Source organism: Dasypus novemcinctus, chromosome 9 (genome assembly GCF_030445035.2).
Source record: "Dasypus novemcinctus isolate mDasNov1 chromosome 9, mDasNov1.1.hap2, whole genome shotgun sequence".
NCBI lineage: Eukaryota > Metazoa > Chordata > Mammalia > Cingulata > Dasypodidae > Dasypus > Dasypus novemcinctus.
In genome coordinates, this window is record NC_080681.1 from 28926212 (window position 1) to 28998300 (window position 72089).

General features: G+C 36.9%; 1 long non-coding RNA gene across 1 annotated transcript; it reads left to right on the forward strand.

Moving 5' to 3' along the window:
- Window positions 1-11942: 11942 nt before the first annotated feature.
- Window positions 11943-59964, forward strand: LOC111758687 (uncharacterized). The gene is made up of 3 exons (XR_009187123.2): window positions 11943-12135; window positions 56362-56440; window positions 59620-59964. It is a non-coding gene; the product is annotated as an uncharacterized lncRNA (long non-coding RNA).
- The last annotated feature ends 12125 nt before the right edge of the window (window positions 59965-72089 follow it).

Here is a 72089-nt window from a genome sequence, read left to right on the forward strand (position 1 = left end):
TACCAAAGAAGTTTCTGGTTAGTTATCAGAAGTCTGGTAATGGTGAATGAGGAGAGTAAGGGAGATGCCTGAAGATTTCACTCAAGTACTGCCTCAAGCAGTTTGGCACATCTGTAGATGGCTGAAAAATAAATTGAACAGCCATTCAAGTCTGAAGTTTTACTTCAAGGAAAAGGATTACTCTTCTGGAAAAAAGGGTTTAGATTTACAATGATTAAAAAGTTGGACCTGAAAACAAGCTGTTTTTTAAGATGAAGGTCAATTCATGCATTCAACAAATATTTATTCAACACTTACTTTGTGTCAGACACTATGTTAGATGCTAACAATTGAGTGGAGAATAAGATGGACCTCATGCTTAGATTCCCAGTGTTTACAGACAAGGAAAGAGGCAATCATAATATCAGGCACAGAGCAGGTGCTCAAAAATATATGTTAAATGACTTAATGAATTTAAAATGTGACTACACTCTGATGAAACATTAGATACTATTCATGGGATTTTGCTAAATGTATTAATTATCAAATGTTTGAAAGCATACTCACAATTGTGGAACTATGGTGTATGTTCAAATCTTAAAAGTGGATTTTGATGTGTATTAAACATAAAAATTATTGTGAAAAGACTAAGATACTGGAGACATAGTCTTTAAGTAGAAATAACATATTTTTGTAACTATTTCAAGGTTGCGTAATGCACATTTTGCAAATTGAATCTGCCTTTTTATTTTTTATTTTTTTATTTTTTTTAAAGATTTATTTATTTATTTAATTCCCCCCCCTCCCCTGGTTGTCTGTTCTTGGTGTCTATTTGCTGCGTCTTGTTTCTTTGTCGCTTCTGTTGTCGTCAGCGGCACGGGAAGTGTGGGCGGCGCCATTCCTGGGCAGGCTGCTCTTTCTTTTCACGCTGGGCGACTTTTCCTCACGGGCGCACTCCTTGCGTGTGGGGCTCCCCCACGCGGGGGACACCCTTGCGTGGCAAGGCACTCCTTGCGCGCATCAGCACTGCGCATGGCCAGCTCCACACGGGTCAAGGAGGCCCGGGGTTTGAACCGCAGACCTCCCATATGGTAGACGGACGCCCTAACCACTGGGCCAAAGTCCGTTTCCCGAATCTGCCTTTTTATGTATGAGGTTATAAGCTTGAGCAAAGAAGATGAGACATTGGAGCATGTTATACCATCTTATCTTGTGTCATTTTTAAAAAAAGATAAGTACTAAAGGGAATAATTTAAAAACCTTTGTTCTCTTACCGTAAACTACATACTCTAGTGTCCTAATATCTAAGGTTTATTTACAAATACACCTAACTGCTATCAAAATGTGTTATTATTATATTGGAACATAGAGAAATATACTATTTGAATTGAATTTGGGTGTGTAGGGTGAGTGCAAATGGAAGGGTAAAAAAGAAGAGCTGGAAAGGAAAAAGAAAGAAAATGAACAAATGGTCTTTGACTCACTCTAATTTCCATATGTAATTTTTTTTAGCAAAATTTCTTCTGAGCACATTTTAAAGCCTGTTGATTGTTTTGAATTCCTCAGATTGAAGAAAAATGAAAACATTGCTTCTGTAGCCTGTGGTCTAATATTTTTATCCAGTATAATAAAATCAATACTAATTTTTCTATATTTAAAAGTTATTATTACATATGTGTTTTGTGGAGGCATGGGAACATCTGGCTATTTTCTTTCCCTGCAGCACCCTCATTAACACCCTGGGAAGATGTGATTGAGTGCAACTTAACTCTGATTTTGAGAAGCAAGAACTTAAGATGGTTGTTAATTACTTTTACTATATTTGAGAGCGTTTTCTCTCTACCTTCTATTTCTTAATGTGCTTATTTTTCTACTGTCCCTTCCCATCTTCTTTTCCTACTCATTTCATCTATTTTGACCCTGCAGTAAAATAGTAAGGAATTGATTATTTTGTAAAATGTTTATTGTCTGAAAGTTAGTTATGCCTTAAGAATCCCCATTAAAACAGTAATAAAATGTAACTGACATACATAATGTATCTATACACATGGATATACATTTCATGAATACATTTCCCTAAACTTCAAGAAATATTCTCTAATTTAACCTTCAATAGAGCAGGTAATATGCTTGTGAAGTATGTGTCGTCTTCCAGGAGCTGGAAAGTTAAAATACTCAATTTTCCAGGTTAATTACAGGCTGGCTTAGCCATAAGACACAGTTTTGGCCAATGATAGTGTAAACAGAAGCTTTCTGGGAAGGGAAGCCTGGAGGAGAAACGTTGTGAAGAGACAGCATTTGGTCTTTCTGCTTTCTTTCTGCCTGGAACATGGATGTGCTGTTTGGAGGTATAGAAGCCATTTTGTAAATATGAATACAAAAGCTGTTACATGATAAGTGTGACAAAGATGACCCTGGGTATTTGATGGCATTGTAGAATAACTGCAGCAGACTTGCTGACTCTGAATTTCTAGTTCTATAAGAAAAATAACCCCCTATTTCCTTTAACTGCTATTGGTAATATTTCCTTTTAATTTTAGCGGAATGCATTCTGGGCCAGAATTAAACAGCTAGTAGATGTGTTTTTCACTGCTGCTTTAAAGTGGGGGAAAGTCTTCAAAGGGCATACAGTCTAGGATCCGTGCTCTTCCTGGTGAAGTACGTCACTACGGCGAGCCGTCAAGATGCCAGCAACGCAAAAGAGAAATGCCGCTAACACAGTTATTCTTAGAAAGGAAGTGGGTCTTACCCTATCTCCTTTTCAGAGGCTAAGGATTATGACTGATGGATCTAACAGGAAGTCAGGCAACCAAGCACAGGCCTGAGAATAAAACCATAGGCCAGGGAGGTTGTATAAGGGTTCTGGAAAGATTGGAGGTAGAAGCTCCCAAAGGAGGAACTAAAGAGGGTAGAATTAGGAGCACCGCCACAGAAGGCATGCAGGTGGGGTCAGCAGGAAAACCCAGTTAAGAACTCTTCACCTCTCCAGCCAATCTGAATGAAGCACAGATCATTTCAAAGGTTGGAATCTTGAAACTTTGATATGTCATCTATCATATAATATTTAATTTGTGTTATTTGTCTTTTTTCTTATTAACCTGGTCAAAAGAAAGCTACAAAGAGAGCAGGTCAGACTAGGCCTTCTTCATCTCATTTCTCTCTAGTAGGGAAGAGCAGAGAAAATTGTCAGGAAATGCCATGTGAAATAGACAACCCAGGTAATGTATAGTACAGTTCCCCCATGGAGAGTATTAAGGCAAAATCGAATGAAATGATTAAAGCATGGGAGGGACTGACTAGGCTATAGATGACACCCCTTGGTGATTAACTAGCAGTAATAGTAGGTAATGTACAGTGAGACCAGGATTTTTAAATGTTGAACTGAGACCAGATTGTACAACACTTCAAGTTCAATATTCACTTTACAAGTCAGAATCTGAAAGAATGTAGCCAAGATTATTTTTAGTAAATCTGGACCTATGAATGTTTTAAATTCGGCATATTAGGCCAAGTTCATAACTTGTTTGAATTAATAACAGGATGAGTGAAAATGATTTCGTTGTGTTAATGCTCTAACTTTATATGTATATGTATGGGAAAAACCAAGAGCTTGAACTAGATCAATTAATCAAGCAAAATGATTGTTCCATTAAGGTTGTCTCCAGGAATGGAAGAAGAAAGAAGGTTAGATATGGGCTGCCTAGAACATCTTTGTTTTAGTGAATAAGGCTTTGGGGAAAAACATGAAAGAAGTAGGAAATACTAGGAAAGGACTGGACAAAGTGAAGAATAAAAAGAGAAAAGGGGGAAGTGGACTTGGCCCAATGGATAGGGTGTCCGCCGACGACATGAGAAGTCCCAAGGTTCCAACCCAGGGCCTCCTCGACCCGTGTGGTTCTGGCCCACGCGCAGTGCTGATGCGCGCAAGGAGTGCCGCGCCACGCAGGGGTGTCCCCAGCGTAGGGGAGCCCCACGTGCAAGGAATGTGCCCCGTAAGGAGAGCCACCCAGTGTGAAAGAAAGTGCAGCCTGCCCAAGAATGGCACTGCACACACCGAGAGGTGATGCAACAAGATGACGCAACAAAAAGAAACACCGATTCCCGGTGCCACTGATAAGGATAGAAGCAGTCACAGAAGAATACACAGCAAATGGACACAGAGAGCAGACAACTGGGGCGGGGAAGGGGAGAGAAATAAATAAAAAGATAACTCTTTAAAAAAAAAAAGAGAAATGGAAGTCAGTAGCAAATTATCCCTGCCATAGAGAAGCTGGAAAACTTTTGTTTTATCAGTGTATGTGCTGTGCAGCTGTATGGTATATTAGGTGTTTGAACTCTTTGACCTGGACTGATTTCACAAAGCATGACAAATTGACTCAGTCAGGAAACTGTCTCAAGACGAAAGATTCTCAGATTCTTAAGAAATTATGAGGTATTGTTCATCAGTGCTTTCCTATTTGCTTGTCTTCAGGAACACATGACATGTACTAGGCACTCCAAAGATGGTAGCTTTATTTTTCTTACTTATTAGATAATTCCTACATCCTCAGATGAGAATACTTAAACAGGAATTGAACAATTTTCATCTAGAGTCCAATAACCTGTAAATAGGTTTGTCTCACCAGTATGTGATATTTTAAAAAGGACTAGAAATGTCTTAAAACAGGGCTGCTATGTTTTATAACTCCAGAGAGCACTGCTAGTGTAATACAGAAGCCCACTGAATAGGTATATGTGTTCTCTCATTGCATCAGAACCCACCATCAAGTATTTACTTTCACCTGATTCACACATTTATATTACTTTCTTTGCTTGTAAGTATTTATGTTGGCTGTCTGTTCACCATTTCACTTATTTATTCTTTAATTCTTTTTCCCCAGAAATATTTATTAAGTGCCTTTTTTACTACAGAAGTTGTGAGTTTACAAAACGATCATGCAAAAAATACAGGATTTCAGTATACCACCTTATAACCAATGCCTTACACTGGTGTGGAACATTTGTTATAATTGATGCTAGCACTTAAAAAAATAATTGTACTATTTTAAAAATAATAGATAACTTTGTTACAATTGATGAAAGAATATTAAAATAGTTCTATCATCCATTATTTATATTAGGTGTATTTTTCCCATATACCACCCTGTTATTAACACCTTGAATTACTATCATACATTTGATAAAATTCATAAAGAACTTTCTTATACTTGTACAATTAACTATAATCCATCCTCTACAGTACTGTTCGCTCGGTTGTATAGTCCTATGTTTTATCTTTTAGTTTTTATTCTAGTAATATACACATTCAAGAGTTTCCCCTTTTAACCATATTCACCTGTATAGATCAGTGCCATTGATTATACTCACAATAATGTATTACCATCACCATCATCCATTTCCAAACTTTACCGTCAGCCTAATTAAAAATTCTGCACAAGTTAAGCATCAACTCCTTATTCTCTAACCTCTGTCTATCTCCTGGTAACCTATATTCAAATTCTAACTCTATAAGTTTGCTTCTTATCATTAGTTCATAACTGTGAGATCAACAATCTTTGTCTTATTGTGCCTGGATTATTTCACTCAAAATAATGTCCTCAAGGTTCATCCATGTTGTCACATGTATCAAGACTTCCTACCTTTTTATAGCTGAATAATATTCCATTGCATGTATATACCAAATTTTGTTTATCCATTCATTGTTTGATGGACACTTGGTTGCTTCCATCTTTTGCCAATTGTGAATAATGCTGCTATGAACATCAGTATATAAATATCTGTTTAAATCCTTGCTTTCAGTTCTTCTGGGTATATACCTGATAGTGGAATTGCCAAATCTTATAATAATTCTATACTTAGCTTCTTGAGGAACTGCAGCATTTTATATTCCCACAAGCAATGAATGAGTGTTCTTATTTCTCCATATCCCATCCAACATTTGTAGTTTTCTGCTTTTTAAAATAATATCCATTCTATAAGGTGTGAAATGATATCTCATTGTGATTTTGATTTGCATTTCCCTATTAGCCAGGGATTTGTAACATCTTTTTGTGTGCTTTTTAGCCATTTGAATTTCTTCTTTGGTGAAATGACCATTCAAATCTTTTGTCCATTTTATAAATTGACTTGTTTGCCTTTTTATTATTGAGTTGTAGAAGTTTGTTATATAGTCTGGTTATTAAATCTTTATTGGATATGTGGTTTCCAAATATTTTGCCACATTAAGTAGGCTTTCTTTTCACTTTCTTGACAAAGTCCTTTGATGTATGAAAGTTTTCAATTTTGAGTAGGTCTCATTTATCTATTTTTTTCTTTCCTTGCTTATGCTTTAGTTTTAAAGCCTAAGAAACCATTGCTTACCACAAGATCTTGAAGACACTTCCCTACATTTTCTTCTAGGAGTTTTATGGTCCTGGCTCTTATATTTAGGTCTTTGAACCACCTTGAGTTAATTTTTGTGTATGGTGTGAGATAGGGGTCCTCTTTTCTTCTTGTTTGTATGGATTGCTACTTCTCCCAAACATCATTTGTTAAAGAGACTGTTCTTTCTCTGTTGACTGAACTTGTTAGCCTTGTAAAGAATCAGTTGAACATAGATGTGAGGGTTGAATTCTGTTCCCTTAATTCAATTCCGTTGGTCAAAATATCTATCCTTTTGCCAGTACCATGATGTTTTCACCACTGTGCCTTTTGTAATATGCTTTAAAGCCAGGAAGTAAGAGTCATATAACTTTGCTCTTCTTTTTCAAAATGATTTTGGCTACTTACCCATCCAAATAAATTTAATAATTGGATTTTCCATTTTTGCAAAGAAGGCTGTTGGAATTTTTATTGGGATAGCATTGAATCTGTAAATCAATTTGGGTAGAATTGACATCTTAATGGTATTTAGTTTTCCAATCCATGAACACAGAATGTCCTTCCATTTATTTAGGTCTTCTTTGATTTAACAGTAGTATTTTTCTGTGTACAAGTCTGTTACATCTTTGGTTAAATTTATTCCTGGGAGCAGATGTAGCTCAAGTGGTTGAGTGTCTGCTTTCTATGTACAATGTTCTGGTTTCGATCCTCATTACCTCCTAAAATTTTTTTCCCTAGATATTTGATTCTTATAGCTGTTACTGTAAATGAAATTTTTACTGATTTCCTCCTCAGATTGCTCATTACTGGTGTATAGAAACACTAGTGATTTTTGGGTGCTGAGCTTGTATCCTGCCACTTTGCGAACTCATTTATTATCTCTTGTAGCTTTCTTGTAGATTTTCTGGCACTTTCTATATAGTATCGTGTTAGCTGTATATAGTGAAAATTTTACTTCTTCCTTTCCAATTTGTATGCATTTTTTTTTCTTTTTCTTGCCTTACTGCTATGACTAGAACTTCTAGCACAATGTTGAATAAGAGGGGTGACAGTAGGCGCCCTTGTCTTCCAAATCTTAGACAGAACCTTTTCAGTCCTTCACCACTGAGTACAATGTTAGCTGTGGATTTTTCATTTATGACCTTAATCATATTGAGGAGGTTTCCTTCTATTCTGTTTTGAAGTGTTTTTATCAAGATAAGGTGCTGCCTTTTGTCAAATGCCTTTTATGTGTCAATTGAGATGACTTGTGTCTTTTCTGCTTTGTTTTGTTAATGTGCTTTATTACATTAATTGATTTTCTTGTGTTGAACAAACCTTCCATATCTAGGATAAAACTCATTTGATCATGGTGTATAAATTTTTAAATGTGCTGTTGGATTCAATTTGCTAATATTTTCTTGAGGATTTTTGCATCTATATTCATAACAGAAATTGGTCTGTAATTTCCTTTTCTTGTAGTATCTTTATCTGATTGTTTACATTCAGATCTTACAGATTAGGAGTACATACAAAAGGCTATTTGGGTGATGTTGGCTTCAACGAATGAATTAGGTAGTGTTCCCGTCTCATTAATTTTTTGAAAGAGTTTGAGCAGGATTGGTATTAAATCTTCTTGGAATGATTGGTAGAATTTACCTGTGAAGCCTTCTAGTCTTGGGCTTTTTTGGGGGGGAGAGTTTTGAAGACTGATTCAATCTCTTTAATAGTGATTGGTTTGTTGAAATCTTCTATTTCTTATTGCATCAATGTGTGTAGGTGTGTGTTTCTAAGAATTTGTCCATTTCATCTAGGTTGTCTCATTTGTTGGCATACATTTTTTCACAGTATCCTGTTAATGGTCCTTTTTATTTCTGTGAGGCCAGTAGTAACAAACCTCCTCCCATTTCTGACTTTAATTATTTGCATCTCCTCACTTTTTTTTTCAGTCTAGTTAAGGATTTATCAATTTTATTGATCTCAAAAAATCAACTTTTGATCTGTTAATTCTCTGTATTGTTTTTTATTCTTAATTTCATTTATTTCTGCTACAGTGTTTCTTATTTCTTTCCTTCTGCTTGCCTTGGGATTCATTTGCTGTCTTTTTTTCCTACTTCCTCCAGGTGTGCAGTTACGTCTCTGGTTTGTTTTTTTTCTTCCTGTTTCCCTCCACACCTCCACCCCTCCCCCCTCTTCCCCTGCCATGCTATTTTTGCTGTCTGTGTTCATTCTCTGTATGATCTTCTATATCTATTTCTCTTTTTTCCTTCTCTTCTCATCTGTCGCCTCTAGGATTCACCAGGATTCGATCCCAGGGACCTCTCATGTGGAGAAAGGTTCCCTGTCAATTGCACCACCTCAGTTCCTGGGGTACTTTGCCTTGACTCTCCCCTTCATCTCTCCTTTGTTTTCTTGCCATGTGACTCACTTGCATGGGCACTGGCTCACTGTGTGGGCACTCAGTTCACCATGCGGGCACTCACACAGGCACTTGGCTCACTGCAAGGGCACTCAGTTCACCACGGAGGCACTTGGCTCACCATGTGGGTGTTTGGTTCACCACGTGGGCACTCACACGGGCACTTGGCTCACCACATGGGCACTCAGCTTGCCACACAGGCATTTGGTTCACCATGCAGGCACTTGCACGGACACTTGGCTCACTGCATGGGCACTTGGCTCACCATGTGGGCACTTGGCTCACCATGTGCACACTTGGCTCACCACATGGGCAGTCAGCTTACTGTGCAGGTACTCAGCTCACCATGTGGGCAACCAGCTCACTGAGCAGACAATTGGCTTACCACACAGGCACTAGCTTGCTGCACAGGCACACTTTCTCTTCCTTTTTTTCACCAGGAGTCCCCAGAGATTGAATCCTCGTCCTCCCATATGGTAGGCAGAGGCCCTATCACTTGAGCCATACCTGCTTTTCAGCTGTTTTTTAAATGTAAGTGTTTAATGATATAAATTTCCCTCTCAGCACTGCCTTTGCTGCATCTGATACATTGTGATATGTTAAGTTTTCCTTTTCATTCTTCTTGAAATATTTGTTGATTCCCCTTGCAATTTCTTCTTTGACTCCTGATTGTTAAGAGGGTTGGTAAAGAGTATGTTGTTTAACTTCCATGTATTTGTGAATTTTCCAGTTTCTGCCTGTTACTGATTTCCATTTCCATTTCATTATGGTCAGATAATGTACTTTGTATTTAAATCTTTTTACATTTGTTGAGACTTGTTTTGTGACCCAACATGGGGTCTATTCTGGAGAGTGATACAAGCACACTTGAGAAGACTATATGTCCTGCTGTTTTGGGGTGCAATGTTCTGTATATTTCTGTTAGGTCCAGTTGATTTATCATAATATTCAAGGTCTCCGTTTCCTTATTGATCCACTGTCTAGATGTTCTACCTATTGATGAGAGTGGTGTATTGTAGTCTCTAACTACATTTCTCTTATTGTAGAAATGTCTGTTTCCCCCTTCAATTTTTTCAGTTTTTGCCTCATGCATTTGGGGTACCATGATTGGGTGAATAAATATTTTTGATTGCTATTTCTTCCTGGGGGATTTCCCCTTTTATTAATACATAGTGTCTTTCTTTGTCTTTTATGACAGTTTTGCAGTTAAAGTCTATTTTGTCCGATACTGGTATAGCTACCATGGCTCTATTTTGGTTATTATTTGCATGGAATATCTTTTCCCACATTTTCACATTCAGCTTATTTGTGTCTTTAGGTCTAAGGTGAGTCACTTGTAAACAGCAAACACTTGGATCATGCTTTTTTATCCATTCTGCCAATCTGTATCTTTTGATTGGTGAGTTTAATGCATTAACTTTCAATGTTATTATTGTAAAGGCTGTGATTACTTCAGCCATTTTATCCTTTGGTTTTTATATGTTACATATATTTTTTGTCTCTCTTTTTACTCTTAGTTACCCTTACTGATAATCTTCATTTCTTCACACTACTCAAAGTCACTCTTTCTTGTCTTATCCTTTCATCCTACAGAATTCTCTTTAGTTTTTCTTGTAGGGCAGATCTCCTGTTGATGAATTCTCTCTGTTCCTGTTTTCCTGTGAATATTTAAAATCTAGCTCATATCTGAAGGGCAGTTTTGCCATATAAGGAGTTTTTGGCTAGTAGTTTTTCTCATTCAGTACCTTAAATATGTCGTACCATTGACTTCTTGCTTCAATGGTTTCTGATGAGAGCTCAGTCTTGTTAAGAATCCCTTGTATAAGATGAATCACTTTTCTCTTGCTGCTTTCAGAATTCTCTATCTTTGGCATTTGACATTCTGAATAATATGTGTCTCATAGTAGGTCTGTTAGGGTTTAGTCTTTTTGGAATACATTACACTTCTTGGACATGTATATTTATATTTTTCATAAGAGTTGGGAAATTCTCAGCCATTATGTCCTCAAACATTCTTTTTGCCTCTTTTCCCTTTTCTTCTTCTTCTGGGATACCCATGATACATATGTTTATGCACTTTGTCCTTCAATAAAATTCTTGAGACACTACTCAATTTTTCCATTCTTTTCTCTATCTGTTTTTCTGCCTGTAAAATTTTGAATGTCCTGGCTTCTATTCCACTGATTATTATTATTATTTTGCCTCTTCAAATCTGCTCTTGTGTGCCTGTAGTATATTTTTACTCTCTTCTCTTTTGCCTTTCATCACTGTAATTTCTTTGTTTCTTTTTATATTTTCAATTTCTTCTTTTTACAGTCTTCCTAATAGCCTTTATCTCTTTAGTCATATTTTCCTTCATATCTTTGAATTGATTTAGGAGATTTGTTGGAACATCTTTGATTAGTTGTTCCAAATTCTGTGTCTCCTCTGAAGTTTTAATTTTTTCCCTTGACTAAGCCATACCTTCCTGTTTTATAGTATGGCTTGTAATTTTTTGCTTATATCTTGGCATGTGATTATCTTGATGAGTTAACTTTGAAGGCAACTTTCTCTTTTTTGCTTAAGGTTTTAATGTTGATTGATTTTTATATTAAGGCTCTTCTTTAATGCTTAGTCCACCTTATTCTAGATGCTTTGAACACCTGTGTTTAACTGACCAGATTTTTTCAGCTCTTCTTCATTTGATTCTTCCTCTGGATATGTGGTACATTTTAAGATTGCATTTTTTTGTGTAATTTTTTCACCTCCAGGAAAAGCTTCCTTTCCCCTGTTCCTTTTCCAGGAATCTTGATCTGTTCTGTTTGTTTTTTGTTTTGCCTCTACAGTGTTTTGTATTCCTTTCATAGTCTCTGGCTGTTTTTGTTTAAAAGGAAAATTCTGGGAAGGGAGGTACCCTGTAGAGCACTTTCCCAGTTCTGTACTTCCCAGGCAAAACAGGGCCAGCAACACACAAAGGGGGCAGACACTGGCTCCAAAGTGCCCTGGTGAGGGTATTAGAAAGGGTGCCAAAAGCTTCTTTGATGTCTTCCCAAAGCCCAAAGTTTTTCTGGCCTGCCTAGCTGGTGTAACCCTTCAGCTAACTCTCAGCCCTGAAGAAGTACTGTGTCTTTAAATCACCATCACCACCCCTGTCTAGGGTGGAGTTGAAGTAGTGGTTGCTGCTTTCTTTGTCAAGGGTGGATGGAAACAACAGCTCAAAGCCTGGATCCAGCAATCTGAATTTGTTAATCAAAGGCATGAACAGCGCTTGTTCAATTGTTCTGTTTGTTGGTGCCCACCCTTATTCTTTGTGAAGAGGAATTTTACATCCATTTCTGTCACCAGTGAGCAAAGTAGGATCTGGACCGCAATGCGACCTGCTGCTAGAGTGGAGGATGGACTCTGACAGTTAAGACATGGTGAGAGCAACTCACTGTTTTTTACTGAGTTTATCAGCCTCTTCTTCCTGTTTTTCCTTAGATGCTGTACAGTGTTCTTCTGGCTTTCAGAACCCCAGAAATGTTGTTTCTGACAATTCCTTCCTGCCTAATAGCTGTTTTGACGGAAGGACTGAATCCTGGAGCTCCCAACTCCAGCATTTTTCCTGGAAGTCTCTGTTAAGTGTCTTTTGTGCCATTCATTATGTTAGTCATTAATACATTACCTTATTTAATAATATAACAATATTAAGAATATTTACTATTTTCATTTTATCAAAGAAGAAACTTAAATTTGAGGAAGTCAGATACACTTTACCCAAGAGCTTACAGTTAGAAAGAGGCAGAACTAAGATTTAAATTGGTTGTAACTAAATCCAAAAGTCAGACCATGTTCATTTAAAGTAAACATTGAGCAGGACATATTGTTCCAAATCTGTGTACAAAATGTAAGGAATAAATATTAGAACAAATAATGTGACTCGTTAAGGACACCCATGATCAGAAGAATATATGGAACCTTCTTGGGTTATTCCTTACAAAATTACCAAGGGGTTAATCCTGTTCTAACTGAAGAAACTCTTTACCTATTGGTAGTCAGGATTATCCAACCTTATGTGTGAGCCGATAAGGACTTGGCAGTTAGAAAGTTCCAAATGCCAATTGACACAAGAATGATCATTAAATTGTGGCATATCCACTCAAAGAGATTTTGTGCATCACTGAAAATGAACAAAATGAATGAATCATTGAGACAAAATGTCCAAACCAAGGAAATCATAGAAGACTGTTTACAGTAGGTTATCATTTTTATAAGTCTCCAAACCAAGAAATGAAACAGTGTAGTGTTTAAATACAAATATATTTGTGATAAACTGCAGGGAGAAAACAAGGGAAAGATAAACAGAAGTTCCAGAAGAGTGGTTATCACCTGGGGCAAAGAAATGGTCCTGGGAAGGGCCACAAGGGTAGATGCAAAGTTACTGGTAATGTTGTAAAGTTGGTGGGTAGGTTTGAAATTGTTCCATTTATTGTGGCTCATGGATATTTTGTGTTATATATATTCTCACATACGTATCAAGTATTAGTCAATAAAAAAGGTTGAAACAGAAACCTAATGGACTAACGACCCCTTTATGTTGTCATGGGTATTCCAAATTACTGATAGTAAATACTGCTCTTCCTTCCATCAGGAGATTGCCAATCATGAAGTCTCAAAGGAAGATTTTATTTTAATTCTTATTATTTAATTTGACTGAGGAAGGCCGAAAAAAATTCAGGTATAAATCCTAAGGGAAGAAATATGTATGTGCTTATGTGTGTGTGTGTGTGTGTGTGTGTACACACACCAATTCTTGTCCTGTTTCCTTCCTCTAGAAGCAAAATTATTCAATAACTGTGTCAAACGCTTTGTGATCTCTGATACTGGAAGGAGTCAGAGGAGGGAAAAATAATTATGGGAAAGAGAGTAATATAATAGTCAGAGGAATTTAGTCCTGATCCATTTGACAGGCTTAATAAGAAACAAAAGAGCAGGCAAAATTCCCCATCTTATCAAATTACCACAATTTAACTTGGAGAACAATACCATTTAACAGGTTTGTATTCCTCACATAGTAAACATGTTCTACAATTTGGTATTGCTGTGGTTAAATTTAATTTAAGAATTAACTATGTTTGGTCAGTAGTGCAAATGTTTTCTCAGAAGTCTAGTATTCTGCATAATTAGTATTTTTCTTATAGTTGCAGACTTCTGCCTATAGTGAAATCTGACTCCAGACTTTTATATGAAAAATCCATTTCACAATCAATTTGAATAGCAAAATCATTTTGTTGTTTCATTTCAGGAAAATCGGTTAAAAAGAAGGGACAAATATAGTGATATATGTTCGATCTTGGAATCTCCATTATTCAATCTGCATATATCTTTTGAGATGATTATGTTCCAGGAATGAAGTGGTGCACAGCAAGGTGACAAACGAGCATTTCTTGGTCTAAGACATAGTACTTACTGTCGTTATATGCCTCAAGCAAGACTTTGGGATGCTACACATCAAAACACAGCTTTTCTTCATTCATTTTAATGGGTAGCAAGGAGTTTGGAATTTTTAGGTTCAGAAACTGATATAGTCTTACTTTGACCTTTCTCTGCATGCTAACTGCCTTCTGGTCCTCTGCATTGGAGTGTGACAAGCACAGTTGAATTCTCATCAATCTCATGAAGGAAAGCAATACATCTGATCTACTGGGTAGTTTCAAATCACTGCTTCAGTAATTCAAAATATGTGGTTGAAGTCCATTTGCTGCAATGGTGACTGTACCAGTGTCCATAATCAAACATATTGAATATTCATCCAGGAGCTGATGCTTGTCATTCATTCACAAATACTCAATTTTCTGATGTCGTTGTACTGCAATTTTTGATTTAGGGGATGTAGTATTTTAGCAAATCCTCATCAGAAAAAAGTTATATGGAAAGAGACTACAACCTTCTTTCCTATTGTGACTTTAGAGACATTTGTTCACTTCAGATAGCAGATTCATATAAAATCATGAGCCTCACCAGAAATGCACAGGCAAATTATACTTCAAGATGGTTAGGAATTTTGTAAATAACTTCACATGAATGAATACCTTACAATGATCATAGAGTACTTCCAACTCCAAAATGGCTCCTTTACTTTTGAGAGAAGTTTTCAGAGAAGAATAGTGGCATAATTTACAAACTTCAAGCCACCTTATGAAATAGATAAGAATATCCATGTTTTTTTAAAAGACCAGAATTTTGAATTCCAAAGTAGTTGAGTTATTCACTTTAAAACACAGTAAATAACAGAAACAACAATTTGAAGTAGAAATGGTAATCCTTGGCTTTAGCCTCCCTAGATGAAGCTCAATGCTTAATCAAACTCATCACTAAATCTTTCTTGATAAATCTAATTTTCTTGTGTCTATTTTCTGTGATTTTATCTCAGATTTTTAAAAAACCTTTGGTATAAGGTTCAAATCCCCTCAGTTCCAATTTTTTCACTTCCAAAGTTGTTGCCAGGACATAATTTCCCCAATGAATCATCATTTTTTCCCTGATTTTAAAATATTTCTAGAAGTCTTTCCTTTCCAGAGTAAGACACTAGATAAATCACACAGATATCTAAGTTCTTTACATATCTTTCACTTTATGGATTTGAATATTTAAGAAGCATCTAGGTTTTTTTAATAGTCTAGATAGTCATATAGATTTGATGTTGGAGATGGAGGCAAATTAATACTCCAGTCAGTCATGCATTATTTCTTAGCCTTTTTATTTTGAAATAACTTGAGAGTCACAAGAAGTTGAAAAAATAATACAATAGTTTTTGTGTACCCTTCATGTCACTTTCCCCAATGATAACATCTTACATAACCACACTACGTTATTAAACTAGAAAATTGTCATTCATACAGTTCTATTAACTAAACTACAGCCCTTGTTTGAAATTCATCAGTTTTTATGTGCACTCTTTTTGTGTGTGTGTGTGATGTGTGTTCTATGAAATTTGATCACATCTATAGATTCATGTAGCTATCACCACTATAAGAATACAGAATTGTTCTGTAACCACAGAGAAGCTCCCTCATGTTCCCCATTTGTCGTCACATTCTCCCTGTACCTAACCTCTTACAACTACTGATCTGTTCTCCCTTACTGAACCCAGGACCTCTTATGAGGGAGGTGGGTGCCCAATTGCCTGAACCACACCCATTCTCCTGTAAAATTGTTTTGAGTAGTTGTGTCAATTAATATTTTCCCTGGCAATGTGTGAGAGCTCAAGTGGATCTGTATCCTTGCCAAACACTTGGTATTGTTAGTATTCTTCATTTTACTCATTCTGATAGGAATATAGTGGTAGCTCATCTTGTGTTTCATTTGCATTTCACTAATGGCTAATGATATTTCATGTGTGTATTTTCCATCTGTATGTTCTCTTGGGTGAATTGTCCTTCAAGTCTTTTGCTTATTTCCTAATTTGAATGCTTGTTTTCTTACTGTTGAGTTCAGAGTGTTCTTTACATATTCAGCATATGAAAATAATTAAGTAGTCTATGGCAAAAACTACAGTATAGCTCTGTGTTATAAGTAAATCACAATAAGCAATAACTTTTTTTAATCCATTACTATTAGTAACAAACATTTCTTTGGATACGTGAGAAGAGGGTCATTATTTTCCATGAGAAGTTTACAGTTTCTGAAATAAACTATATCATTGTAACTTGCAAACCTGATATTGTTGCCATTGGTTTAGTTGCCTAGCACATTGTTACAAGCAATCATGCATTTAATAAGTGGTGTTTGAGAAGACTTAGACTTAGAAATATTACTTCTACTTAGGGTATTTTTATGCATTCTCACACACATTGTAAAAAGGTTTACAACTTGAGGAAAAGCTTTATACATGTTATCTCTATTGATTCTCATCAAAACTTTCAGAGATAGATATGTTAGGAATTATTATCCTCTTTTTAATTACACAGACTGATGTGATTGCATTTATATTTATATGGCTGTGGGAAGCTCTTATACCACTCACAACTCTTATACAACTTCTGCTTGTGATGAAGGTAGTAAAGGTTTCATTATATAATACCAGAGAAGAACGGACCTTTTAGGATTATTAAAATTCTAATAAACAGCAGAAAAGTTTAATCAAGGATCTTCTATTTTTCTTGATAAACACACACCCACACTACAAACACACATACACACATAAGTACATAAACCTATTACATGTTTCTCTTAATTTTTATGAATATGAAAGCAAGTTTTTCGGTATATGAATAATTTTACTAACCAAAATGTTGGGAATGCTTATCAGATACATTGAATATTTTCTTATTCTGTCAAAATTTAATTTAATCCAACAATACTCATCTTTTATAGGCATAAGGATTTCAAAAGAAATAGCCTAAGCCCTTTTGGAAATGAAAACAAAAACATTAGAGAATTGATATGAAAATATAATTTTCAATGTTTGTAATTTGCATTCTTTGGTGTCATGACTGGATTTCAGAAGCACTGTCATTTGCATTTTCTGTACTTAAATATGTGATTGTGCCTCTTACTTTAGGTCTAGAGGGAATGTATGCTAGTTAAGAGAAAGTAAAACATTTTACAGTCTAATGTGAATGACCCGTAACTCATAGCTGCCCAAGGCTGATATTTAATATACATAACAGATGCCTTGGCATTTTCTCAATGTTTTCAGGAGAAAACTTCATATAAAATTCTTGAGTTCCATATTCAGAAAAATTGGTATGCTGTATATAGCTGCTATTGTCCAGACTGACTATTAAAAAAAATAAACAGAATAAAACCAATCTTTCTGATTTATACTCTGTTTAAAACATACACACAGGAGATACCATTCTTTAGTGAATGTGCAGTGAATTTTAAGATGACTAAAGCAGAGGGCTCTAATGTATACACAAGGGAACTAAGAAAAGGCCTTTTTTCTAATTTCAGCACTACCTTTTGTAATTATAAAATATAGAACTAGAAATTTTTATTATTATTAATTCTTGCTAAAAAGTAATTGATGGGGAGAAGTTTTTATGTTATGTCTTAAAAGATGATTTGAGATAATTCACAAATTTCAGTCATCCTGTATGATCTTAGTTATAGAAAAATCCTAACTTTAGCCTCAGGTAAATTATATTTGTTTCTTTGACAGCTAATTTAAATAATAGCAAAGGTGTATTTAACATATTATCCCTATTAGAATGAAGGGTTTGGGGAAAGGGGAGAGGAAGGCAGGGGAGGCCAGGGGATGAAAGGCAACCAATAATTACAGAATGCGTACAACAAACTCGGCACTTTTCACCCGGAAGCTCATGGAACTCTCATCAACAGCATTGCAGAGGAACCACTTTTATCCACAGCCTAAGGAGGTAAAGTCCCTTTATCTCCTTTAAACCCAGGTCTGTGTTATTCCAAAGCACAAACCAGAATAAAATAGCAATTCCTTTCCCTCTCTACCACCAAACTGATATTATTTAACTATTTATTCAACATGCACTTAATAGAGAAGCTGAGAAAGGTGTGTGTGTGTTGGGGGGGGGGGGGGGGAGGGATGGGAGGAGGAAGAAAGACCTTTAATAGCAGTGCCTAATTTTTCCTCTTTTAGTTTCAAACCTGCACACTTTTTTTGTGAAAACCAGAGCCCTGCAATTCATAGATCCCATTTTCTAAAAAATCTGGTAATTATGATCAGTTATACTGCTACTCTTCATAACCCACCAACCCACTGAAGAATTCTTTCCAAACTCTTACAGTATTTTTCCGGTGAAGGATTATGAAAAAGTGTTTTCCTCTATCTCTTTACTTTTCCATTGAAGTTCCACTGATATAGTGTCCCTTACATTCTGGGGTCCCAGAGCACCTGAACAGCTAGCTGGCCTAGCCTTTAATCAGCTTCTGTTACAGCACATGCCCTTTCCATTATACAAGGCTGTATGTCCTAATCAAAGGTTATCTGTAACTCTCTGGGTAAAAAGAAGGACTTGTGCTATGACGGAACGTTGCCTCTGGGCTTTGAACCATGCCCTAACCCATTTATGCCACAGGCTACAAACAAATGAAATAAAATCATATAAGTCAAAAGCCTAATCCTAATCTTTTCTATTCAGAGCCTTACATAAGAGTACGGCATTAATAAACAGAGTGCAACATTTACATGCATTCATTTCTTTGTTCCCTTTCGATCCCAAACATTTAAGTCCCTAGTATGTGCCAGGCAGGTGGTAAGGATATAAAATGAATGAGACACGGTTCCTGCTCTTAAGACAGTTAAGCAATGATATGGATACTTCTGACAGCATGGAGGAGAAAACAACCAAATCCGCTTGGAAAAGAATGGAAAGACTGTGCCAAAGATGGAAGATTTGAGCTGTTTGCTAAACCCAGAGGATTCACCAGATTATAATCTTCATGAGGGTAGCATCTGTTTGCCTTATCCATACTTAGCACAACAACTGGCCCACAGAAGTTCCTCAAAATATATTTCTATTGAACTGCATAGAGCAGGACAGTCTAGTGGAAGGAAAAGCATATGAAGAAACTCTTAGTAATTAGAAGTTGGCAATATGTAAAGAACAGTGAAAAGTCGAATGGAGCAAGGGCTAGGGCAGAGAAAGAGGAAGACGAGGCTGGAAAGTTTTAGTCTATGTTAAGAATGGCTCCATTGGCCAAAAAATGAATTTATCCTGAAAGCATCCAAGAGTAGAAAACTATCAAAGCAAGTAAGTATCACAGGCAGTTATCCCTGGGCAAGCACCAGAAAAGGTAAAAATGTCAGGGCTTGGTTTGATTGGTTTGATTATTTTGACCACTTTCAGAGATAACTCTAATTAGGTGTATTGCCTTACCAGGTGCCCTTATTACAAGTTTCCAAATAATTTATCAGCTCTACTCTAGTCTCATTCTATGAATAGATGAAGGCAAATCCTGAGAAAACCAACTTGTCTTTGATTATATAGTGATTGTTTAAACTATGATTTATTAACTTGTCAAGAACCCTACCTGCAAGCCAACATGTTAGCCTATTATAGTTTCGTGGATACTATCAAAAGTCACAAGATTCCTGGGTCAGAGATAAAGACCTTTATTACTCACTAAAATGAACATGAGATTTATGTCCACATTGATTCTCTTGATGATGTGAGAGATCTAGTTTACATGGGTTTGAATCCGGATGAAGAATCCTAAATTTAGCAAACCTAGATCTTCTGTAATATTAATAGAATGGAAACAAACCTGTCCAGATTTTGCCCTGGAAAGGGACATTATCTTTATTATACTGGATAGCAAACAAATCTGCCTTCTGTTCTCTACAAATTATTTCTCCCAATGCTGTTTGCAATACAAGCATCTTTTAAAAAATGTATAACAAAAACATCAGTGTATATACCATTATACTGAATAGCTGCATTGTTTCTAATAGATTGAAAAAAAAATTTTTTTAAAGATCAGGACAAAATTTAATTGACTGCTATTTTTGTCTTAAGTTCAACCTGCTTATTTGAAAATCAGTATATAATATTCAAACTCCTTGTGAAGAAATCTTTAATATTTATTTTCAAATACTAAAATACAAATACTTAATGCTACTATATTCAAATTATTACAAGGGAAAGCTCAGGTAGATGTGACTTTATGGATTTGATCCTCACAGTAAATAACCTTAAACATTGGGAAAAATGAATGAATATACAGAGTGTATTAAAAATATAAATTAAATAGGTATCATATTAGAATGCTATCCATATCCTTAATAGCAAGCTATATTAAGAGTGTACTATCTTATTGTTGCAAATAATATTCCATAAAGGTATTGACTGGTTCATTTTATATGTAACTGAGTTAATAAGACTTTGATGTCAAAAATAGATCTGGGAGAGGGGGCAAGATGGCGGCTGAGTGAACATCCCTGTTAGAGTCTTCTGCAGGGAATCGGCTGGGCGGCGTTGGAGACTCTTTGGGACCGGATTGTTTCGGGATTTTTGCTGGTCTGGAGGTGTCTGGACATCGATTTGGAGGGAAGGTGCTACAGGGAACACCTCACATTTGCTGGGTTTTCCCATCCTCCACTGCCTCATTTCTGTGTGAACTGATTTAGGCTACCTACACTATCCCCCTTCCCCTGCATCTTGATATCCACTATCATCTACTGTCTCTCCTATATTCCACCCCCCACCTCCCGTTCTTTGATCCACAAAGTGTCTAACTCTTAATTTCTAATACCTTTGTTCTGTTTTCTGTCTATTATCCACTCTTGAAACTATTACCTTTCTTTTCTTTTTCCCTCTCTCATGAAAACAATAGCTGTGTAGTTCATACCATATTCCTCCCAAATTCAGTCATCAACTTCATAAAAGGTACTCTACCTACAGCTATAACTCTATACAATCTACATGAATCTAACCTCCATCCTTCCAGATCTCATATTCCTGCTTTATTAACATACATCACCAATACAACTTTACACTTTTCCCTTGCTTACACAATTGCCTTTCCCCAACACTAATACTTTCCTCTAAAGTGAACTTAACCAACAACAAGTAACTAGAATAAGAAGAAAAAAGTGACAAAGAGAAGATATAACACCTGTGCAAAAATAACAACTAATTAACCTCCAAGAGCAGACAAAGAAGCTAAGGAACTGATTAAATTCGTCAAAATAAAGAGATGACCAGAAAGCAACAAAAATCTACGAACCAAACCAATAATCAGGAAAACATGGCTGAATCCAATCAACAAACCAATAATCACGAAGGGGAGCAAAACTTGGCTCAAGCAATGAAAGATCTCAGAACATTTATCACTGACAAATTTGATGCAGTAATGAAAGAGGTTAACAACATGAAGACATCACTTGGAGGGGAAATTGCAGACATACGCAAAAACATAACAGATATGATGGGAATGAACACCACAGTTCAAGAAATCAAAAATACACTTGCAGCAAATATCAGCAGACTAGAAGAGACAGAGCAGAGAATTAGTGATGTGGAAGACAGTACATCAGAAATCAAACAGATAGTAGAAGGGGTCAATAAGAAGATAGAAAAAATCCAATTAGGATTTAGGGACCTGAATGACAATGCAAAACGCTCAAACATACGTATTATAGGCATTCCAGAAGGTGAAGAGAAGGGAAAGGGGTCAGAAAGAGTGTTGCAGGAAATAATGACTGAAAACTTCCCAAATCTACTGAAAGAGACAGATGTACATATCCAAGAAGCACAGCGCACTCCACAAGTCATAAACCCCAACAGGCCCACCCCAAGACATATACTTGTCAAATTATCCAATGCTCAAGACAAAGAGAAGATCCTAAAAGCAGCAAGAGAAAAGAAAACCATCACATACAAGGGAAGCTCAATTAGATTAAGTGCTGATTTCTCTTCTGAAACCATGGAGGCAAGAAGACAGTGGTATGATATAGTCAAGGTACTAAAGGAAAAAAATTTCCAACCAAGAATACTCTACCCAGCTAAACTAGCATTCAAACATGATGGAGAGTTCAAAATATTCGCAGACAAACAGAAACTGAAAGAGTATACCAACAAGAAACCTCCCCTTCAAGAAATTCTAAAGGGAGTTCTGCAGGAAGAAAGGAAAAAACAGGAAAGGCAAAGTTGGAGGAGAGTATAAGACCAACAACAACAACAAAAAAGACAAAAAAAAATATACAAACAAAATATGACAAACACAAATCCAATCAAAATATGGCTAACACAAATAATTCCTTGATAGTAATAACACTGAATGTCAATGGATTAAACTCACCTATCAAAAGATTCAGACTGGGACACTGGATAAGGAAATATGACCCATCCATATGCTGTCTACAAGAGACACATCTTAGACCCAGAGACGCATGGAGATTGAAAGTGAAAGGCTGGAAAACAATCATACAAGCTAACAATAACCAAAAAAAGGCAGGAGTAGCTATATTAATATCAGACAAAATAGACTTTAAATGTGAAACAATTGTGAGAGACAAAGAAGGATACTACATTTTAGTCAAAGGGAAAATCTGTCAAGAAGATCGAACAATCATAAATATCTATGCCCCTAACAAGGGTGCCTCTAAATACGTCAGGCAAACGCTGGAAAAACTAAGTGAAAGAATAGATACATCTACAATTATAGTGGGGGATTTTAATACACCACTATCAATTCTGGACAGAACATCTCAAAAGAGAATCACCAAAGACACAAAACATCTGAATAGTATATTAGAGGAGCTCGATCTAATAGACATATATAGATCGCTACACCCAAACACAGCAGGATATACATTTTTCTCAAGTGCACATGGATCATTCTCCAAGATAGATCATATGCTAGGCCACAAAGAAAGGCTGAACGAATTCAGAAAGATTGAAATCATACAAAACATTATCTCTGACCACAGTGGAGTCAAGCTGGAGATTTGCAAGGGAAAGAAGCCCAGATTTCACACCACGATTTGGAAATTAAACAACACACTCTTAGAAAAACAGTGGGTCAAAGAGGAAATCTCAAAAGAAATCAATGACTACCTTGAAACAAATGATAATGATAACACAACATACCAAAATTTATGGGATGCAGCAAAAGCAGTACTGAGAGGGAAGTTTATAGCCATAAATTCATATATCAAAAAAGAAGAAAGAGCAAAAATTGAAGAACTAACTGCACATTTGAAGGAATTAGAAAAACAACAACAAAGCAACCCAACAGGAAGAAGAAGGAAGGAAATAACAAAGATAAGAGCAGAACTAAATGAAATAGAAAATAAGAAAGCACTTGAACAGATAAACAAGACCAAGAGCTGGTTTTTTGAGAAGATTAACAAAACTGACAAACCTTTAGCAACACTAACAAAGAAAAAAAGAGAGAAGATGCAAATACACAAAATAAGAAATGAGAAAGGCGATATCACCACTGACCCCACAGAAATAAAGACTATCATAAGAGGATATTTTGAAAAACTATATTCCAACAAAAATGACAATCTAGAGGAAATGGACAAATTCCTAGAAACACATAAACAGCCCATATTGACAAAAGAAGAAATTGATGATCTTAACAAACCAATCACAAGCAGAGAGATAGAATCAGTTATTAAAAATCTCCCAACTAAGAAGAGCCCAGGGCCAGATGGCTTCACAGGTGAATTCTATAAAACATTCCGGAAAGAACTGACACCAATCCTGCTGAAACTATTCCAAACCATCGAAACAGAAAGAACATTACCCAACTCCTTCTATGATGCCAACATTACCCTAGTACCAAAGCCAAACAAAGACATCACAAGAAAGGAAAATTACAGACCAATTTCTCTAATGAACCTAGACGCAAAAATACTTAACAAAATACTTGCTAATCGTATTCAACAACACATTAAACGAATTATACACCACGACCAAGTGGGATTCATCCCAGGTATGCAAGGATGGTTCAACATAAGAAAATCAATCAACGTAATACACCATATAAACAGATTGAAGGAAAAAAATCACATGATTATATCTATTGATGCAGAAAAAGCATTTGACAAAATACAGCACCCTTTCTTGATAAAAACACTCCAAATGATTGGAATACAAGGAAATTTTTTGAACATGATAAAGAGTATATATGAAAAACCTAAAGCCAATATTGTTTACAATGGAGAAATCCTAGACTCCTTCCCTCTAAACTCAGGAACAAGACAAGGATGCCCACTGTCGCCGCTCCTATTTAACATTGTCTTAGAAGTACTTGCTCGAGCACTGAGGCAAGAACCAGAAATAAAAGGCATTCAAATTGGAAAGGAAGAAGTCAAAATTTCATTATTTGCAGATGACATGATCCTATACATAGAAAACCCTGAGAGATCTACAACGAAGATTCTAGAACTCATAAATGAGTTTAGTAAAGTCGCAGGTTATAAGATCAATGCGCAAAAATCAGTAGCATTTCTGTACACCAATAATGAGCAAGATCAGGAGGAAATCAAGAAACAAATACCATTCACAATAGTAAATAAAAAAATCAAATACTTAGGAATAAATTTAACTAAAGAGGTAAAGAACTTATACACTGAGAACTATACAAGATTGTTCAAGGAAATCAAAGAAGACCTAAATAAATGGAAGACTATTCCTTGTTCATGGATAGGAAGACTGAACATTATTAAGATGTCTATCCTACCAAAATTGATCTACACATTCAATGCAATCCCAATAAAAATCAATGCAGCCTTCTTTAAGGAATTAGAAAAACTAACTATGAAATTTATTTGGAAAGGAAAGAGACCCCGAATAGCCAAAGACATACTGAAAAAGAAAAACGAAATTGGAGGAATCACACTACCTGACTTCAAAACATACTATAAAGCTACGGTGGTGAAAACAGCATGGTATTGGCATAAGGAGAGACATATAGACCAATGGAATCGAATTGAAAGCTCTGATATAGAACCTCACATATACAACCACATAATATTCGATAAAGCCACCAAACCCTCTCAACTGGGAGAGAGTGGCCTATTCAACAAATGGTGTCTGGAGAACTGGATAGCCATATGTAGAAGAATGAAAGAGGATTACCATCTCACACCTTATACAAAGATCAACTCAAGATGGATCAAAGACCTAAATATAAAAGCCAAGACCATAAAAACCTTAGAAAGCAGTGTAGGGAAACATCTACAGGACCTTGTAATAGGTAATGGATTTATGAATATCTCACCAAAAGCACGAGCAGCAAAATAACTAATAGATAAATGGGACTTCCTCAAAATTAAAGCCTTCTGCACCTCGAAGGAGTTTGTCAAGAAAGTAAAAAGGGAGCCCACACAGTGGGAGAAAATATTTGGCAATCATATATCTGATAAGAAACTTATAACTTGCATATATAAAGAACTCCTACATCTTGAAAATAAAAAGATAAACAATCCATTTAAAAAATGGGAAAAAGACTTAAACAGACACTTCTCTGAAGAAGAAATACAAATGGCAAGAAAGCACATGAAAAAATGTTCCAAATCTCTAGCTATCAGGGAAATGCAAATCAAAACCACAATGAGATACCATCTTACACCCATAAGATTGGCAGCTATGAAAAAAACAGAAGAATACAAGTGCTGGAGAGGATGTGAAGGAAGGGGAACACTCATCCACTGCTGGTGGGAATGCAGAAGGATCCAACCATTCTGGAGAACAGTATGGCGGTTTCTCAAAAAACTAGCCATAGATTTGCCATATGACCCAGCAATACCACTGCTGGGAATATACCCAGCAGAACTGAAAACAAGAACACAAACCAATATATGTACACCAATGTTCATAGCAGCATTGTTCACTATTGCCAAAAGTTGGAATCAACCCAAATGCCCATCAACAGACGAGTGGATCAATAAAATGTGGTATATACACACAATGGAATACTACTCGGCTGTAAGAACAAACACACTACAAACACATGTGATAACATGGATGAATCTTGAGAACCTTATGTTGAGTGAAGCAACCCAGACATTGAAGGACAAATACTACATGACCTCAATGATATGAAATAAACAAGCTGCCCTAGATAGCAAGAGACTGAACGATAGGCTTGCAGGAAATCGGAGGGTGGAGGAAGGATATGAGCCGATGTCTGCAGGGGTGGAATTTAAGACGAGATGGTGGTAAGTATGAACACAAAGAAGAGATAAAAGGGGGGCAAGGGGTTGCCTTTGCTTGGGGCTTTGCGGGTTTGAGGGTGGCTGGGGAGGGACGGGTGGGTAACGTTGCCCAAAAGTGGGGGGAGGGAGGGGTAGCATACGAACCAGGAGAGGGTCAGGTGTTGGTGGAGAGTAAAATGCCGAGAAAATCATATCAAAATATAATAAAGAGGGTTACCTGTTTAGAATGCTCGGAGGGGAGGGTCTGATGCAGGACGGGCTCCTGGGGAATGTCTAAATGCTCATTCTGCCAGAGTGGGTGACACCATGGGGTAGAAACCCAAGTAGTGAGAGTGGGGGTGGACCCACATCCTGGGGAGGACTAATGCCATCCAATAGAGGGAACTGTATCCCTCGAGAGAAAGGTTGGCTCCCAGGGCATTGGGGCAGTTGAGCAAGTTAGGCCCTGAACACTATTCCATCTATCTCTGGAAGTGGCTCCTCAGGAAACGGAGGTTGGCTATCACTGAGGGCACTAAGGTGGAAGGGAAAATGGACGTTAAATGTGTGGAACCAAAGTAAATGGGGGGTAAGAGAGGAGTTTCTTGAGAGTACACAAGGATGGATATAAAACATGTAATATTACACCATAACATATAGGAGATGACAGACTGATAATGTAAACCATAATGTAAAACATAGGATAACTAAAAATGTAAAGAACTGTGTATCCTAAAGTATGCACCATAATGTAAATACAGATGTCACCTTGTTAGAAAGCTAATGTCTCAGACTCTGTACATCACTTTAAGTAAATATGATATGAATAGGGCGTAAGAGTATCACTGTGGAAGGGAAAAGGTTTTCTGGTGGATGTGTGGGAGTGCTGTATATTATATATATACATTGCTGTGGTCTAGGACTCCTGTGAAGAAAAGCTGAATAATTAGGGGGGGGGGGGGGAAAAAATAGGATGTGGAATTTTTTCAAGTCAACATTCTTTATCTAAGTTCTTTATCTAACTTTATCCAAGTTCTTTATCTATCCTTTAAACTCATCGCTATATGCCATTCCCTAGTAAGGGACCATGACATTATATTGGGCTTCAAATTTCGGGGAGTTCTGGATCACAGAGTGTTTCAACAATGGCAATGGAGGGATACTGGTAAGGGATACCAATGACAGATGATATATGACTGACAGGGAGCTGTACAGAACATATGTCCAGGGTGCATGGTAATGTTTGGATATACTCATAGTGGCAACAATTAAAAACCACAGTAGGGGGGGTACTGGGTTCCCGGCCAGTGGTGCTCTGTCGTGGTCCCTAGGGGAGCAGCGACAGTCTCCCAGGTACAGTGGTGGGGACCGGGAGGGAGTGAGGGTTCAACAGTGAGCCCCTGATACTAATGACTATGCTTGTGAGCTGATAAACCCAAAATAATAACAAGGCCTAGAGCAACTTTGTGCCTGGGAATTTCCTTCTGTCAGCCTTCATGTTACTCAAATGTGGCCAGTCTCGAAGCCAAACTCAGCATGTAAATGCAATGCCTTCCCCCCAGCGTGGGACATGACACCCGGGGATGAGCCTCCCTGGCAACGAGGGACCACTATCAACTACCAACTGATGATGCAACTGGAAAATGACCTTATACGGAAGGTTCAATGCGGATCAGCAGAATATCCATGTCTACATAAAATACCATGACTTTAAAATGCTGTTTGACCTAAAGTAAGGGGGAAATGGAAAGGAGAAATGAGTTTATATGGCTACGAGTTTCTAAAAAAGAGTCTGGAGGCTGGCAGAAGGTTTGCCCTCATGCACAACTGAGCAGAGTCAGAGAGACAGATAAAGCAGATACAACCCCCAGATATTGGTTCCTTTGAGGGCTAAAGAGACCCATGGGAGTTATGGTCATGGCCGATGGGGTTAACTACCAGGGCAGATGGCCCCTCTTTGGAAATGGTGTTTATGTGTGATGAATCTGGACTCAGATGGGATCTCCCTTCATAAGACTTTCATGCTAATGTGCTGGAGGTGCAGTTAATGTTGGGGTTTAAGATATATTTAGGGGATTTGAATCTCTGGACTGACAATGTGATAGCCAGATCCTGAGCCTCAACAGACTCCAGCACCTACAATCTGATTTATTGGACTTACCACACTCAGCTAAGATGGAGGTGAAGGACAACCACCACACCATGGAGCCTAGAGTGATTACAACTGAAAATGGGAGGATTGCATCCAGCATCCAGGTGGAATCTGAGCCTCCTCTTGACATAAAGGTGCAATGGACACAACCAATCCAGTGTCCACATAGAAGAGGTGGCATTGGATTGGGAAAAGTGGACATAATGGACAAAGGGTATGGGGAAAGGCAGGAAGAGATGAGAGGTGGAGGCGTCTTCGGGACATGGAGCTGCCCTGGATGGTGCTTCAGAGGTAATCACCGGACATTGTAAATCCTCACAGGGCCTACATGATGGAATAGAGGAGAGTATGGGCCATGATGTGAACCAATGTATATGAGGTGCAGAGGTGCCCAAAGATGTACTTACCAAATCCAATGGATGTGTCATGATGATGGGAACGAGTGTTGTTGGGGGGGGGGAGAGGGGGGGTGGGGGGGTGGGGTTGAATGGGACCTCACATATATATTTTTAATGTAATATTATTACAAAGTCAATAAAAAATAAAAAAATTAAAAAAAAAATAGATCTGAATAAAAATGCTGATAAATGTTTGCTTGTAGAAAACTATAATTTAATACATAAAAATAAAAATTTGGATATTATTTTCTCTAATTATATGCTTTAAGTAGATATACCCTACAATGTATGGAGTTTGCTATGAATTCAGTTTTTCTAAATTTGGCAATTATTGAATAAAAGTTTATCTAATGTATCAAATGCTAGGATAATAGTAAAATACTAAGAAAAATTATAAAATTCTTTCAATATAAAAGAATTTAATAGCAATTGCATAATTATGGATAATTGGAGTACACTGTAACTTTACTTTTTTTAAAATGAGGGAGATAAGATTCTTTTTCCTTGTTAAAATTTCTTCCTTTTATTGTTAAACTCAATCTAAATAAAGTCATCTGAGATGGTTATGTGAAGCCAGCATCTATATTCTCATATGTGACACTATTTTGTAGCAGGTTGACTTCATCTGTCTACACATAATTGTTTCTACTCCTGCTCCTCTTCATTCTTTTTTTGTGTATAACACACAGACAGTAAAGAATTCAAATCTTCCTGACATGGAACATAACTCCAGGGAATGAGCCTCCCTGGCACTGTGGTATTACCACCAAGCAATGACTAGCAATGAATTTGGAAAAAGACCTTGACTGAAGAGGGAAACATTAATTACAAAAGAGTTTTGTGGCTAAAAGATTTCAAAGTGAGTAGGGAGGTCATATCAGAGGTTACACTTATGCATGTCTTAGGCAGATCTCACTAACTGCCACAGTAAACAAATCTTCAAACAGGGGTTCTCCCGAGAGCTCTAGAAACAATGGACATTATAGGCAAGGCAACCACAGCCTTATGAAACCAGCACACCATTAGTGGGCCTTAATCTGGAAAAATGATGATCTGTTTCCCTGGTATAACTGTGTTAGACTCATTTATAATTTCCCTACTCATGATTCTTCTGCCCCTTTTATTTGAACCTGTAATTAGCTCCATACCCTTTAAGTATATGTCCCAGAGTCTTAAATCTTCAGTCTGTTCATATTCTGGTTGACCCCTGAGTTTCAGCAGAATTGTGGGCAATAGCTACTCTTTAGTCCATTGGACTCACCCAGGAAAATGAGCAAAATGATGATGATGGGCAACTTACATACCAAAAAACAAAGAGTATCTACAACTGCAAGCAAAACAATTCCTTTCATCTTCTCCATAAGATCTAACTTCCCTCTTAATCTTAAGCAGAGCAGGCAACATCATCCCAAATGCCTCAAAACTGAGGAATGAACAAACATAAGGGGGGAGCACAACTATGGACCAAAGTAGACTTATTAGTATTGTAGTAACAGAAGAACTTGCAAACATTGATATAATGATAGTGGTTACCAGAAGTTCTGAAAGGAGGGGGAGGGAAGAATAGGTGTAACATAGGACATTTTTAGGGCATTAGAGTTGTTCTGTATGATATTGCAATGACAGATACAGGTCATACATTTTGTCAAAACCTATAAAACTGTACAGCGCAAGGTGTAAACCATAATGTAAACTATAGACCTGGGTTAGTAGTAATGCTTCAATATTGGTTAATCAATGATAATAAATGTAACTCACTACTGTAAGGTGCTATTAATAGGGGAAAATGTGGGAGGGGGAGAGGGTGGTTAATAGGAATCCCCTATACTTTTTTGTTTCCTTCCTTCCTTCCTTCCTTCCTTCCTTCCTTCCTTCCTTCCTTCCTTCCTTCCTTCCTTCCTTCCTTCCTTCCTTCCTTCCTTCCTTCCTTCCTTCCTTCCTTCCTTCCTTCCTTCCCTCCCTCCCTTCCCTCCCTCCCTTCCTTCCTTCCTTTTTTTTTTTTTTTACCAGGGCTGGGGATAGAGACCCAGGGACCTCGTATGCAGGAAACCAATGTTCAACCACTGTATTAGTCAGACGAAGGGGTGCTGATGCAACATACCAAAACTCTGTTGGACTTTATAAAGGAGATTTATTTGTGGTAGAAGCTTACAGTCATAAGGCCCTAAAGAATCCAACTTAAGATATGATAAGAGGTACTTTCTCACCCAAAGTCATTGGCCATGTGTTCAAGCAAGATGGTAGGTGGTGTCTGTGAGGGTTCAGCCTTCCTTCTTCCTCTTAAAGCTCTGTGGTTCCAGCTTCTCAGTTTACAAGCAATTATCTCTTTTTGGAATTCATAAATATTATCAAACTACCACAACCATGTTGGCTCCCCTGAGTTGTTTTTTCATTTATTGCTTGCTATTTGCTTTTTTGTTTTTCATGAGGCACCAGTGGATTGAACTCAGGACCTCCCATGTGGGAAGTGGATGCTCAACAGCTTGAATCACAGCTGCTCCCTCCCTTACACGTTTGATGTAACTTTTCTGTAATCTAAACCTTCTCTAAAAATAAAGTTTATATTTTAAAAAAGAATTCAAATCTTAAGAATATAGATAAGTGAATTTTTAAATTATTTTTTCTTTTTAAAGAAGCTTTAGATTACATAATGTTACATAAAAAATATAGGGGATTCCCATATACACCACTGCTGCCCCCTTCCACACTTTCCTACATTAACATTTCATTAGTGTGGTACATTTGTTAAAATTGATGAACACATATTGAAGCATTGCTGCTGACATGGACTATAGTTTACTTTAGAGTTTATACTTTGCCCCACACAATTTTATAGGTTTTGACAAAATATATAATGGCATGTATCTGTCATTACACTATCATGCAAGACAATTCCAAAGTCTTCAAAATGTCACAGCTGTTCTTCCCTCTCCCTTCCCTCAGAACGACTGATGGCCATTGCCTTTATATCAATGATACAAGTTCCTCCATTGCTAGAATAATAATAAGTCCATAATAGAATAATAATAGAACAATAATGTCTCCTTTAGTCCATTGTTCATTCCCCAATCTTGAGGATTTGGGGGTGGTTATATCTACATTGTTTCTGATTGAGAGGGGACTTAGAGCCCATGGGGCAGATGGATAGAACTGTATTGCTTGCAGTTATTTTTTGGGATGAGCATTGTCCATCATCATCCTTTTGTTAGTAGTCCTTGGTGAGTCCAATGAACTGGAGAGTAGGTACTGCACTCTGCTAAGATTCAAGGCTTAATAAAAAAGATTTAAGTCTCTGGGACGTATATTTAACAAGTGTAATGCTAATTATAGATTCAAATAAAAGGGGCAGAAGAGCCAAGTTTAGGGAAATTAAAAATGAGTCTTACTCTGTTACATTGTGGAACATAAATTCCAAAGTAAAGTTCACTGACAGGGTGACAAATTTCTGAGATTTTCTGCCCTGCTTATAGTGTCTATATGTCTCTAGAGGTCAGTAGTTCTGCTGTTTGAGGCACTGTTTACTGTGGCAGTCAATGAGATCTTGAGATGTACATAAGTGCAACTTCTGAAATGACCTGACTCACTTTGAAATCTCTTAGTAATAAAAATTCATTTGTTTTTACTATTTCCCCTTTTGGTCAAGGTGTTTCTCAGATTCATTGCTAGTTGGCACTTGATAATAATCCCTCATGCCAGGAGGCTCATCCCAGGGAGTTATGTCTCATGCTGGGGTGGGGAAGGGGAGGAAGGCAGGGAATCTACATGCTGAGTTTAGTTTAGAGAGAGACCACATAGTGAATTTTAAAAATATGTGCACACCTAATTAACTGTTACCCATATCAAAACATTGTATATTTCTAGTACTCCCAAAGATTCTTGTGTATCTTCTTCCATTCAACATAGCTATGTAAAAATCTTATTCTTCTGGCTTCGATCTCTGTAGGTAGTTTCTCCAGACTACCTCCAGACTGTCATAGAAAGTCTTTATTATTTGGCTTCTTTGTTCAATGTAAGATCTACAAAATTAATCTATGTTGTTGCATGTGATTATAGTGTGTTCTTTTTGTTGCTGCATAGTATTTTTTATTAATTTTTTGATAGAGAAATTGTAGGTCTACAGAAATATCAAGCATAAAATATATAAAATACAGAATTTCCACATACCACGTTCCTATTAATACCTTGTATTATTGTGGTAAATTTATTATAATTCATGAAAGAACATTTTTATAAATGTACTATTAACTAAAGCCAATTGTTTAAAATGGGGTTCAGTGTGAGATACAGTCCTATGTTTTTTTCTTTTAATTTTCATTCTATGAATGTATATATGACCTAAAATTCCCCTTTTTAACTGAGAATGCAAGTATTGGACCATATAAGCTGAGAATGCAAGTATTGGACCATATAATAGGGGTATGTTTAACTTTAGTAGATACTGCCAAAGAGTTTTATTAAGTAGTTGTACTGACTTACATTCCCATACATAATACATACATTATGAGATTGCTGATTGTTCCAGACTCAACTAGTACTTGGTATTGCCAGTTGTTGTTTTTCTCTTCTTAAGTTTAGCTGTTCTGGTGGGTAGTGGTATCTATTGAAGTTTCATTTTGCTGTCTCCGATAACTAATGATGTTGAGCGCATATTCATATGCTTTTTGGCCATTTGTATATCATATGTTGTAAAGCTTGATCAAGTGTGCTGCCCATGTTCTAAAATTGGGTTTTCTATCTTTGTTGATTTGTAGGAGTTGTTTATATACTCTGGATTAGTTCTTCATCAGATGTATGTATTGCAAGTATCTTCTCTCTGTGTTTTGTCTTTTTATACTCTAAATGGTGTTTCCACAAGCAGATGTTCTTAATGTTAATAAAGTCCTATTGGTCAATCTTTTTTTTATAATTAGTGTTTTTGTGGTTGGCTTAAGAAATCATTGCCTACCCATATACTTTTTTCCATTTCTTTTATAAGCTTTATGGTTTTATCCTTCAGATTTATGTCTGTGTTACAACTGAAATTCATTTTTATCTAGGTATGAGACCAAGGTGAAAGTTCATTTTTACCCATATGAAAATAATCTAACCTAGCACCATTTATTGAAATGATTACCCTTCCTTATTACATTGTAAGGGCACTTTTGTCATAGGTAAACAAAGTGGTTATATAAAGATTTATCTTTTTTGGTTTCTTTATTCATTTCCACCTTGCATCAATTCCACATTATTTTAGTTACTGTAACTTCAAAATAAATCTTGATATGTCATAGTCTAATTCCAATAACTTTTCATAATTGCTATCTTTAGCAAAAACTCCTTTCATGAGTCTAATGAAATTTTAGGATCAGTTTATCAATATTCACATGTACACCACAACATATATATTCACATAGCTACTAGAGTTTTGCTTGACATTGTGCTATAGCTTCTTAATTGTCACAATAAAAAAAAATAAGTCAAAAAGTTTGTTTTTAGCCATTTCCCTAAGCAATTTCTAAAAATTTTATTCTGTTACCATACATAAAACAAAATTTAACAATTCCCCATTTTAATTACTTTCAGATATATATATATATAATATATACATATAAATGCTGTTAATTATGTTCACAATGTTGTGCTACCATCACCACCATCCATTACCAAAACATTTCCATCATTCCAAATAGGAACTCTGTATAGTTCAAGGCTTAACTTCCTATTCCCTATCCTCACCTGTCCCTTAGTAACCTGTATTCTAGATTCTGAATCTATGCGTGTGCTTATTTCAATTATTCAAATCAGTGAGATCATATAATATTTGTTCTTTTGCATCGGACTTATTTCACTCAACATGATGTCTTCAGTGTTCTCCATTTGTCACATGTATCAGGAGTCCATTCCGTTTTATGACTTTATAATATTTAATTGTATGTATATACCACATTTTATTTATAAGTATAAATAATGCCAGTACTACTGTATTGGAAGTTGATGGACACGTGGATGGCTTCAGCCTTTTGGCAATTGTGCATAATGCTTCTGTGAACATCAGCGTGCATGTATCTGTTCAAGTCCCTGCTCTTAATTTATTTGTGTATAGGCCTATTAGTGGGATTACTGGGGTTTATGGTAGCTCCTAATTTAGCTTTCTAAGGAACTGCCAGACTGTCTTCCAGAGTGGCTGCACCATTTTACATTGCCACCAGCAATGAATGAGTATTCCTATTTCTCCGCATCTTCTCCAACATTTGTTATTTTCTTTAATTTTTTTTTAAATAGCAGCCTTTCTAAAGAGTATGAAATAGTAGCTCACTCTGTTATTTTTTTCTCAATGTGATTTTGATTTACATTTGCCTGATGTTAGCCATCAGCTATTGATCATCTTTTCATGTACTTTCTGGTCATTTGTATATTTTCTTTGAGAGATGTCTGTTCAAGTCTTTTGTCCATTTTTAAATTTGGTTCTGTCTTTTTGTTAAGGTGAAGGATTTCTTTACACAGTCTGGATATTAAACCTTTATCAGATATGTGGTTACCAAATATTTTCTCCCATTGTGTAGGTTGTCATTTTACTTTCATGAAAGTCCTTTGATGCACAAGAGTTTTAAATTTTGATGAGGTACCATTTGGCTATTTTTTCTTTTGTTGCTTATGCTTTGAATTCTAAAAATGATTGCTTAACACAAGGTCCTGAAGATGATTCTTTATGTTTTCTTCCAGGAGTTTTATAGTTATGGATCTTATATTTAGGTCTTTGATCCATTTTGAGTTGAGTTTTGTGTAAAGTGTGAGATAGGGGTCCTCCTTTTTTTTTTTTTTTTTTTTTTGTGAACTGAGACCCCTTTTTCCTAACACCAATTATTGAAGAGACTTTCTTTCCCAGCTGAGCAGTCTTTGTCCCCTTGTCAAAAATCAGTTCGCCATAAATGTGAGGGTTGATTTCTAGGCTCTCAATTCAATTTCACTGGCCTATATTTCTGTTCTTGTGTCAGTGCTATGCTGTTTTGCTTTATAATAAGTTTTAAAATTTGGAATTGTGACTCCTCCAACCTCTTTCTTCTTTTTCAAAGTGGGTTAAGTTATTTGGGACAACTTAATCTTTCATATAAATTTCATGATTAGTTTTTATATTTCTGCAAAGAAGGCTGTTGGAATTTTGATTTGGATTGTGTTGAATCTATAAATTGCTTTGGGTAGGATTGACATCTTAATATTTAGTCTTCCAATCCATGAACATGAAATGTTCTTCCTTTTATTTAGTTCTTCTTTGATTTCTTTTAGCAATGTTTTTTAGTTTCTGTGTACAAGTCTTTTATATGCTTGATTAGACTTATTCCTAGATATTTGATTATGTTAGTTGCTATTGTAAATGGATATTTTCTTTGATTTCTTCTTTGGATTGTTCATTGCTTGTGTATATAAACACTCCTGATTTTGGGAAGTTGATCTTGTACCCTGCCACTTTGCTAAATTAATTTATTAGCTCTAGGAGATTTGTTGTGGCTATTTCAAGACTTTTTGTATATAGCATCCTGCCATCTACAAATAGGGAAAGTTTTACTCTCCATTCCAGTTTGGATGCTGTTTATTTATCTTTCTTACCTAATTGCTCTGGCAAGTACTTCCAGTGTAATATTGAATAACAGTGATGACAGTAGGCATCCTTGTCTTGTTCCCAATCTTAGAGGGAAAACTTTCAGTCTTTCACCATTAATGAGTATGTTAGCTGTGGTTGTTCTGTTTTTTGTCGTTGTTGTTGTTGTTGTTGTTGGGGGGTGAAGTATTCTGTAAATATCTGTTAGATCTAGTTGGTTTAGAGTAACATTCAAGCCTTGTACTTCCTAACTGTTCTTCTGACCAGATGTTCTACCTATTATTGAGAGTGGTATATTAAATTCTCCTACTTTTAATGAAGACCCCTCAATTTATTCTTTCAAATATGTTAGTATTTGCTTAATATATTTTGGGGATCTGCTGTTAGGTGCATATATATTTATAATTTTTACACCTTCCTGTGGAATTGTCCCCTTCATCAGTTTATAATGACCATCTTTTTCCTTTGTTACCGGTTTTGACTTACAGTCTATTTCATCTGATATTAGAATAGTTACCCAAACTCCCTTTTGGTTACTACTTGCATGTTATATATTTTCCCATCCTTTTACCCTCAACATACTTGTATATTTGAATTTTAGGTGAGTCTCTTGCGGGTAGCATGCCTTTTTCCCCATGCTGCCAATCTCTGCCTTTTGACTGGATATTTTAATCCATTTACATTTAAAGCCACTACTGATAATATAAGAATTTTTTCTGTCACTTTCCTATTTAGTCTTTGTAAAATTTTATACCATTTTTTTCTCCCTCACTTCTATTAATGCCTACATTTACATTTATTTGATATTTTCTATTATATACCATATTGAGTACCTTCTCATTTCTACCTGTATATATTTTTCATCTATTTTTCTTGCTACCAAGAGGTTAAAATTTAACATCCTAAATATATAACAATCATATTTGCTTTGATACCAACTTAACTTCAATAGCATACACATAAACTGTTCCTCTATCCTCTTGTCTTCCACCTTTTTATATACTTGCTAAAAATCATATCCTTCAACATTGTGTGTACAAAACCATAGATTTATAATTACTTTTAATGCATTTGCATTTTAGCACCTGTAGGAAGTAAGAAGTAGATATATACCAAAAACACAATACAATAGTACTGGCATTTATAATTACCCAAATGGTTACCTTTACTGGAGGTCTTTATTTTTTATTCTGCTTTGAACCACTGTATAGTTCACTTTCCTTTCATACTGATGAACTCCCTTTAGGATTGCTTGTAGAGCAGGTCTAGTCATGATGAAATTCCCTAAGCTGCTTTTTAAAAAATATGAAAATAAGTTAATCCTTCCCTCATTTTTGAAAGAAAATCTCACTTGATATGAAATTCTTGGTTGACAATTGTTCTCTTTCAGTACTTAAAGTATTTCAAACTGCTGTTTTTTTGTTCCCATGGTTTCTGATGAGACATTGGTACACAATCTAATTTGGACATCCTTGTATATAACCTGTTGCCTTTCTCATGAAGCTTTCAAAAATTCTTTCTTTGTCCTTTGCATTTGATAATGTGATCACCATATGATAGGGTGCATTTTTGTTCATGTTCATCTTGTTTGGTGTTTTCTGGGCTTCTTGGACGTGCATGTTCACATCTTTTGCTTAGTTTGGGAAACTCTTAATCATTTTGTTGACTATTCCTTCTGCCTTTTCTCTTTTTCTTCTTTTTATGAGACTCTCATAATGTGTATACCAGTAAGCTTGATGGTATCTCAGAGGTGTCTTAACCTATTTTTGCTTTTTATAATTCTTTTTTCTTTCTGCTCCTTAGCCTGACTCATTTCAAGTGTATTGTCTTCAGGTCCACTGATTCTTTCCTCTGCCAGCTCTAATCTGCTCTTGAAATCCTACAGGGTATTTTTCATTTCAATTATTGTGGCTTTTAACTCCAGTAGTTCTGTTCAGTGCCATTTTAAATTTTCTAAATCTTTGCTAAGAATCTCATACTGTTCATTCATTGTTTTCCTGATACCTTGTATTTCTTTCTCTGTATTTTCCCTCATCTCCTTAAGCATTTTTAAGATCCAGATATGACAACAATTATTGTATCAAATGTGAACAGTCTTTCCTTTCTAGAAAGAGTACAACATTATTTAAGTAATTTTTGGAGACAGGTTTGAGATTTCTTTAAAAAGCATGACTGTTCAAATGTCCCACAGTCCATGCTTTGTATGTTCTGTCATCTTGCTTACTGAGGGTAGCTTGATCAATTACTACAGTTTGGTGATTTCTATTTTAATATAATTAAAATTGAATATAAATAATTGAATTTTATTCATTGTTCTACAAAAAATTGTAATAGCCATTGTAATTCTTTAGAAATTTTATAATTCTTATTCACGTTGTTAATATTTTTCATTTCATAATAGATTTCAAGTATATACACAAGAAGTGGAAAAAGTTCTGTTTCTTAAAAAAAGGTTTCAATTTAAACTGTCTAAAGTGTAATGGTTCTTTACTGCAGGAAAGTGGAGAAATGCACCTACTTAGAAGAGGTCTGCATTTTAGTGTTCATGGGATGAAGGAAGTCAGTTAAATAACAAATGAAGTCACTGAATTTTGCATCTATGCTTTTTAGAAGAAACTATAACTTGGAGGCATACAAGGTATGAGGTCTTGCAAGGGTTGTGGCAAAAATTTATTGTATTTATTATATTTGTAAATGATCCAGAAAGAGAATATAATTTTAAAAACTCAAGTTCTTCCAAGAGTATCCAGCTTGACTGAATATGAAATGATAAACTTTCATATTAACTTCAGAAAGAATTCTTGAGGCTGCTCGGGTTGGAAAGTGTCTCACTTTTCTGTGGAGACACAAGAGAGACATTATAAAATATATACCTAAATTATTTTAAAGCTGCAATCCATAATTTTTGCTTCAGGGTTTCAGAGACATTCTAGATTGATTCCTGAAGTCAATTTTTTTTTGAACTATCAGAGAAATTCAGGGAGAGAAGAGGTGGATGAGAAGAATGGTGATCAAGTTCTAAACTTATAGCACAAGAAGTTAGGACTGGAACCAAGAAATGAAAAAGAGATATTTACAGAATGATGAATGCCTAGACACTTAGGCAGTATAGTGTGTCATAGTTGCCAAGGCAGGAAAAAGTTCTAAAAAACAGAATATGAGCAACAATGTCATATATGGCAGAGAAACAGAAAAGATAGAAACTGAAAAGGGCTAATACCTTAGTATTAATCAGGTCATCAGTGACAGTGACTGTAAAATATATTGAATAAGGAGAACATTTCCATCCAAAGTTGAGGGGGGTTTTAATAAAAATTTGTAATATGAAAGATCTGAAAAGGACAACTCATGTGGACTTGTTCACTAACTCCTGTAGAAATAGAATGGGAGCATCTTTGGAGATTTAAAAGAAGAAAAATGTAGGAAAAATAAATGGTACTAGAACTTTACATAATGGATATTGAAATTATGGAAATGCATTATTTCAAGATACAGTATAGGTTTAAATAAGAATGTGTTTGAAAAGGTTTGGTTATATGCATGGATGATAGATCTCTGGTGAGTTCTCCAGGAAAATGTCTTGGCATTCTAATGCTAACATAATGGAGGGCAAACATGCCCTCCCACAAACCATTTGTTTATACTCTTCATAGGAATGGAATTCTCCAGCCAGTAAGGCTCAGATGTGTTCCAATACAACATTTCTTATTAGTTTTTGTGTGAATATTTGCATATTTTTGAAAATATAGAGAAAAATTACAAATCAAATTATAAATAACAGTTGCTTAGATTCCTTGGGAAAATGCCACCAGATAAATTAAAGATGAAGCAATGAATAACAACAACAAAAAAAGGACTGTGATAACGACACAAAAAATGGTCCCTTCTAATATAGAGTGAAAGAAACCAAGGTTTTGCTTTCTAATTTATTTCCTTATTGAATTAAAAATGTTTTTAAATGTACATGTTTAGCAAAATTACCAGGAATTATTGGTATGTTTCATTGTGGGTATTTTAAATTAATCAAACTCTCAAATTAGGGAGAAATACCAGAGAACTTTAATTCTAAGGAATCTCTGTATTTTATAAACATTAAAGCCTAATTCCTGATAAGAATCTTAGCAAAGAGTTATATAATAAAAAAATCACATCTCTCTTTTACAAATTGAAAAAGTGAAAATAGCTTGTTCTAAGTTACCTACTGATTATCACTGTTCAAATTTTATTTTGTTGGAGGAAGCAGAGAGAGTAGGATGAAATTCTTTAACAGGGATTTAGAAGCTTTAAGTGGCATTCAGTCTAACATGGGCTCCATGGTAACCATACGGGCTATGCAAGCTGTTCAATGAATAGGCAAAACATCTAGGTAGACAGGGTGTCAAGCCAATCAAAGTTGAAATTTGAACACTTTAATTCTCTTGGCTTGAAATCCAAGCTTTAGGCATAAGCGCCTTGGTGAAGTTCTGCTTTTTTTGAGATTTCTAGCCAAAGTGAATCACTTAAGTGCTGAAGCATCAAAAAATTGCCCCCTCTAGTGCAAACTCCTTCCAGTTCCAGAAAGCTGGTTTTGTTTCAACTCTGTTCTTGGACAAAATTTTGAAGGGCAGCTGGCATGTTCTTCTTCAGTAGGCCAGCTAAGGAAATCCAGCCAGGGGCAATTTATCGTGCTCAGAAATTGAGAAACCTGAGGTACAGGCAACTTGCCACTGAGATATGAGCAGAATACAAACTGAGACCGAGAGTCATCTCGCTTGGTAGAATAAACCTGTACTCCTACAGTTTTGTGCACCTTGAATTCCTTCATTTACTGTGCCTTCCTTTATTCAACAGTTATTTTATGAGTCCTTCTGCTAGGGAGTGTGCTGGGAGGCACCTGTGGGGTAAAAGAAAGAAGGACCATTATACAAAGGATGGATATGAGGAAGAACTCATGTTCTAACCAGGAGGGGGAGAATAGAAGGGGAGATGAACCTTACAGCGTCACATAAGGAGAAGTATGTACCAATTGCTAGAAGCGCATCAAGGACAGTGGGACTCAATGTTTGGGAGATCTGGGGTAGATTTCAAAGAAAAAAAGGATTTTAGAAAGTGAGTTGGAGCTTCTGTACCAGAGAATTGGGGATTATGAGTTGGGAAATCTAGAGGCAGACTGAGGCAAATACAAAATTTTACCCTGTATACTTGGCCTTTCATCTTTAGATTGCAGGTGTTTTGAGGGCAAAGACTGTGACGCCAGCATCTTTATATCCCTTACAGTATGTGGTCCAGGGCGCTGGACCTAGTAGTCATTCAGTAAATGGGTGTATTTTCAATAATTTAAGTTCAGATGATATCTGTACCTATCCTTTTCACAAATGTGAATATTTTCACCACCACTAACGGGATATTGTATTTTAGGCGAATAATACTTTTTGTTCGGTTAGGTCTTAGTGATTAATGGCTCTGATCTTGTGTGAGAGCCTCTTTATCAGCAAAGGCTATTGTTACATTTATAACTTGAAATAAATTACCTGAAATTTCAATTTGTCTTGAATTCTCCTGCGTTCTCTGGAGGTCACGTTCTGTCGCCCTTGAATAGCAGCAGCTTTGACAGAACCTGGCTCAAAAAGGAAAAGGTGGAGCAGTCAGGAAGATAAGCTCGCCAGCTCAATCCTGAGGCTTGGGGTCAAGAGTTCTGCCCACGTGACTTCAGCGTTCATGCAGTAGCAATACTAAGAATCCAAGAATTATGGGCATTTACAAAACAGGATATAAGTAAAATGGCTCTAATTGGAAGAATTTCATGGGCTTTTTCAACAAAGAAATACTCCCAAAGCAGCCAATATTTCGCCATTGGAAATTAGCTGATTTAACACATAATTGCAGACAGTGTCTACATAGCCAGCTCCACAAACAAAATAACAGTATTTCAAGGTATCTTTTTCAGATGATAGAGGAAAAAATAGCTTGTTTTTAATCTGTGTGTTTGTGACTAAAAAGACACCTTACAAATAGGAAGTCTTGAAGATACAAAATAGCAGCTGTTTTGTGATGGGTTTATGAAATTATTTCTTTTGGAAAAATAGTTACTGTTGTTATTTGAGGTCGAAGCAGTATATCCTACTGCAATGACGGTAAAGGTTAAATTAAGTGACTTAATGCTAACAAGTGTTGTTTGAACACCAGGGTTCTGAGTTACTCTGCCAAATTCTACTTGGAAACTGCATGTACACAAGGCCAAGTATTTATACTGTGCCCAGTCAAATGCCTCCTACTTCCTAATCACTCCTCTAGTCCGGCAAGTTTCACTTGGAGCTGGTTATTTCTTCTTTAATTATATTTATATCTGTCTTTATTTTTCCCCACTTGCATTTGGTAAAAAGCATACCTTTTGAAGTTAGAGACTCCTAAGTCTGAGTCTGATTTACTATATATTCATTCATTCATTCATGATTTTTGTAGTCACATGTACAGTGATTCATATACTGGCTCTGTTATTTATTACCTATAAACTATGGGAAGGTTTCATAATTTCTCTGAGAATTTATTTTCACATCTATAAAATAGGGATACTAATTACAGTCAACACTTATTGAGTATTTACCACATGCCAGATATTGTATCTGCACTAACTCATTCGAGCCTCATAGCAACTTTGTAAAGTAAGTGCAATTTTTACCCCTACTTTGTAGATGAGAAAATTGAGTTTTATGGAAGTTAAATAATTTCGCCAAGGTCCCACAACTAATTAGTCGGATGAGAATTAGAACCTAGGTCAAATATTTTTCAAATAACATATTTTATGTACTCTCCTATTTACTTAACAGCAGTGGCTTTTAGTTGTAGTTTGTAGAGCAGAATTACCTAAGGTGTTCTTTGATCTGTTTGTTTCATTTTTTGGGGGGTTACAGAGGTTCAGGTCCCTTCTTTGGGGATTCTAAGTTAGGAGATTTTGGGTGGGTGCTAGAAATCATTTCTTGGAAAGTTTCACTTGTGATTCTTATGTGCATCCAAGATCGAGAAACAGTCATTGCCTTAAAGGGTCTTAAATTGTGTCTTGTGTGTGTAACACCAACTTGAAATATAGCAACAGGATTTATATTTGGGCAGTATTTTTATTTTCTGTTCTAGTCAGTTCAAAGTATCCACTTACCTGAGGAAGAGATAAATCCTCTTCCACCTAGACACTATAAAGGTTTCTGCCCTAGGGAGGAGGGAGTTATGATGTAGAAGAAGTAGAGGGTTCAAAGCCTGTCCTTTCTGGTCCTGGTGGGAGATAGATAGATAGAAGACAGAAGAGAGGGGACAGAAAGTCAACAACAACGAACTCTTCCAGTGCTAAATGAGGGCCAGACATTGCTTTGAGCACCATACATTTTTTTTCAGAACTTATTTAATTTTCATAATAGCTATGAGGAAGGAGGGATGATGATAGAACTCATTTTACAGAAGGGGACATTGGTGCACAGAGATGCGATGTGACTTGCCCAAGGTTGTATGGCTAGTGAATGGCAGGCATCAGAGTGGTCAGGCTCAAGTAGTGACCCATTTTCCAAGTGGAAGATGACACATGAACTGTTTCCCCAGGCATAAAAGGGGCAGACTATACTCTTCTAAGTGGGAGAATAGTGCGAGTGTACCCCCCTCTGCACACACACACATACGCACACACTGTTCTAGCATGGCTCAGGGTAACGGTGCAGCAGCCTTGGTGGGAAGTAGCTGGATGGTTAAGCTGGAAGCAGCACCCCATCTTCCCTATGGTAGGCACGAGATCCAAACCATCTAAATGAGGAGCCAAAGGACTACTGAGTGTGCGTGTAACACATGAGAGACTTGGAGTCAGGATGAGGCTGCTGTGAACTGTTGCTCCTAGACCAGAGGCAAATGGCCCAAGCCTCACGTTCCAGGGCAGGTGCAAGCACATTAATCATGCACAGTGAGAAGGGCCCAGTAGTCACCTTTAATAGCCAGGCTGTTAAAGGCTAGTTTATTAAAAACCAGCTCTTCCCCTCCATATCAGAGATATGACTTGGATCAAGAGGATCTTAAACAATCTTGTCAGGCAACTCAGGCATTGCAGGACAAGCGTTTACTCTTTCAGATTTCTGACCCCATCCCTTTTCTAAGATAGAACCCGGCTGATAAGGGCTATGTGACATTGTGGAGTCAGAAAGGATTTAGAATGCAGAGGATAACATATGCATATGAAGATCTAGCTCAAGACAGGCTAAGGATTTGGGTTTGGGAGTTAGAGCTTAAGTGATTTTACACTTTTAAGCCTTAGTTTCCTCAGCTTTAAAATGGGGTCATAATGGCAGCTCTTTCAGGGACCTGCGGAAATTAAAGGAGTTAATCTATGTAAAAGAGAATAGCACAGTATCTGGCATGCAGTGGACAGAACATTGAGCTAGATGAAGAGATATGATTTATTTTTTGCACCATCATGTTACACGTCATCCACCCAATAGATGTAAGCTCCTTAAAGAGCTTTCCCTTTTATTCATTTTTTTTTTTTTGGATAAATTTGAGGGTAATGTCAAGCACTACAATATTTAGCAAGTAAATGCTGACTTAATTTCAATCTTTCTGTCCAGTAGGGTCAGAGGTCTCTACTACTGGTATTGTGAGCATTACAAATGATCTCAAATGTAAAAGGCATTGGATGATATTTTTGCTTTTTTTTAAACCCACCCTTAATCGTTTTGCTGAAGTTTTTCTCCCAATTTTCCTGCTCACCTAGGACCTTGTAAACACAAAGTATCATGTGCAGTTCCTTCTTCACAAAAATAAACAGGCAATTCAATATTCTTATACATTTTTTCCCCTTAACTTCAGCAAAGTATTCCATTACCAGTGAAACTTCTGTTATATAGTAATGCTAGGTCAAGACCTTTTCCAGTAAGAAAAAATTTAGTGTTTGCTATTTTTCCCGATGAGTAAGCATGTAGCTCTTTGTCTCACAATATAATTTTCAATTTAATATTGTCACTATATGAACCTAAATAGGATTATTCACTGGGCTCATGTTGACTATAAGACAGGTGGAATTTCTAAATGAACTGAATTTGAGAAGCAAGGGGATGACATTCATTGTACTTGGTAATAGCCTACTTTCCCATGTTATGTTGCCCTCTCGTATATGGTGCTCATTTTAGCTTTTAAAATGCAGGTGCAGCTTGAATTATTAAACAAATGTAAAGATATCTGTGTTTGCAGAATGGGACTCACTCATTTTTCATTTCCTTTCCTCTCCCTACATTCTTTCTCAAAACTATGACACTTTGGTAGAGGATTATGTCACCATCTTTCTTTTTTACATGAAATGACCACAGTCCTAATATGCTAACTTTGCAAAGAAAACACTTTGGGCCACAAAGTGGGAGAGAGATATAAGATATGGAGAGAACACGGGAAAACTAGTTGAATTAATGTCTTGCTGATGGATCAGTACCAACATCTACATAAAAGATTGGATTATTATAATTTTAAGTATGTCACTAAATTCATTTTTGTGAATACTGTATTACTCACAGATTAATTTTAGCATAACAGCAGGTAAAGCAAAGCAGGGGAAATATTAGAAAACCATATTTTTGTCTTATAATAATAGATATTAGTACTGTTCCTTATTTAACCATTGTCTAATATACTTTGAAATAAGTCCTAATTACTTTATTATTAGCCAACATTATCTCTTTGGTTAATCAATCTAAATGGCTTGCTAGAGAAGAGGTATTTGATAATATAGCAATGAAGATTTGGGTCAATTATTTTGGTGACATTGTAGTTAGGGTTGTAAGTTCTTTTAATCATATGACATGAAACAATGAACAAAAGGTCATTTAGTTAGAAATTTTCCTGCTAACAATGAAGTGCTTAAAATTTCTTTTGTGTAAATGCAGTTTGACTGTTCCCTTCAATTCTTTAACATTCCTCTTTTACTGAACATTTTACAAAGTAATTTCTATAATAAAACAATGGAATTGAATATTTGTGGGTGAGGTAATGTGATCTTGCAAAGATTTGGGTAAAAAAGGACTTTCTCAGACTGTATTTACAAATAGAAAAATATGAAAAAGCCTTGAAATTCATATAAAAAAATCATGTGATACAATTGTTTAAGACTTTACTACAATGGATATTCCAGATCTCTTGAAACAACAATAGACTGTGTCAAAATATGTCACAAATATTATATCAGCCGCTTTCATGCCTTTTAATATTTTATAGAATCAAAAATATTTCTGATGCCTCTGTCAAAAACCTTCTTGAATCCTAACCTAATTTGCTGAGGTGATTTAAGAATTTAAAACTTACTCTTTCTGCTGCTGGCTAGTTTAGTTCATCATTTAGCTCTTTACAAGACTAAAGACAGATAGGAAAAATAACTCTTACATATCAATACTTAAATGAAAATAGCCTCTATATCCTGCAGAGTGGGAATATTTGCTAATCAAATATTCACTGTGGCAGTACTTCTCAAATTATAATATAGAGCATCTGACCAAGTGTTAATGTTTTGCAGGAAAAGAAATGATGTTATTTGCTTTAGATATAAAGTCATTTCTTTTTAAAAATTAGCCTATTTAATGCATGGGAGGTTGCCATATTCTTTCATTTAATGTTGCATTCTCTATAATGATTTCTGATTGTCAAAATGCATAGGACAAATGCTAATCAGGCCCTTTTCACAACAAGTGCGGATGCTGAGGGCCTCCTAGGAGTTTAATCACAGTGTGTGGTTCACACAGTAATGGGTCATAATTGCCCCCCACCAAGTTGTCTTGAGGGTCCAGCTTCATTTTATTACCACTGGACCTTATCAACCACTGAAAGACACCGCAGTTGCCTTGGAGGTTGCAACCAATCTCTACATGCATAATTATTCCCATATAAAAAGGATGCCCAAAAAGTGTGAAGGATTGTATTTGTTCTCTCTCCAATTTTACAATAGACTAAAAAAAATGAATAGCAGTATTTATACAATTTTATATTACTTTTCACCTTTCTCTTACCTTGAGAAACAGTCTGATTGCCATCTCTCCAGGTAATTAAATCTAGTTGGTAGCTTATATTCAGATGCATGAGAAAGCTTTTTATTTCTGTTAGTGTCATACATCCTGGGGTTCATTTTTCTCTTTGATACCTGAGGAGCTATGACATATAAATCACTGTCACCTTAGAGAATAGAAGCTCCCATCATTTCTTTTTCAAATCATACCTGGAAGATTCCAGACTTTGCAACTCACTGCTGTAGATTGTTAGGAGGGAACTGGCCAGCTCAGCTGCTTGGGAGGACTGGGCCTGCCTCCTTGGCAGGACTGGTTTGTGTATAGCTAGAGTAAGTGGTTGCCTAGGTAGTTGTATTTCAGACTTCCTTCCCCTTTAGATAACTATCATCTACACACACACAATAGTTTGTTAATGCCTAAAATTCCCATAAGTAGAGAAATTAGGGCAACAATATTTATTGAGCACTTACCATGTGCCAGCAATTATTTCAAGTGCTGGGAAGCAACAATGAGCACTACATGCTCTCAAGGATCTAATATTCTAGAGAGGGTAGAGCTAGTATAAAGAAGTAACACAGTAACTTAAATTCACAGTAAGGTATAAATGATCTAACCCTTTCTGAGGGCAAGAGTTGATGGGGAAGAACACCAAATTACTAAAATTGGAATGAGTGAATTATGTCAAGATAGAATGCAAGTCCATGAGGAGGTGACTTAAAAGACAATTACGTACTTAAAGATTTTGCCTCAGATTAACTCTACGTTTTCTTTTCTCTTTTCTTTTTTTTAAATAATTGGACAATACTAGAATTCTAGCTATGCTTTGGGATTCTGATATCTTTTGAATCATCAGGAGTATTGCTGGCAGTTCCTCAAAATATTAAACATAGAATAACCAGTGTGACTCAGCAAATCTACTCCTAGGTATATATGTATATATACCCCAAAGAACTAAAAACAGATACTCAAACAAATATAAATACACTTATGTTCATAGCATCACTACCCACAATAGCCTCCAAATGGATACAACCCAAATAACCATCAATGGATGAATGGATAAATACATTGTGGTATATACATACAATGCAATAGGGTTTGACCATGGAAAGGAACAGCAAAGAAGTACTGATACATGTTACAGTGTGGCTGGACCTTGAAAACTCTATGGTGAGTGAAAGAAGCCAGACACAAAAGGTCACACTGTATGATTCCTTTTATATGAAATCCAGAATGGCTAAATCCATAGCGACAGGAAACTAGTGGTTGCCAGCGGCTTGGTGGTATAGGCAAATAGGGAGTAAGTGCTTATTTGGTACAGGGTTTCCTTTCAGGGTGATGAAAATGTTTTGGAACTAGAGAGAGGTAGTGGTTGCACAACAGTGTGAGTGTAAAATTGTTCACTTTAAAATGGTTACTTTTATGCTATATAAATTTTGCCTCAGTAAAGAGTTTTGCAGCATGTCAATCACAGGTTAAGGTAAAGATGGTAATAAGGAATGCTGTGGGGCACCCGCATTCATTTACTGATTCAATTATTTGACACATATTCACTGTTTGTACATTATTTGCCAAGCACTGTGATATGTGTATCACGACAGACTTCTTCGGTGTAGTATTAGCACACTGTGAGATATAGTATGTGATATATACTAATACAAATATTTTATAGGGACCACAGAAGCTTAACTTTTAGGAATGCCCATCTTACACTTTTGCAAGTTGACTATATGTTTTGTAATTAAAAAGAACATTTTTTTTTCTCTTAGTAGAGATGTACAACAGATGTTTCCTTAGGCACCAATTTTCAAAGTTGGATGCCTCAGTCCTTATTTAAAATTCAACATTGAACCCACCATATTAGTACACAAAATGGATATTTGAGTAGCTAAGAAAGTGTCTATGCAGCAGAAGCATTTGCAGATATACATCCCTAACCCCCATCCTATCAAAATCTATAGCACTGCACTTTTTAAAATATAAGTGCTCATTCAGCAAGTTCTCCAGTCAAGATAGGGAAATGTTCCATGCAATATTCTAATATCCTTGTATTGTAGAGCCCCACAGTACATTAGCATTCCATATCCTATGAAAGCAGTACTTCAGAGACACATTTATTTTACTTTACTTAATAAGATTTTTTAAAAGTAATTTAACCATAGGGTTTTCCTATTGATGTTTTTTGGTTTGCGTTTTTTCTTTTTTGCATAAACCACCTATTATTATCTGGCAGAACTTGATCTGCAAGGGTTACCTATTGTGAAATGCAGTTTTAGTCCTCTAAAACTATTCAAAGGCACACAATGATTTAGCCCTGTTATTCTGGTCAAACAATTACTCGGCAATGATCATGGCATAAACCAGTCCCCCCATATGCTTAGTTGGCTTCATTTTTCTACATTGCACTTGCCACTTCTGAGATTATATTATAAATTATTTTGTGTAATCACTGACTCTTCCTCTTAAGCATAAAAACTATTGTGTAGGGACTTTTTATGCTTTGTTCACTTCTGTAGAACAATGCCTGACATATAATAGGTGATAAATATATTTTGGTTGAACCAATGAATGGAATAGGTTCTTAAAACTACATGTTGCTCTGTTGGCTGAATTTTATATGCATATTATGTTCTTGCTCTGCTACAGGGAGAATTGAACAGGTTATGCTTTGTAATAGAAAGGATTTAACACAGTTCCAAAAGAACTATTTCATTCATCATTTGATCTATAATTTTTTCTTTTTGGTGCTATGATTACAAGTGACAATAATATCAATATTAGTAGAAATAACAAAGAAATGTAAACTGCCAAGAACTCCTGAAACAGGACAGGAAACAGGATTAAATTTACCATCTGTCCATTAACAATATTTTATTTTTTACTGGAGATTTGAGGGACCCTGAGTAAACTGGTATTTTCTCCAACACAACATAGTGAAAGCAACCATGACTAAGTACTAGATGACCCAAATCCATGTCCAACTATGTTATTAAGCTGCTGAGCAGATCATTGACTAGTTCACTTTTTTGAGCCTCTCTTTTCTTATCGTAAAATAAGGTGACTGGACTAGCCTGTCTTTAAGGCACTTTCTATATTCAATATTCTCCCAGTTCCGAATCAATTATTTTCCCCCTTTATAAATCAGTCCCTCCAACTGCTTACTTTTCATCACTGTTTTGAATTCTTTCTCTGTGGCTATATTTTGAAGTCTCGTAAGAAACTGCTCTCAGGAGGCTATTATCTGGGTTCACTGGGTCCTTGTTATTCTGAGGTCAGCTTCTGCCCACTTATTTGCTATCCATCACCAGTTTCCAGACATTCCAAATAAAATCTATTGAATACATCATCACTTTTTAGGGTCAGGATGAGGGTCAAATATCCCTAAAAGCACATTTCCCACCAACTGGCAGTTGGTGTGCAGACTCTCATCACTCAAAGTCCCAAATCAGCTAAGTCCTGGGGGATCTACCAGGGAAATCAGTCACACTGACAGTTCTCTCATTCCTTTTCCTGGCCATTCAGTTTATGGAGAGGGTCTGTGTGATGCATATAGATCAAGCCAGGCTTTCTCTCTACCCTTTCCTTGGAGACCAGGTCAATCTTATCTCCTGACTTGGAGCCTCAGCCCTGCTCTCTTTAGATTCAAAGTCCCTGGGATCCTTAAACAAGAGGTCTCAGGCCTCTGCTATCTTTTCATGTCTCTCTCCTATGGAAATCTCCCAGGGCTGGGTCCACTGAGGATCATCCACAACTCCAGGTTTGAGTTTTATTTGAAGCAGCATTCCAGGGGAAGGGGAGGAAGATAAATGGTGAATTGGGGAAACCTCCTAATAGATTCTCAGTAGAAAAGGCCCTTGAAGCAAAGTGACTTCTTTTCAGTGGATTTGCAGAGGAAGATCCAGGAATTCAGTTGTTGGTGCTAATGTTAAATCATATGTTAACGTTGAATCAGTACGTTAAATCAAACATTCTATTGATTAAAAATTGAGAACTGCTCCAAATCTATGTGGAAAAATAGCATGATGCAGAAAAAACTCCTTAACATCGTGTGATTTCTTGTTAAATACCAAAATTCACACCATTTTGCCAGTGCTAAAATATCAAGTCTAAGGCCAAAAAAACTTAGACTCTCACAATGAATTTTTCAGCATTCTTAAAAATATTATCATCGAGTTTCCATGTTTTATAAAATAATTAAGCAGAAATTCTTGGAGATATCTTGCCAAGGTCATTTGGAGATTATTTCCTGAGCCGCTTTGTTTGAAATAAAAAAAAAATTGTAATGTGAATTGTAATTACTTAGAACACTATAGAATAAAGCTACAGTAAATTCCTTCACAGTTGAACTAAACTGCTTAACACATGGAATGTCTAATTGACAATTCTGTACCAAAGTGTAAATTTGTCAAGGAAGGATACACAACAAGTTTTTTTTAACATCTCAGTGAGTGCTGTTGTGATTTGGATCTATTACTTCTGAATATTGCATGAAGCTGACAAGCACTTGTCATTTAAAGACCACATGGAGGCATTTAGTTTTCCATTTAGACATAATAACACATTATGCAAATAAGCTTGCAAAGGAAAGCTGGAGGCTGACATGAAATAAACTGTCAAACACAAGTTGCTAATAAATGAACATTTCTTTATAGATTGTCTTAATTTGGGAAGTTGAAAAATACATTTGGCTGTGGTGAAGCAGGGACCTTACTATAGTGATACTTAGAAAGGATGCAATTTTTAACTTTACAATATTCCTTCCCTCTGATTATCAAACAAGTTGTTAGTTTAAGGAAAACCTTGAAAACTTAAATTTTGTAAAAGAGATTTATAAGTAAATTGTGTTTCCATATTTTCATGGTACAGAGCCATTTTGGCTTGATGTATTCTCATGTGACTCTTCAAGTCTGAACTTTGTGCTGTTCTATCATTAGTCTAATTAATACTTTCAGTTTGACCCAGATAACAGATTATTGGAATTCAAAAGGGTTTTCACATTTATGATTTTGACTAAATAAGGTTTCTCAAAGAATACATAAAAATATCCTGGAAGACTTTTTAAAAATGCCCAAGTCCCACCCAAGATCGATTTAATCCGGGTTCCTGAGTACGGGGCCTAGAAATCTGCATTTTTAAGAAGCAGCCCTGGTGATTCCTATGCTCAATAGCATTTGAGCACCTCTGGATTAGAGAGCTCCCAGGAGTCGATGACAAGTACAATTTCAAGATAGCTGAAGCTGCACTTTGTATTTCAAATTAGGTGTGCCTGGGGGTGGGGAGTGAGTCTTTTAGGGTGAGTCTAGCCTAACATGCAGCATTTGCACCTCAGTGATCTCTTTTTGATCTGTATTTGTCGTCATATCGTAGAACCTCCACGAATGTAATATAAGAGATACAAACAAGACAGAACTAAGGGCAGATTTGGTAGGCGGTGAGATATTAGAACTGGGAGAATGCAACTGGGAAGGAGGGAGGGTCTAAATGCATGGGAAAGAGTTGAAGCTGTTGAGTCTCCCCTCCCCATCCTAAGAATCTCTGGTCAGAGATATCTTGAGGGCTTTTGGCCATTTATTTTCACAAAAACCAAAAATGATGGTGTTTCCTCCAGTTCCTTTAGATCTCTTTTCGAACGCACCCGTAAAAACCATCAGAATCAGAAATACTTTTCTGTTCCCTGCCTCTGCTGTCCTGTTGGCTATTTGAGCTATGAGATCCAATTTTAATGGATTAATTTCTGCATCCTTTGATTTGACCCTAAAATTACCCCAAATTTTTGTCTGATTCATGTGCAGCCTCTTTGTCTGCGGTCTCTTATTTGGTGCCATCAAAATCTGCGTGTTTCTCTAAATTGCTATTGCTGCTTTTTCAACTCTAATCTCTTGTCTGCCCTTTAGTGGGCCAACCTAAATATATATATCTAATCCCCATAAACAGAGAAGGCTGGGAAATATTTAACCTAATCCTTTTGTTTTAGGAACAATAAAAACGAGATCTGGAAAAGCTAAGTGAGTTATTTAAAGTTATTTAAAGTTATTTAAAGTCTTGTTGCAATGTAAGCCAATTCCTTTTTGTACTGTAGTGAATCAAATCAGAAAAGCTGCTAAATTTCGCAGATTCACATACTGTATTTTAAAACCACGAATGTTCAGGTCATCCTGTTCTTTCTGTTTAATAGGATGAAGGGAAAAACATTCATTTATCAAACTTATGAAGCCCAAACTATATAGTTAGGGAGAATTTCCAAAGAAGGCCTATGTATCTTCAATATATAATGTAGTATCCTGAAGCTGGAATTCTTTCATTTAAAAAATTCTCTGTAATCCTTCTCCTTTGATTGTATTGTTCTTTAGCAAAACGTGCCCAATAAAAGGCCTGAAGAGGAAACACATGGCAAGCAATTGTGATCACTCTTTCCTTGCCCTGGCCAACAGTTTATTAGATTATATTGATTTACCAGCTCTTTCCTTGCAGAAAGAGCCTAATTAAATGCTTAGGACTTCCTTCGAAGATGAGTTCAGCTCAATAGTCATTTTGGGTCCTAATTTTAGAGATCCTCCCTTCTGTGATTATATTCCTGGTAATGAGAATTAAATGTTGATGTCTTAAATTGGCGTCTTTTCCATTCTTTAACATGTTATTTCCTGGAGTAAATATGTTGTTGGAAGTCCATTTTAAACTGGGCCCTATTCCTCAATATTTTTACCTTGAGATTATTCTCTTGTTTACGGGGGGAGTACATATGACAATTCTAGCTTTCTTTCTCTCTTCAAAAAGTTACTTAGGGAAAATTTCAGTTATGCTCTTTTAAGCTTTTGAAGGGGTATTTCTTTTTTGGCAATGGAGCCATAGGATTCTTTTTTTCAGTGGGCATTGCACCCTTATGAAAGAAAAAGGCAATTTTAAAGACATTTTTGTTTTGTTGTAAAGCCATAGAATGCAACTTCTGGGGATGACTTTAGCTGTTTAAAGGGCAGGCTTTTAGAATGGCTACTAGCAAGAAGTGGGATATATAGGTTTGCAGTAGCTGTAACTTGTTCTCTTTTCTCCTTTTTCAGGAATAACTAGACTCATTCTTGTAGTAATAAAGAGCTGGCATGTGTAAATGGCACTTGCTCTCTTCAATCTAAAATAGTCTAAATTATCATTTTTTTGCAGATAGGTAATCATAGAGAGAGACAATTTGAACACTTCTCTAAGTACACTAAACTTTCCAGATACCTACCTTCTTGTTAAAGAAAAGATCTTGGGTGCTACCCCTTCCCTGTCCCGCAAGAGAAAGTCCTTGGTTCACAATGGCTCTTTGTCTTAAATTGTCCATTTGAGAGATCTTCATGAGGAATATTCTTTCTATACCTCCCTCCTTTCCCAATGAACAGGTGACTTTTTCATCTACTAGGATGTGGTTGTGAGAAATGTACACTTGTACTCTCGTACAAGTGAAAAAAGCAAGTTTTATTTTACTTATTTATTTATTTTTGGTCCCTGTGAAATGAAATTAAGGGCATAATTGACACTCCAGGATAATTAAAAACAAATTTCCTTTTGGGATGCATTAATAGCTACCAGATGGGCTATGGCTTTACCCGGCGTCACAGCGCTGAAGTGCTGAAGGAACCCATGTCTGATGGGCTTCCCAGACATTTACACATTGGATAATGCTGCCCCCACTTTCAGGTCAATGCAAGCATTGTCTCCTGAGTTTTTATTTAGCTTCTGCTGCTGCTTCTCATTTCTTTTGGTATTTTGAGATAACAGTTCACTTCAAACTAGATAATCTTCTGATCAGAAAAAAAAGCGCTAGTTCCTTTCCTTCATAAAAAAAACTTTTCTTTGAAGACACAGTTCATTAAATCCAATGAATTTCAAGGCAGCATGACTTTTCATTGGTTGAGTATTACGATAAAAAATAGCAAGAAAACGTCTCTTCATGATGTTTATGGCACAAATTTTCATAAGCTAAGTTTAGAAAACCTATTCTATATGTGTAATATTTTGATGATGTTGGCCCCCAAGCCAATATTATATTAGATGTATCAGTGTCATTTCAGGTTTTGAGCTGTGTGTTTGTAACAGCATAAGAGAAAGTGAAACAAACAAACAAAAAAAATGAGTGTGGATGATATGTTGGTGAAATGCTAAAGGGAATTCAAGTGAATCCAACATGCTGTTTATTTAGAACAGATACAGGAAAAGTCATCTTAGAAGGTTAAAAAATAACAAGACTAGCTTTAAAAGTGCAAGTCGAAATCGTGTTTTAGAAGCTGACACAGCCATCTGAGGCCAGCAAATGATCTCCATTAGTGATAGTCTTGGAATCTCACCCAAGCATCACTATCTGTGAATCAATGTTTACTTTTCTCTAAGATTAGCAAGTAAAGTAAATTTAAAACAGTCCTGCATCTTGGAAAAAAACAACAAAAAATTGTTTCTCCATTGGAAGCAGAAAAATGAAGTTCATTAAAAAAGGTGTTTTGAAATTCACAACTTTAGAATTCTGCCCAAAGAAAGAGTCTATTATATATATAAAATTCTGTGCAATATATTTTGGGATTCACTGCAAGTCCTCAAACATGTCTGATAAATAGTCTAACTACACAACTAGCAATATAATTAAATTCTAAGTTCAAGTTTATAAAATTGCTTTGTGGATTCCTGGCTGATAAAAATAAAAATACTGGCTAATATTTAATTAATATTTCAGTTTGTAGAATGATTCTTCATTCATCCTATGATATGATTCTTACAAGAATCCTATAAAATAGATAAAGCAGATAAGGAAGAGAGGGTAAATTATAACTAACATTTGTTTAATGTCAATGATAAGCCATATACTGCTAAAACATTTTGCACTTATTAACTAATTTGTTCCTCTCTACAGTCTTATGAATTAGATACTCTTGTTCCCATTTTGCAGATGTGGAAACTAAGACACAGAGAGGTTGAGCATCTTACCCAACATTGCTTTCCTAGAAGTGGTGGATCTGGAATTCAAAGTGAGCACCAATTACTGCCCCATTTTGCAGATGTGAAACCAGAGGCTTATCGAGACTTAAGGAACTTTCCTGAGGCCAAAAGGCTAGTAAACAACAATGTAGAAATTCAAACAATATCTGTGTGACTCTAAGATCTACACTGTTTTTTTATTCTCTTTATTTCCCCCTCCTGTTGTGTTTTTGTGCTCGCTGTCTGCTCTCTTGGTCCATTCACTGTGCTCTCTCTGTATCTGCTTGTCTTCTCTTCTCGTCTTCTCTTTTAGGAGGCACCGGGAACTTACCCGGAGACCCTGATGTGGAAGAGAGACGCTCAATCACTTGAGCCACCTCAGCTCCCTACTTTGCTGCATTTCCCATTGTCCCTCCTCTGTGTCTCCTTTGTTGCATCATCTTGTTATGCCAGCTCTCGGCACAGGCCAGCTTGCTGCACAAGCTGGCTCACCAGGCAGGCCAGCTCGCTTTTACCAGGAGGTACCAGGAATAGAATCCAGGATCTTCTATATGGTAGATGGGAGCCCAATCACTTGAACCACATCTGCTTCCCTAAGATCTAAACTTTTAACCATTTTATAACAGTGTTTACTTTAAACCTTGATTTCTTACTTTTTGTTTTGATGCCAGGGTATTTAAACTAATTTTATTGCTTAATCCAGGCCACTGTCTGCAAAAGAAATATTGATTTCTTCCTCCTACTATATGATTTTTGAGTATCTATTTTAATTTCAACAGCCTTAACATAGGCAAATTAATGGCTTTTTTTGGGGGTATTGCAAAAAAGTTGGGGTGTCACAGGTGTAGTATATGCCTATGCAGTGTGTATAGGATGATAAGAGTATAAGATGCAATGTGTATAGAAATATACCTGAATCACTGGGGAAGCATTTTCAAAATACATTAGTTAAGACCTCCAAATTTACCTACCCTATTAGAGTGGAGTTGGGTGGATGCCCTCTAAAGTCAGGAGTGCAGGCCCGTGCATTTTCAGAAAGCTTCCCCAAGTGAACTTGACACCCATAACCTGTTGAAAACTACACTAGACACATCCTCACAAGGTGTCTCATATCCTTCTTAGAAAACCTTTCATGGTGGAGATTTTGCCTGACAATTACAAAGTACAGTGATATAACTATTTCCCTTGATCAGGATGATGAATTTTATCATGAATTTGGGGGCAGTATTATCATCTATCTGTGGACTTCTAAAATCTGTAGGATATTTTTTTTTCTATTGCTGTAGCCAAGGTTAAGACTTCCCCTTTACAATTCTCCCCATTAAAAGTCATCTTAGTTTAGATTCATTATTCCTGCATGTTAAGAATTTTTTCAATACAGATTCAGTGATCCAATATATTAATTATCTACCCCCTTCCTGCTTTGTGTCATATGCACATATGAGAAATTATTCTCTCTTGGTTTCCTGGCTGCTAAGACAATTACTACACAGCTGGTTAGCTTAAACAATGGGACTTTATTGGCTTACGGTATTAAAGCTAGAATTCCAAAATCAACGTGTCAACAAGGCGAGGCTTTCTCCCCCAAAACTGTAGCATTCTGGGGCTGGCTACCAATGATTCTTGGGTTCCTTGGCTTTCCTTGTCAGGTGGTGATATCTTCTCCTTTCTCTCTCTTTCCATTGACTTCCAGCATGTTCTCATTCGTGTGGCTTTCTTCTCATAAAGCCTCCAGTAATAGAATTAAGACCCATTCTGATTCAGTTGGCCATACCTTGACTAAAAATAAAGGTCCTATTTACAAGAGACCACATCCACAGGAATGGATTAAGATTAAGTACTTACAAGGTTTTTGAGGGTACATAGTTCAATCTACCACAGATCTTATTAAAGTTGGTGATTAATAAAGAAAAGTAGGGCCAAATGTTAAAACTTGAATACAAGAACCTCTTTGTGGGAAGACATTAATTAATATGCTTTGGATGTAATCATTCAATCAACTGGTAAGATTCTCAACAATACTACTATCTAGTAAGAGTTAAGAAGACAGGATTCGAGTCTGGCAGACATAGGCTCAAATCCTGGTCCAGCTACTTTGGGTATGGACAAGGTACAAAGCTTTTTGAGCCTTGGTTTCTTCCAGTGGAAAATGGGGATAACAATCAATTTCAAAGTATTGTCATAAAGATTAATTGAGATTACATATGATAGTTTAACAAATGATAGCTACTATTGTGGAAATTATTATCCATGATGATATTGGGAGATGTTTTTATCAATTTATGTCTCTATATTTGGCTTGCTTACTTTGTGGATCATTGAGGATCTACTTACATTTATGTCTCTTTTTCTTGTGTGTGTGTTTAAGCAGCTTTATTAGAGTATAACTGACATACAATAAACTAAAATAAAATTTTAATTATACAATTTGATAAGTTTTTACATAGGTATATATGAAACCATTGCTACAACCAAGATAGAATATATCCTTCACCATAAATTTTCCTCATACCCCTTTAAAAGCCCTACTTTCCGCCCCATTCCCCCCACCTAGGAAACCAGTGATCTGTTCTCTGCCACCACAGATTAGTTTTATATAAATGGAATCATATGTACATATTCTTTTATCTGGCTTCTTTCACTCAGCATAATTATTTTGAGATTTGTCCATGTTATTGTATGTGGCAAGAATGGATTCTTTTATTGCTGAGTTGTATTCCATTGTATGGTTGCACATATGCCTCTTATTCTTTAATTATTCTAACATACATTTTTAATCTATTCATGTTTCTCCAAGTCTATGGAGCCTTTGACCGAGTTTTCTGTGTTTCTATACATGACAAAATAAATAACATAAAATCTTGTTTTTCTTACTCAATATTGTATAACCCTAAGTACCACCTTCTATTCCTGAGAACCCTGCACTAAATAAATAGTTGAGGGGATGAGCTTTTATTCATCATTTTAGTTGTGAAGTCAGTCTGGCTTTAGTTTACTTTAGCAGCCACTTTCTAAAAGTTTTCAAAAAGTTTGTTTCCCCACGGAGTTAAAAGAAATGAACTAGAAAGTTTCAACTGCTGCTAAGAAGTCTAAAGAAATAAACTGAAGGAAATTTTGAGGACAGTAAGAATATGGCCTTCTATTCAGTACTTAATTTTGCACAATATTATATTTTGCTGTGGAGGAGTAAATGATGAGAAATTCAAGTAATATTAAATGTTTATTTCAGGTTAAAAACAATTTGGAAAATGGATATGGCTCAAGCAGTTGGATGCCTGCCTACCACATGGGAGGTCCCGGGTTCAGTTCCCAGGGCCTCCTAAAGAGGATGAGCAAGACAGCTGGCTGACATGAAGGGTTGGTGCAGTGACCTGATGCGATAAGATGACGCAATGAAGAGACACAATGAGGAAACACAATAAGAAAAACAACAAGCAGGGAGTGGAGGTGGCTTAAGTGATTAGGCACCTCTCTCCCGCATGGGAGATACCAGGTTTGGTTGCCAGTGCCTCCTAAAAAGAAGATGAGCATACAATGAACAGACACAGAAAGCAGACAGCAAGTACAAAAAACTGGGGTGGGGAGGTGGGGTGGGGGGTAGAAATAAAGAAATAAAATAAAATATTTTTTTAAAAAAAGAACAGTTTTATCACTTTGGACTAATGACCGCACAAACTGAAGAATGTTCATGCACTCTGTGAAGGAAGTTTGAGTGTGTGTTTGAATGTGCTAAGAGCTTACTTGTCAGTCATAAGTTCATAATCAGGACTCCCTGACCAACATTTACATTTTCCTTTTTGTAGTTTTAAAAATAACATTAGCTCTAAATGCCCAATAGCCTTAAGAAGGTATATCTTAGATTGTTGTTTGCACATTATGTAACATCTTCCCACTTTAGACTTCGGGAATCAGATTCTGTAATTTAAAAACTCATAATGCTTTGACATAGAAAACCACTGGCATTATTAACTTTCAAATCAGTGAAGAGAATAAAAGAATGCTTTAACAAAAGAGCTAATGGCTGTTTTCTTTAACCTATGGTTAGAATAATTAAATAGCATGGTCTTTTCATCTGACGCTAAAAGTAAAATGGAGAATCTGAATTTTTATATCTGAGTTCTGTAGAGAACACCTTTGGTGTATGTGTAATAGGTTTTAATTTTATTCTTCTTTTCTTAAATAGACATTCAACAGAGCAGGAATGATATTGTTCTTATCATATAACATTTATTTCGTACCGGCAATAGACACAGCTCTACATTGAATGTTAATTCTTTCCCGATGGGCACAGTACAAAAATAAGACAAACAAAACTTCAGTATTAAGAGAGAGTTATCTGTGACAAAAGGCAGAGGTAGAATGCTGCCGAAGCACTCTGCTCTTTCAGGAGGCATCTTCATAAACAAAAATGGGGGCCAGGGTGCAGTGCACCCCGATGCTCTCATCTCGACTGCTGGTGAAACAACCCCCTAAAGCTCAGTTAAAAGGCATAGCTGAATAGAGCCCTGCGTTGTGGACCTTACTGTCCTTTCAACGAAGCTTCCTTTCAGTAATGTGATGATTTAAAAGCAGATGTGATTTCCCTAACACTGCCGTGGTTGCAACCACCCAGCTCTTTCGCTCCTTTGTGGTCTTGAATGAATTATTGATAAGGAATACTTCAAAGGTGTGCAAAAAAAAAAAATTTCTTTTACATTTAACATTTATAAAACACAAGGAGGGAAAAAGAGAACCACTGTCAATATTTCTCTCAGACTAAACAATAACAAAGTGCCTTCAGGATTCATTTTAATGAGAAACACTAGTGAGGCTCAGTGGAAGTCTGGAGACAGGCAGTGCACACAAGCAAATTAATTATAGTTTGGCAGCCAGGCAAGTATGTGAGGCTTGTGGTGGCATTGTAGAAAATAAATATTCTTTTAATCAGGGATACTGGCTTATTTCCTCAAAGGTAATATCAAACTCTAAATGCATAGGTCACATATATTTAGGAAAGGATTTCAAAACAAGAGGCTTGCTTGGCTTCTCGGACTACTATTTTCAGGTTAGTGTTTGCACAAGGCTTCCTCAAAGTAAGGCACAACTGATCCCTTCGTCTTGTCCGCAGCCGGAGAACAGGGTTATCATTACTGACAGCATTTTCTCTAAGCCTCGCTCTGATCTGTGCTGGAGGAGACATTGACTTTCATGATGATTTTATGGATCGATGATTCAGGTGGTTCTCCAGATAGCTCTGCTGGGTTCCTGGGCTCTGTTTGCAAGTCAAAGCTGCGTCTCCTGCCCTAGGTGGAATTTCTCAGCTCAAGGATTCACTTCTTAGCTGCCTCTAGCTCATGCAGTTGGCAGCTGTCAGGGCAGCTCTGGTAATACAACTGGAGTCTTCAAAGCGGCAGGTGATAAGAGACGCTGGGATTTTAACAACGTAATGAATTAATTCACAAACTCACTGAGCACAAATGATAACCTTGGTACAATTTCCAGTTGCAATTAGGAAGGGCCTGCATTGTTTTACAGGATAACGGTATTAGTCCTGATTTTTGTAATGTAATGTGTAGCATACTGGTATCTTTGAGGAAAAGCCAGTTTCCAGATGTGTGAATTTGCCCGTGACCAACTCCTGAAATGGATGCAAATTAAAATGAGTGATTTCTGCGATAGGGAAGCAGCGTGCTGTAGCATAGCCTCTATACCCAGATGCTTAAGAGGTAGCTGGCAGAGTCTTAGAATTTCATTTTGCCTGAATGCTTATCCAAAAAAAGCATAACGAACCCTTGTCCAAATGTATCCTAAACTTTTTATTATATTTTGTGTTCATTCAGGCTGAACACATAATCTTAATTTTGTATTTCAGCCTTGTAGTTATTTTGATGACTGTCTTCAGAATTCAAGACAACTTCTGATTCCTGGGTTCATTATGGAAAGGGAATCATTCATATCTTTATCTATTATTTCCGATGCTTCCCTCAAAAGGATTTCTAGAAGAAGAAATACAATTTTAAATCTCAGGGGCAATTTTCAGAAAAATAAGTTTCACTTTTTTCAGTTTGATCGAAATTATCAACACCATTTTCAAAAAGGAAACAGTGTGCATGTTCATGTTTTTTTTAAAAAAATTATTTGCTATCATTTTCTCTTTCAGATTGTTAAGTTACTAAAGATAATTGGTTGACTCTATTGTTGTTAGCTGTAGATTGCACAGAAAAGTACTATGTGTACTTGGCTAATCAAAAAAATACCATTTGAAGATAATAGAGGTGATAGGTATAATGATAAAATACTTTTTCTTTCAGAGCACTGACTTACACTGCAATGATATATTCATTCAATACAATGAATATTCAATGCTATTTTAATAAATATTCATTGGACACCTGTGCTGGGACCTAGGGATATTAAGATGGGAAAGATTCACTATTGGTTACTTTCCATGGTAGACTGTATTATTGTTCTTAAATATTCATTCCCTTTCCAGTAAGAGGATTATATCTCCCTGCCTGTGGCTCTGTCCCCTGCAGTACGTCCTGTAGGGCTAAGGTGAAGAGTAGGGGTGGGGGAAAATACATCCCTACCCTTGGCCATGTGATTGACAGCCAATGGCATGTGAGTCAATGTGATGCAGGCTATATCTGAGCAGAAGACTTAAGAAGTATTTTATGTTTCTATTAACACTCTTGCTTTTCCCCTTTGCTCTGAGAATGGCATGTCTCAAATAAACCTAGCTCTAATCCTAGTCTGAGACTTGAGGTGAGAAGAATGAATAAAGCCCCGACAGCTAGCCTGTAACTGTCAAAGTGTAACGTGTGTTGTTGTAAGCCACTGTGATTTTGGAGGGCTTTTCTTTTTCCCTTCATTCTTTCCCTCTTTCCTTCTTTCCCTATTTCCTTTCTTCCTTCTTTCCTTCTTTCCCTCCTTCCTTCATTCCTTCCTTGTATTTTTTTAGTTAAGCCAGCCAAAAATTTTGCTCAGAGTTAGACTATAGTACATTAATCTCAAGGCATTAAAAGTTCTGATAGTTTGCTCAGAAATTTATGACATAAAAAGTGGTAGTTCTAGTCCAAGAGTCCTACAAGTCAAAGTTATGCAACAGAATTAAAATGGGCTGTGAGCAGATCACATTTGGGTTATCCTGGCCAAATGTGGAACCTGATAAATTTTAGGGAATTAATTGTGCAGTTGAGTTCATTAAGTGTTTAGGTTACCAAAAGGAATAACTCTGTCATAATCCAATTGTCCTAGATGAACAGATCTAGTGTAAGTCAATTGGTAGTTCACGGTCAAAACTGCCATGCTTTGTTTATCCAGTGAAGTTAGTATGAAGGCTATTTTAAGGGTCATTAACATGTCAGGAATAATACCCATCCTTAATACACTGCTGCCTCTCAATAAATGCTAGATATCAATAAACTTCGTATTTCTTTTTTTTTCCTTTCAGGGTCTAAGTTACTGTGGGCAGAGAGGATCTATGCCCCCAGAGTAAGAAAAAGGGTATGTGTTCGTTGTATGATGAGTATATGCATGTTAGAGAAAGAGAGGAGAGAGAGAGAAAAAGGGAGAGAAAGAGTGAGTGAGAGAGTTAATAAGAATTTATCTCAGTTCCACTGTATTGTGCTTTTTTGAGATCTCTCCTATGTGCATGCATATGCAGGTACCAGGGGAAAATCCCATGATATTATGAAGAGGAAACAAAAACCATGGCTATTTAGTATATTTATTTTTTTGCTATTTATTTCCAGTGTATATTTTCCCAGCCTTTGTCCACTGTCTTTCACTGGACTTTGGTCCCAGGAGGTGGTGGACACTACTAGTGCTCCCCTCTGTTTGGCTCTCCTTCCTTCCCTGGCGCATGGCACGCTACATTTCCCACTGCTCTTGCAGGTGGGTGGGTCATATGATTAGCTGTGGCCCACAGAATTGAATAGAAGTGATGAATGTTACTTACTGGCTGAGGCATGGCTCTCTAGCTCTTTCCCTCTGCCATGGTTACCGTGGCAGATGCCTGTGAGAGGACAGCACCACCAGATGAAATTTGAAGTGATCCTTGACTCACTGCTTAAAGGGACTTTTTGGAGCAGGAAATAAATTTATATATATATTTTTGTTATTTTAGCACAGTCGAGGCGAACATATGGTTTCTGAATACTTCTCATTCTTGTCTTGGAATTCCATTACCTCCCCAAACTGTCCTTTTCCCCCTTCTTTTCTTTCTTCCTCCCTCCCTCTCTCATTTACTCCTTCCCTTTTCTTTCATTCCAAAAGTTTTTTGGGACATCAACCACATGCTAGAATTTGTGCTTGAAGTATAATGATAAACAGAAGGGGGCCCTGCCCTTATGGATTTATAAAGAAATGAGAATAACTAGCATTTTCTGATCCCTTTTGCCCTGTATAACACACTACCAAATTATTTCATTTAATTTTCAAAACCACACTGTGAAATAGGTCCTATTATTATTGCTGTTTTTTTTTAAAGATTTATTTTTTATTTATTTCTCTCCCCTTCCTCGCCGCCCCCCCCAGTTGTCTGTTCTCTGTGTCTTTTTGCTGCGTCTTCTTTGTCCACATCTGTTGTTGTCAGCGGCACGGGAATCTGTGTTTCTTTTTGTTGCGTCATCTTGTTCTGTCAGTTCTCCGTGTGTGCAGCACCATTCCTGGCCAGGCTGCACTTTCTTTCAAGCTGGGCAACTCTCCTTATGGGTGCACTCCTTGTGCGTGGGTCTCCCTTACGCCGGGGACACACCTGCGTGGCAGGGCACTCCTTGCACGCATCAGCACTGCACATGGGCCAGCTCCACATGGGTCAAGGAGGCCCGGGGTTTGAACCGTGGACCTCCCATGTGGTAGATGGATGCCCTAACCACTGGGCCAAGTCTGCGCTTGCCTATTATCGCTGTTTTGTAGATTAAGAAATTGAACTTTAGAGAAGTAAACTACATGCCCCAAGTTGTAGACTGTAAAGGGCAGAGCTGAGCTTCAATCTTGAGTTTCTTAGGTTGCCGAAGCCTTGGTGTTTGCTAGAATATAGCAAGTGGTAAACTTTGAGTCTCTGGAGAGTTTGATGAGAACTCATTATTATTAATAATACAAAGGGTTTGGCAAAATTAGAAATTTCTCCATTTGGGCAAAAGGTCATCCTTTGGTATTTTGATCATAATGAATAGGACACCAAAAGACTGGGACCAAAGAGTTTCCCTTCCCCCTCATTATCTAATAAAATTTCAAGCCATATTCTAATATTGCCCTCAGACATTTCAGCCCCCTCCCCAAGGTGGGACACCTCATCCATGTGAGCAGCCTTCTAGAGTCACTGCTGGGACAGCTTACGGTGATAGGTGTGGGCATGAGGGCTTTCTCTCACAGTCTACAGTCAAGTTCCTCTAAGGACAACTGGGCAATACTTCCAACAAAGAAAGGGGCAGTACAGATACGCTTTCCTGGGGAAGATCTGTGGATCCATAATGATATCTAACACAACTCTTTATTTCTTTTTTCTTCTTTTTTCTAATTTTGTTTGAGACACAGAGGGAGAACTTTCCCCCAACTTATTTATGGGTTTCCCCCTCCCCACCAAAGAGCAAGCAAAGAGGAATTTTAAACAAATCAGGTTTAAGTGAGAATTTTAGGTGTCACTGCCTCACTGCTGATATATGGCTATCTGGTTGGAAAAGGCACAGAAAACTTTTGCTTTCTTACTTGGGAACACTGGGGACACTTGTTAATAGTAACAGTTAATCTCATTGGCTTTCCAGAGCATCAGCAGCAAGGGTTCCCCGGCCATTTAGGAGATCACCCTCTGCCTCCCTGCCCCCCAGGCCCTCATAACATAACACAGCAGCATTTCTCAAGTGGGGGCCACTGAGCCAGGGCATCAACGCCTGGAGTCTTTATTGAAGAGACAGATTCCAAGGTCCTTGTACATACCTCCTGCGTCAAAATCTCTGGAAATGGAAGCCAGCATTGAGTACTTAAACCAGCTTCTGAGGTGATGTTCACGCACACGCTGACGTTTGAAAACCAGTGCGTTTGGAGCCCAGAGCCTCCTCTTAGTTTGTCCCTGGTGAAAGCCTAGCTGACATTTATCCTTTTATTCCTTTCTCTCCCCGTTTCCTGCTTTTAATAGCCTTACATAATCCCCAACAGTAAGTTTTCCATACAAATTACCCACTCAGGACAGCATAAACACGGTCTTTTTAGGGCAGCTATCAAAGCTACAACCTGTGAGAAACCACAGCTTCCTCTCTTCCTCTCCATGATGCATTTTCAAATGAAATTTCTCTCCTTGAAAGACATTTTACTTACTGTCTAATAAACCTCTTTTTAAACAATTTTAAAAATCCGACTTGCTGCTCTCGGCATCCACAATGCCTCGGGCGGGCCCTATAAAGAGAGTCAATGGGAAGCCCACCAGAGGAGGGCAGGTTGAGACCCATTTTACTCACCCGTCATTGCTCTTTCATTTCTCCGGTTCCTTTTTCAGATTTTCTTTCCTTAGCACACATTTTTCCTTTCACTTAACCACCTCCCCTCATCCTCTTCCTACATTTATTTAAGCAAATATTTAGGCTTTGAGGCTGAAAATCTCCTTAGACGATTTACAATGAAGCACAGGACTCCGAGGGATTCGTATAGGGGAGCAGGGGGGAAGAGAAGGCTCTCCCTAGAGCATCTGAAAAGGACTGGGTTTGCTAGAGGAAACGTAATGATCGGAACTCATGTTCCTGTGGGAAGCTCAGCAAGAAAACATCCTTTCAAATGTGTCACAGATAACTTACCCAAAGTCACAGGAAAAAAAAAAATAAATTCCTTCCAGCTGCAGCAAGTTATACAGGCTATGAATTCTTTTATTGAATAGTGTTAAGTGCTTTCCTGTTGGAAAATGAGGAACTTATTAATTATTTTAGGTTTGAAGTAATTAAGCCAGGCGCTGTCAGGCTGACACGGTTTTCTCAGCAGGCGGCTGGATTCTTTCAGCCCAGTGAAGCATTTTTTGAGTCTCATATGTTGGGCTGCAGGTAAGCCAGTTGGTAAATATGTGACACCACATTGCAAGCTGTAGCTTGTCTGATGAATTATTTGATCGTTTGTTTCTCTCTCATGAAAGAGGAGAGGTTGGTGAGTTTCCTTAGGAAGGAGGTAGGCGATGGGGGAGAATGGAGGAGTGTCTCAGTGCCTGGGAGAAAGGAGGAAAATTAACACTGTGCTTAGTGCTTTATAGATTATTGCAGGGCCTGCATAAGACCTTCTAGCCCAAGTTCTGGAAAATGTCCTTGTCTCAGCCGGCCGAGTTGTTGCAGGAGAGCTGGTGGTGCTGGTAGGCAATCAGGACTGAGTGGTGGGGAAGACTGTACAGCCTTCCCTATTTACCTTCTTTCTGGGCTTTTCCTAAAAGCTTTACCAGCCACAGCTGCCCAGCTAGATTACAGGTGCGTGTTGGAGGAATCTGGAGCTCACATTTGCCCAAAAAAAGGAAAAGGCAGAGAAGGCAGAAAGAAAGGGTTCAGGGTGGGTAGGGAGAAATATTTGCAACTGAAGAGAGAGACAGATTTTTGCATGGTTTCATGTGTTTTCCAAGGGATTTATTTTTAAAAGGTTCTTATCCAAAGATCTCATTTCGTGGTAATATGTTTCTAATCCTTCCTTCAGTCACTTTGATAAGGGTGAGAAAAAATTTGTCTTTGACATTCTATACAATGCCTTCCACTAGTTACCCCCATACCCCATATCATGTTCAAGCCAGGTGCCTGCCCCTTCATCTGGCCCTCTGTATGATCAGAGCTCTTTTGCAGCCTCGGCTTATGTAATATGTTGCCCCTGTGTCTCCGTACTCTGGTGTTCAGGAAATTTTCTTTCCTGGCCTCAAAATTTATTTGTTTTGACCCTGTGCTTAGGGCTGGATTGAAAAACAACTGGCTACTTTAATAAATTTGTGCTCTTGTGTTTATCCGGTCACTCATTTATTAAACCACTATTAATTGACTGCCTACTTTATGACTCCGTGGAAGCAGTGAACAAGATAAACATGGCCCCATCCTCCTAGAACTTATCTTCTAATGTGAAAGAATCCCTTCCTGGCTCCCATATGAAGTGACCATGAATTTCTGTCCTCAAATTCAAATCGACAAGGGAATATCATATAATTAATATTTAATTTTTTAAAAAATCCACTTATCTTCAAATTTTTATCTTGTCAGGTTGGTGGAAAATTCAGTCTAAGTGAATCTGGTGATTTTCCTGCCCAATTTCCAAGTTCCAAGGAAGCTCTTTTGCTTATCACTTTGAAGTGACTATGATGAAGTCACTTGACATCAGTTGACATGATCTCTGAATTCACTGATTGAATACTTTATTGCACATCTACTGAGTGCCAGCCCTGCGAGGTGCCTAATCTGTTGGGTGGGGATTGGAGAATGCCTCAGATCGATACAAGAGTAAGAGATTTGTTAACTATGATACTGCTGAGAAATAAAATTAGGAAGTTATGATAAAGTCTGACTGGAAGGTCCAAAATGCCTAAGATATTGAAACCTTTTTTTTTTTTTACACAGGTAAAGGAGCCCTGGCAAGTGTGAGTACAGGGCAAACGCAGTCAGAGCTGTGTTGAGGAGATAGCTTTATTAGAATGAATTGAGGCAAGAATTTCTCTGAGATAATTTGACAATAAATCCAGAGGGGCAACTCAAGTTAGTCCTGAAGGCCTCTGAAGAGAAGTTCTTGAGTTCTTACCAAATAATAGTTGGATAAACTTAGGTGGATAAACTTTCTGCTTATACTCAGGACCCATCTGTGTTTTCAAAATTTGCATGCTTGAGGAAATAATCTGAATTCATGACCGAGATAGTCAATTTATTCTAAAGGAGAAATCAGGTTGGTAATTCCAAGATGCTAAAAGATAGGATATAGATTAACTCTATGGAAAACGGTGTATGTCTTTCAAAAAGTCCAATATTGATTTACTGTGCTGTTCATATAAAACATTGTACTAGGGATTCTTTTTTTTTTTTTCTTCATCACTGCGTTGAGCCAGTATTTCCTTATAGCAAACTAAGTTACTTGAAGTAACAAAGTGTAGAAGGGGTAGAAGAAGTCAATTTGTAGGCAAAGTCATTTCTCTATAAATCTGAATTTTGTGGACTACAGAACATTGGCAAGAGGTACTCACACCTTGTTTAGCAAGTTAATTTACAAATTTTCAGGAAACAACTGGTGTCGATTTACAGAATTTTCAAGTTAAAACCACCTTAACTTGAAAAATGCCCTCCAGTCCATCCGTGTGTTTGTCATTTTTCACGGGCAAAATTAACAACCTCCATTTACTTTCCATTAACAAGATGGTGTCCTAGATCATTTCATGTTTTTAAATGTTAGAAATAAATCGTCATTTGTCTAGGCATTGTCTTTTAAAAATTTTTAATTTTACATGGTGTTTTATTTAAAGATGAGTTCTTTTTTTTTTTTAAAGATTTATTTATTTATCCCCCACCCCTCACTCCCCACCCCCGTTTGTCTGCTGTCTGTGTCTATTTGCTGTGTCTTCTTTGTCCGCTTCTGTTGTTGTCAGTGGCACGGGAATCTGTTTCTTTTTGTTGCATCATCTTGCTTTGTCAGCTCTCCGTGTGTGAAGCGCCATTCCTGGGCAGGCTGCACTTCCTTTCACGCTGGGTGGCTCTCCTTATGGGGCGCACTCCTAGCACGTGGGGCTTCCCTACACGGGGACACCCCTGCGTGGCAGGGCACTCCTTGCGCGCATCAGCACTGCGCGTGGGCCAGCTGCACACGGGTCTAGGAGGCCCGGGGTTTGAACTGCGGACCTCCCATGTGGTAGGAGGACGCCCTAACCACTGGGCCAAGTCCGCTGCCAAGAAGAGTTAGTTCTATGTTAACCATAGTTCTGGACAATCTTTGGCCTATGTAGCTAAATTAATGTCAATTCCAACCGAAAGGCCAGAAGATAACTAAGAAAACTGGCCCCAGCTATGAGGAATAACAGCACACACACTTAGTTTTACCTAATGAAGATGTCTTGTAGGGATAAGGGAAATGGGAAATGAACATAAAAGGCCTATAAGCACTGTCTTTTGAAAACTGACCTAGGTGTCCATCAAATTCTGCGTGCCTTCCATTGTTGAAAAAGTGTACAGGATACCCACAAACATTGTGAATCTAACCTTTGCTTACCTTTTGAAAGTATTTTTAAAGGCACTGTTGTCTGCAGAGTGACATCTCTTTCGGTGTCGGTCCAGTGCAGGCTGTCATCAAGTGCACTCCCTGCCCCTCTATGGGTAGATGCGTTCATGTCTTTCATAATCACTGAACATTCGTATCACTCAGCCGTGACTCTCTGTTTCAGCTAGAGCGCTCAAGGACAGCTTTGACTTCGACACATCATGTAATAGGCTAAAATTCTAGGAAAAAAAAAGACTTTTGTAATTTCAACTGGGAAGAAATGGGCATTTGCAATGAAATTAAATGTTTAGTTTAGCTTGGCCTCTCCTAGATAATAATTCTCATTGTCACGTTGAATTGGTGGTTTTTGCTTAAGTGAGGGGCAGAACCAAATGACCCTGAGACTAAATTACCTTTTAGCTTTGGAAATGGAGTTTGCCTCAAGTCAGAATTGAGATGAATTTGTAGTGAGTTTACAGAAAGCCTGAACACATTTGCACACTTGTACCAGGTGTGTACACCAACAGAGATGCTGAATTCAGAAGAGGCATTCTCTTCAATTTCCAATAAATTCAGAAAGTATTTATTATGTAATTTGCACAAGTTCCGTAGCCAAAGGTTTGTCATTTTGTTGTTGCCTAAAATTATAGAAAATTTGCCTTTTTTTTTCAAAAGCAAGAGCTGAAACAAAAACCAGATGCTTCCAACTTACGAACACTCAGGGCAGATAGAGGAGAAAGAGCATTCATTTGGTCCTGTGTGCACCAGCTTCTGTACAAGCTCTGTGATGCCTGTCATCTTTTACACCAATGAAGGTGATGCCTTTTGCTTGTGATTATAGACTCCTATTGATTTCCAATTTTCACCAGGCACATTCAAGTCCCTTGGGCTCTGAGAACTTGTAGATTATCAGTTTTTTAGTGAAGAAACGATGTGGTAATATAATTGGCACACTGTAGCAATAAAAGACTCCTGTTCTGCTTTTAATTTAATCCATATATAGATTTATAAATGGAACATACATTTGGAAAAAGGACTATATATATATATATTTAGTATAGTATAGATATGTATATATAGAATATGAGTGTGCATGTATGTTTTTAGTATTGATGGACTCAAAGAAATTCTCACAGACCTGTTTAAACTTTTAATAGAAGTCAGTACTTATCTATGCTACCAAAAAATCAGTGTAATACCCTGAGTAGGTTGGTATGTGCCAACTTACTCTTTTAATTTGCTTTGACTTCTATGTCTAGAGTAATGATTAGTCCAGAATTACTGCCTCTGTAGTCTCAAGAGGTTCTTATGTGGGTGAATCTGCACTAAGCAAGTATTTACTTCGTGTAGTAGAGGACCACCTAAACAGTTCTGAGATCTTATTAAAATGTTATCTAGGGAGCACACTTCACAAACTCTAGTGTGTAACACACAATTACTTTCTCTATATGAAATATAAATATTTATGAAATATTTTTTAATTTTTTTTAATCTGGGGAAAGGATTTTTCAACCAATTCTAACTTTTCCTCCAAGATGT